The sequence below is a fragment of the Bidens hawaiensis genome, unplaced genomic scaffold, assembly GCF_021521415.1.
Source record: "Bidens hawaiensis isolate Kalapana, Puna unplaced genomic scaffold, B.hawaiensis_p1.1 tig00016126_1, whole genome shotgun sequence".
Taxonomy (NCBI): Eukaryota; Viridiplantae; Streptophyta; class Magnoliopsida; order Asterales; family Asteraceae; genus Bidens; species Bidens hawaiensis.
Window position 1 is genome coordinate 82,143 of NW_027492469.1, and position 71,732 is coordinate 153,874.

Here is a 71,732-nt window from a genome sequence, read left to right on the forward strand (position 1 = left end):
ACATAGTTACTTCGACAAACGGAAGCTCAGCAATAGACTCAGCAGAATCAAGTGCATTCTCCACAAGTTCTCTAACCGTAGTGTATAGCGACTTCCCAGGCTAGCATTCATTCAAAACAAACACATATTCCTAACTCAATTTCCATAATATTACACAAAAATCAATTGAATTAAACCTAATGAAGTTATGAAACTCACATTATCGAATCCAGCTATGTTTTTGTTCTCCGCAAAGAATTCAGCCGGAGATTCTGAAATAAATGGCATATAACTTAATTAGGTGATATACATGTTGAACGAGTAAGAGATATAAGAGAGAGATACTGACTCTGTTTAAGAGCACTTGCTTTAGGTTTCCTTGGAGTTTTGGATTTGGATTTGCTTTTTTTATTTTCTATCGGACTTTCCTCGCTGCTGTCTCCGGTGTCCATCGGAGAAATTTGCCGGTGAGTCAAAGTCAAAGTCAAAGTCAAAATTAGGGGTTTGTTGAGGGCGGGAAGTGACTTCGTCTGTGTGACCAGTGCGATTCAGCGCTGACTGAATAATGGTGCAGCGTCCAGTGCGATTGATGAAAATGGAAAACGGACCACCTCTGGAGTCTGAACTGTGAAGTGTGAACGGTATGACCCATGTTCATCTTTGGGCTAAATAGCCCAGGACCTCAATGTCTAAAGCCTAGAGGTGTACAAAACCCATTTTAAACCCAAACCGAACCGGCTTGGTCAACGGCTGGTCAAACCGGTTTGAGTTAAACCGGTTCGATTTATAAACCGGTTTAGAAACAAGATAGGCCGGCTAGGTCATGTCGGGTTTGGTCCGGTTCATAAACCTGTTTTTCTCAAATCGGTTCGGTTTTAAAAACGATTTGTTTGGTATATCTTATGGGGAACCGGTTCTAAAACTGATGGTTTAGGTTGGTTAGGAACCGGTTTGGCTGAAACCGGTTTTTTGTGCACCTCTGCTGAAGCCTAAAGGCCCTTACTCTTAGTATAGAATAATTAATAATAGATATCAAGATCAATTTTTTTTTTTCTTATTCAGATCAGATCCCTTGATATGCTTAAAGAGAACTTTTACTTGATCCAAACTCTTATTGCAAAGTTTCTTCAACATTCTATCAAGAATTTCCAAAGGCTTTTCCACGTAATTAAGTGTGTTGTTAATTTTGATGCTTTTCGTTGACACCGAGTTCTTACATAGACAGGATATATGAAAAATATTGTGTATTTGGCATAATTCTTTGAAAAATTTTAAACGATAGGAAACTTCTACAACTCGCGCAATGATCTTATATGACCCAGTATATTGTGGACTCGATTTACCCCTTTTTCGAAATTGGATTATGCCTTATATTATCCAATCTTGTCATTAGAATTAACACTAATAATTGGATCGAAAGTTAACTTTTCTATCAACTTTGGAGATAATAACCCTTTTAAAATAAATTTTTACTATATATAATAGAGGAGTCAAGGGCCTCTTAATTTTTAAGAGGTCCAATCTATAATGCAACATTTACAAGTTTCAATGCATAAAATTAAAATAAATTAGGGGCATTTTTTACTTAAAGCAAATCACTAATCATAGCTTCTAATTGTTATTTTATATTTACAACATATACCCCTTAAAACTTACATTATATATCCTTAAACTTTAGTTAACTTTTGTAATATCTAGAAATGTTACACATTTTACCCCTCATATTTATCAAAAAATTTTGAAAAACTTGTCTTTTTTTTTCTTTTGCCTATATTTTAAACATATAATGTTCTTAAAAAAACTAAACCAGCCATTACGACATGCTTGTTTTTGTCGACGTTTCGATATAAAAAAAATTCTAAACCTATTTGTAGATTATAATGTACAAGTCAATGAAGCATTAAAGTGCAACTTAGATATACAACTAAAAACCTATAAAATGTTTATAAACACCCCTCTTTCTATTTTACATTATCAACTATGAAATTACAAAACCAACCCTCCCAATTATACAATTCAAATTACAAAACCATTAGAATAAAATAGACTCAATGTACACATAAACTTCTATTGTGTTGTGGAATCACAAAATTATCCACATACCAAAAATGTATTAATATCAAATGATCGATAATTTTCAAGGTGAGAAAAGGGTTTATTATAGTTTTGACGAAGTTGAGATCGATAACCACAACTTTTATCCGACCGGGTTCCTAAACTCACTAAATGTTAGTGGTTTGCCGCCTCATAAACTTCGATTGAAAGATTGGATGTCCAATGACACTGATACGAAATATTGATCCATTACATGTTTTATATAATGGCACAAGTGTTTGATTTTACTTGTTTTTTCTTCATGTTTTTTCATCATACTAGGTTAATCATTTTTGTATTATATAAACAATGAAATTGTAATGGACGAAACGTAGAAAAAGTTTGAAGCTTTGGTATGTATACTAACTACATATAATATTATTACTTTATTAAAGCATATATAAGAGATTAAATATTATTTTTTTTTCAGTATCGAAACCTGCTATAGAAGATATAGCAATGCAAGTAGCCAACAAAAAAAAATCTCAGCCTCCACCAAATGTATCAACGAAACCTGGGCATCAACCTCTTTGTGAATCTTTAGATAGCATGTTCGCCGATAATGAATGATGGTTGAAAAACCAAGATGAGATAATTAGAATATGGGAGAAGTATAACTAGAATTTATTATTCTTGTTTTAGTTTATTGCACTGTCATTATAGTTTAATGAATTAGACAATAAGTTTAATGTCAGTTTATTTTTTATTTCACATGTTTAACAGTTATGAAAAAGACATACCATATTGATGCTGTTAACTTGAAACAGTAATAACTATAAAAACAGTTATATAATAAAGTTGACTTATGAACCAACATAAACGACTACAGCGTTGCAAATTGTCGTTGCCGCCACATGACAAGGGCACTCAACTAGTAAAATAAAAAACATAACCTCAAACAAGTATAAAGACAAATAAGTTTAAATATATTTTCACTCTCAACTTCGTATTTGTGAAATAACCCATCAACAAAAATGGGTTGAATTCAACACAAACTCAACACAACATCAATACAAAAATTGTGTAGCAAATTTCGTGCTCTGTTTTCGTGTGGTAACATCCTAAAATATATAAATATTAAAATAACCACACCTGTACCAAAACTCACAAACTCCTACTCGAACCCATTTTTATTTTGGGGAAAATTCCCAAAATAGCCCTTTTTATATAGAGAAAGCCAAACTAGCCATTTTTTTCTCATAATTTTTTAGAATTTGGACTCTCCAGACGCATCGGGAAAATATAATAATATAGAGGGAGCAAGCCAAATCTTTAAAGAAAGTTAGGTAGCATACCAGATTTCAGAAGATATTGAAGGTAAAGTCCAAATAATTTTGAAATTGTGGAGTAAAAGTTCAAATTTTTCCTAAACTTTTTTTTCTCAAAATATCGTATTGAGAAACTGTTTTTTTATGTTTCCTATCTTTTCTGTCCATATTTTCAAATTATAGGAAATAGAGATTTTTAAATCTCGTCTTGAGAGACGAGATTCTACCACCACCCCCACCACTCACTGTTCGCCTTCTACCACCACCATCCACCACCCACCGTTTGCCACCACCTCCATCCAACCCCACCACCCACCCACCGTCCGCCACTACCATCGATCACCACCCACCACCATTGTCCGCCACCATCATCCATCACCATCACCCACCGTCCTCCACTGGTAGTGGCGGATGGTAGGTGGGTGGTGGGGGTGGATGGTAGTGGTGGCGAACGGTGGGTGGTGGTGGTGGTGGTAGAATCTCGTCTCTCAAGACGAGATCTAAAAATCTATTTTTCTTAGAATTTGAAAATATGGACGTAAAATGTAGGAAACATAAAAAAATAGTGTCTCAAGACGGTATTTTGAGAAATAAAGTTTAGGAAAATTTTGAACTTTTGTTCCAACATTTCAAAATTATTTGGACTTTACCTTCAATATCTTCCTAAATCTGGTATGCTACCTAACTTTCTTTAAAGATTTGGCCTGCTCCCTCTATATTATTATCTTTTCCCAATGCGTTTGCAGAGTCTGAATTTTAAAAAATTCTAAGAAATAAAGGGCTATTTTGGACTCTCTCTCTTTAAAATAGGTTATTTTAAGAATTTTCTCTTTTATTTTAACCCAACTCATCAATTATTACCCATCACCTTTTTCTCCTAAACGTCAACAAGGCGCGCAAAAACTTAGGTACTTGAAAACTCGTGGACATTTCCCGCGGACCAAGTATTGTGGTTCCCATTTCTGCTGATTGTCGGTTGTTGTGTCACACCGTAGGCCAAATGCGGGACTTGAAGCGTACAACACTAAACAATATCCATACATATAATAGATATATTTTTAATATACAAATAATTTCACACCATAATTGTGTAACACGTACAAATAATTATGTAACATCATAAATCGGCGACAATTATGTATGAACTGTGCACTTAATAATTAATGTCATTTTTGTTATTTAAGATCAAAATGATATTTAAGGAGTACTGTTTGTAAACTATTCAATTTATTATAAAAAAACATTCCGTTTTGAACACTGCACTAATATTCATTGCTGGACTAGCAGACAAGAAACCGTGGCTTAAATAATGGCTCGGGTGGCAGATCTGCACCATGCAAACACACAAAATATAAGAAAATATCTATTGAATCATGAAAGAAGTCAAGAACACATTATTAATATCTTGAAAACAGAACTAATCAACTGGTCCGCTGAGCGGTTGAACCATAAACTATTGGTATTGTCGAGTTGGATACGACTAATGACTAGACTCAAATGAACTAGTTGATTTTAAATACCCGAAAGTCCTGGTTTTGTGTTTCAAAATTAAAGTAAAAGAAATTTGTCTTTTAAAAAAAAAAAATATTAAGTGTTGGAGCTATCGATTTGACAGTGGCTACGGTCTTGAAAACACTGGATCCCGTATAATGAAAGCAAAGAAAGAAAGAAAATGAAAGCTACTTCGAAGTTCAAACACGTCTTAATGAAAGGGCCAGATCAATATTCATTAAATTATTAAAGATGCATGCACTATATAGTAAATGACATTCATTTCATTATGTTTTCTTGAACCTTGATCTATAAGAGTACAAAAGAACGCGGGGCTAGATCGGATATGTGACCAATTGTAACAAAAAGTCTTACAACTCCACATGTTTAGAGGTAGGTTAGATTTACCACAGTGTTTTGTTGGCGGTTCTCGGAATGGACCGGTAAGCGTTCTGTTTGATTTTTGGTTCGATCGATTCTAAAACATTGATATTTAACTGTAGTTTATAGGATTAAACTTGACTGTGAGGGGCTAGTATGACCAACCAAGAAGTGCATAGGATAAATCGAATAATAAAGAGTTTAAAGGTTAAAGAAGATAAATAGAGTTAAAGGTACACTATAAAGTTTATTTTAAGTCTTTTGAGTATTGGTAGGAATTAGAGTGGTACGACCCAAGTTAAGCTAGGTTAATATAAATAGAGGTGTATGGTCCTTGTATTTTGTGTAGTTTTTGTTCCTAATTAAATCAACTCGTAATTAGTCATGCAACCCTGTTATTTTGTGCTCGACCAACAACGTAGTTCATTACTGGGTTATTATGTTATTATTACATGTATAATATTTTACTCTTCTGGTCGCTGCTCCGGTGCTCCTAATCTCCCATGCAATCACGCTTAATTGTACAGTTATCTCCTCATCCACAGCCAATGCGTACAAAACTCGTTAGTGATATTTAAGGCACACAACATTCTTATGTGTGGATAAATCAAAACAAATTAGACAACATGAGATTCGTTTAAGGTGTCTATATTCTTGATTCGAATTTGGGAGTTTTTATCTGCTAACATTTACAAACTTGTATATTTTCACACTTAAAAGTGCAATAAAATTTTATTTATTTACGCATTTGTATGCAAGTTTCATGTATTTGTTATAATGTTATTATTGTCATGATATTTTACAAGTACATGTTGAGGAAGAAATTAACTACAGTTGATGGAAGTTTCACTGCCATTTCTAATATTATGCATGACCAGATTAAGATAAATGCCTTGATAGCACCATGACAAAAGCAGGTCGGAACAGCTATTACTATCAGTTCGGTTTGATAGATACACATAGCCATGCTAAATCATAAAATATTAGAAAAAATTGGAAAGATTAAAAGTTCATACATTAAAATCCTCCCATCTATCACTACAAGATATAAAATGATAGAAAGAACATGAGAAAAATTATTGAATCCTCTTTCTTCATATTCTAAGCAAAGTACTACTAAAATAAATAAATATAAAAAATTTACAAAAAAATACTAGTCATGTGAAGAGCTTCACAAATCACATTAGCGTATGAATTAATTAACAATTTGGCTAAAACCAAAACTTTCTACATTAAGATCTCCTTCCCTTCAAGAACAAGAGCTAAAATCTTCAAACCCCACAAACCAGTCAATGTTTTATTAACCAATAAGATCAGGTAAATTGCAACATTACCATGTTTTTCGAGTCGTGGGGACACAATGGATAGAGGATGATGTGGAAGAGAGAGGAAAGGCGCATCTATCACCCATAAACGCCCACGAATGGACGTTCTAAGTGTACATGGAGAAGAGAGGGAGGAGGAGATGTTTTTGGAGCTTCTAGAGAGGCAAAGCCACCTAAAAGAAAGTGCTAAACTACAAGAAAACGTGGAAAACTAAAGAGATGAACTCTCATTATTCATGATCTCTACACAAAGTACTACCACAATTAATATGTGTGGATCACTAGTTATGTGAAGGGTTTGACTTGCTAGGTGGTCGGTTCCTCAAACTATCTTCCATGGATGTTTGTGACTCGTTCATGGCTGCACCCTTGTGCTTAGATGGATCCATGGAAAGTGAGGTGAGAGATGAAGCTGCCATCATTCTTCTTGACTGAAATCTTTCTCTAGGAATACTTTGTTTTTCATAGCCAAATGATGAAACCGAGAGATGAAAGAAGATCAAGAAGAAGATCAAGAAGAAGAGTGGTTTGAAACTCATGGTTTCTGATGATGGTTTTCAAGAAGAGAAGATGACAAGCATAGAAGTTACTCTTCACATGGAAGATCTGTTTATTAAGAAAGATGAGAAAATATGGTAAATGGTTGCACCTGGTGCTCTGTCTGACAATGCATGTGTGATTTGGCCTATTATAAAATATTATTTGAAGTAATTATTATGATAACAAAAATAAAAATAAAAGAAAAAGACTAGTTTGAGGATTATAAAACATTTCTATACTTGCATTAATATATTAGATTATTCACAATCGCTATAACACATTCTTTTCACATGTAGGTCTATCAGCAAGTTATATTCTATTATCACCCAATTACATCTTTACGGTCTTTACCTCCAACGTTATCATACTCATTCTTCCCACATGTAACATGCTTTTTTATTATTTAATTATATGTGTCGGAAGACCAAAAACAATCGAAATGGGTGCATGTTGCCGCAAATTAGTCCTTACTAAGAACCACCACCTAAATGCAGCCATGCCCCCAATGGTGTTTGTGGGACATGTCACATGCGGCGTGTTTTCTTCCACGCTGCGAATAGTCTTATAGGCTTTCTAGATTGACCACTTTATGTAGTACGTACTCTTTTCAATTTAAAAGTCAGGGGCACTATGATAATGGTATTTTTCTCTTATAAATTTGGTATGATACAACTCTAAAACAAAGATCAATGATGAATAAAACTGAATATCAACATCAATGAACTAGAGGGGTCTGCCGACAAAATTCCCTTTTCTTTTCATCTGACCACCTAATTATAAAACTTTGATTAATTGTGACCTTCCAGTTCAAAAGTTTGGTTCCACTACTAAAATGAAAGGAAGTGTTAAGATTTGATTTTGTGAAATATGTGAAGCTAGCTTTCATGAGGTTATCATGTGAATTAAAATGATTTTCTTTCGAATTTTGCATAAGTCTACATAGAATAATAATAATTATTATATTGCATGTGTCACCATGTTACTTCAACACATGATACCAATTACCCTCTTGTGTACTTAAAATCTTAATGCTAAACATCCACATATTAAAACAGTGGTAATAAGATAAGTTTCCTTTCTAATTTGTTCATGTATGGCACACCAGCATTTGTAATTAGTAATTACCAAATTAAGGAGATTGAAATTAGTTGTTTAGTGATGCATAATTATAATAAAAACTAATGTCGGAAATGTACAAACATCTTACTCATGGAAAGTTGGAAACGATAAATTCTCCGGAAGTAAAGCTCTCATGGTGCACAATCTGGTGTATGAGATCAAAGCTACCGTTATCCTTTGGGTAAAACATCAGCGTGACTTTAATAGGGAGAAGTAGAACAGGTTTAATTTTGTCAATTTTCCATTGTAAGTGTCTACCAGTGGTGGTACATATGTGGTTTCGTTGCTTATTTTTGTCCTTCTCTTGTATGATTGGGTAACTTGGCGCTTGTAAGTTATCACTTTTTTTTGTTTTTATAATATTTGGCCTTTCATGAAAAATAAAATAAAATAAAAGTCTATGCCAACATTAAACACAACTAACGTTGATGGTAATGGCTTTGTCGTTCGTCTCTATTTGAGATTTGGTGAATGTATCCTTCCATAACGTGGCTGCTTCACTAATCCCCGTATCTTCAAAGAAGATTTTGCATTTTATTATACCACTTTCAGGTTTACCCATTTAGCAACAATTGGTCCCTCAAGTTTTTTTTTCCCTTGCATTTTGCTCCTACTTTTGGGGTACTCCTCAAGTTGGATGACGGCCTTTGATGGGAGATATATATAATAAAAAATAAAAAATAAAAAATAAAAAATAAAAAAAAATATGGACTCTAGTTGAGGGCAAACTGAAAGTTAAATATGCCTAGTTGGATAAAGGATGGTGATGATTGTTCGGGTGGCACGTTGTAGGATGTTACAAAGGAGTATAACGAATTGGAATATGATGTTAGTAGTTTGAAGCATGCATTATTCAATACATATGCAATTGTACTTTCATGGTAGGATGGAGAAACACTAATTATGGGGTCTTACCATCAATCGCGGAACACAATGTCACTAGTAATAGGCCCAACTCGTATTTTTTTTTTTAAAACAAAAATTTATAACGTAAAAACTGACAAATTCTAGTGAACTTGGGATCAATGAACCCTGAACCTTCTGGGTTCCGCACCAACTTACCACATCGCCATATGGTGTTCGAGGAAGGAGATCCTCCTCTTTTGTCACCACATGGTTGTGGTGGCTGCTTAAAGAATTGAAGATGAGGGTGAAAAATAAATTGTTCTTATTATATCTTCAAGTGGGTCCCGCGGTGATGGGTACAGTAGTATTTTTCTTCATAGTCAGTTTGTAAATGCTCGGTTTTAAAAAATAAGTTTTGGTTCGTTATGGGTTTGGTCCAACTTTTCAAGTTTCAATTTATGTTAAAGAGAATATACCTAAACACCACAAATCGCCAAGTTGGCAAAAACAAAACTTCAATGTATTGAACATGTATGATTTAAAAGTAAAAGCGAAAAACGCAAAGTCGCAAAAGCAAAGATTGTGATCGATTGTAATTCGTGAGCTACATGGGCTTGGGGTCAATCGTTAGGATCTTGGGTTAGAACAAGGGTCAAATGGGTGTTCAAGTGAATGAAAGGTTCTCAAGTGAAGCGGGTAGGGCCATCAGGTTCACTAACCCGAAGATGAAGCCGAGAAAATCAATTGTTGTTGTGTTAAGTGTATATATTAAACCCAAATAGTTTTTGGGTTCAAAACATGGTGCTACAAAACTTTAGAAGAGTTTTGGGTTTAAATGAGATGTCAAATAAAATTTGATGGTGGCTTGTATAGCAAAATATCTAGTAACTTTTTATGATAACGGAATTATTGAGGATTATGGAAATATTACCTTGTGTATGTTACTACATCATCTCCTACTAAATTTATCAGCAAGAAATTAGCATAGCATCCCAATGAAAGGAGGAGAAAAGCTGGAAATGATATCTAAAATAAAATTAACGTATTCTCTTAATAAAATTAGATCAATTGGTGTTAATAAATAATACTCATCATTAAACCCATTATACTTTTTTAACGGTATTCTTGAATTACACATCCTTTTTATCAATAAAAAGACATTTTTTTTTGAACTGTGAACTTTATAAACAAACTCCTTCTTGTAGAAACAGCGGGAGGCAACCAGACCATAAGGTAAGGAGTCACATTGAATTAAAATTAAACCATTTCAACCAAGTAACCGACTTACACTTGTTTACAACTCTCTAATAACGCTTTGATGTCCCCAATCACCTCTTCGACCTTGATGTCTTTACTTTAAAACCGATTCTCATTCCTAGCCTTTCAAATCATCCAACACCCAACGTTTATAACCCACACAACCTACTTAATCTTGCAAACATTTGGGAACTGGGATCTAACTCTGATCTATCTATTCTAATAAAGTAAAATAACTGGGACACATGTCATTGAGAGATTCACTCTTAAGCCAAATTTTCTCGCTAAAACTATTTTTCTATTTTTAATTAATCTTATTTATGTCGGTGTAATCAAAACATATCAATTAATCATTTAATCAAATAACTAATTACCTAAATTATAGAAATTAAAATATGTGGATATTTATTTCAGTACAATAAAAATATTTATATCTTTAATGAAATCATATCTATCTTTTTTTATTAAATCAATTTATAAAAACTTTTCAGTGTAGAAGATGAATGTGGAAAAATTAATAAACGATATTTATAGGTCTAAGAAGATAAAAACAAGAACAAATTATGAATGAATAGTAATTTTATTTTCACGTATTCATTCAACCTCCATTGATCCATGGAGTTTTCATTCATATCTTTCAAATCTGTAGCAAAAACGTGTTTTAATCATGCTAATTTTATATATGTTCTCTTTTTATGTCATTTATAATGATATATCTTATCATCTCTTTTAGAATTCGCTATTTCATTAAAAATATAATTACAGCTTATAAAATCACTAGGTCCATTTTTTCGTGATTATGAAGAAATTGTGTAAGAATGCATCACATATTCGTATGAATATTACATAGAAAATATAATTTAAACTTATTAAACTATTTAATTTAATAAAATATAATTTTTTTTAATTTCTATAATTGTATTTATTCTGAGATTCCCGTGATCTAAATCTAGTAAAGTAATAAATAAAAAAATCTAACTTTGGTTCTCATATAAATCCAAAATACTCTTTTTACGCGGGAAACGTCAGCACATGGAAAGCGTAGTGGCGAAGATTACACCAATATTTCGAAACTTTCGAATAACAAGAACTCAATCGACGCTTCTCTTATTATTACTTACGACAATTTCTAGGGTTTTATTTTTCTAACTTCCAATCGCCTGCAACAATGTCAACGAACCATACTGATCGCAACAAGCAACCAAAAATGGAAGATACTGAGGACACCGTGACCGATGATCAGTCCGCCAATGACAACTTCAGCAAGCGTAGAGTTCTTCGTCACAGCTACTTATCGATTCAAAACTTAATTCGCGGTACTTTTTTGTCATAATGTTAATTAAGCAGTTTGTACTTTTAACAGTTACTTTGATTGTGAATTATTAGATAAAAAGGATGAGATATCAGCGGTTAGCTCCAAGAGGTTTCTTTCGATTATTGACGAGGTCGATGGAATGCATCATTTAGGTATACTTAATGATTTATTGTTTTGTGATTGTCGCATTGTTATCAAGTTTTGTAAGATTAGGGATAATGCATGAACATAGCCGGTTGGACGTTCGGCCAAAAGTTTGTTTACGTTTGTTCGTTTGATAAGTGAAAGTACATGAACAAGGAATTTTGTTTGATTAGCTAAATGAACGTTTATGTTTGTTTATTAAAGCTTTTTAATACCTTTTAATCTCTTTTCTAATCTTATTATATAGATTTAAGCAAAATTATTATCTACAAAACAAAAGGATATGAGTATTATGTGATCAACTGTATGTAAAATAAGCATATGAATGTTTAAGAAATACATCAGCACAAACTTGGTAGCCGGATCGAACTGTTGACACTTACCATTTTTGGTTAGCCAAATAAAATTAAACTTTGTTCTGTTCATGAATCGTTTACAAACAAGTTCATTTTTTTAATGAACAAACATAAACAAGAATTTAATTTGGTTAGCCTTAGTGAACCGTTTGCTTGCTCGATAAAAGCTTGACGAACGAACATGACTAAGGTCTTGTTCGGCTCGGTTTGTTTACAGCCTTACATGAACATACATATTTTTTACATATAATATATAAGCTCATACAACTAATGATCCATATCATTTATTACACTTTTATTATACTGAACATAAGCAAAAGTGAACTAAATTTACCAAATAGGCATTGGCATCTATCATATTACCTTATTATGGAGCTTTTTCTTTATCTTTCATATAGGTGGTGGATATAGTGAACTTTGGTATGTTTATATGGAATTTTAAACTATTTGATTGCTTGCGACTTTTTTCATAAAAAGAAATGACTATAACTTGGTTGTCTTAATACATTGAATATTATTATAATGTAGTTAACAAACCGAGAGAGCAAGTATCTGATGCAGAGGTGCTACGGGACCTAGCCGACACATTGGTAACTTCCATAAGAGTGCATAGCACTGGAAATGTAAATCCATCAGTATTTGTGTCAAGTCTGATCACTAGATTTGGTAAGAAGAGGAAAATAGGAATCACTGAAAGTGTCGGGATTCGCTGGAAAGACATTGGTTTGCAAGCTTCTTCACTTTTTATGACTGGTAGCGGTTCTTCCACCATGTGAGTTCTTGAGCCTTCAGTTTAGCATGTTAATGTCTTGTCTTAACTTTTCAATCTATTTTCTTAATCCGTTTTTATTTGAAGGTTTGGAGCCATGAAGCTCGAACCAAAACTGCCAAAGGCCTCAGTTACTCAAAAACGTAGAAGGTCAGTAAAGGTAGAGAAAGTGACACCAGAAGAGGTATGTGATGTTTGGTTAACTAACTTATGCTAAATATATGCAAGTGTTTATAATCACCCTTTCTTTACAGCTTGAGGATGATGTATCTAAAGGGAAGACAGAAACCGAGAAGACCATTGCTACAATGTTTGATATTCTTAAAGTCAACAAAAAAGTTCGTCTTGAGAGCCTTGTCTTAAACAGGATATCATTCGCACAAACTGTAGAGAACTTGTTTGCTTTATCTTTCTTGGTGAGAGACGGGAGAGTTGAGCTAATCGTGCACGATGATGGCTCTCATTATGTTTGTATGTCACATTTCTTTGATATTTTGTAAAGTTTACAGAATTCTTATCTTTTTTCATCTGCATAGTTTTTTGTGTTTTTTGTAACTGATATTTCTGTATTTAGCGCCAAGGAATGCTCCTGCTTCTAGCATGATTACATCTCAGAAGGTGGTATACTCTCACTTCGTCTTTAGATTTGACTTCAAGGACTGGAAGGTACTTACATTACTTTTAGTTAAACCTATATTAGTTATTTTTGTAAGATAATGAATTAAGTGTACTAAATCTTTTATTATGTTGAAAGTATAGTTGATGTCGAATTTAGTGGCTGAAGACTCCGAGCTGATGCCTCACAGAACCAAGCTGAATCTCTGTGATGATTCTCAATCAGAACCAAATTCAAGTGCAACCAACAGTCAAACTACAAGAACTAGTACAAAAACTTCATCAAAAAGGTCTAAGAAAGCCTGATATGTCACATAAAATTGGCGGTACTGGTTTTAGTAAGAGCAAGCAGGAATTGTCTAGATGTAAATTGTTAAAAGATGTAGTTTTTGGTGTCTTTTTGTGCAGAATATTGAAGTATGACACGTTACATCTTTTGGGCTATATATATTGCTCTGCTATTTTGTAACTATTTCGTGCCTCCATCTAGTTTTATGCATTTCTGATTTCATCATAGGAAGTGGCTATACATGAATCGAATAATCCTCAAGACCTGGTCATGTCTCGGGTCAACTAGTTTAATTTGGTTCATATCATTCTTGGTCTTGGTAGGTTAAGATGCTTGAATCTATGTTAGCTTGGTTTGGATTGCTCGTCCCAACTGCATTGTCATTACAGTTTGTTATAAAACAGTTAACAACATTACAGTATAATCCTTGCTGGTTAATGTTTTAGTAGAAGAGTTAAAGCTGTCAATTTCTTTCTTTCTTTCTTTTTTTTTTTTTTTTTTCATATACGAGCATTGGTATGGTTTTCTGAAAATGCAGAATAGCTCCCTTATTTTAGGACCTTTTGGTTTTTATTCATTGTAAATGGAAGGAAAAACACCGCCCTTTTATAGCAGCCATCACTTATAAATTCTTTTTCGTAAATCAATATTGAGTGGTGAGATACTGAGGTGTTCTTCCTGAGACCCTCCTTTGGGGAGTTAACCGAGTGTACAATGAGCTGAGTTGAGTGTACAGTGTTAACTGATAGATCGAGATTGATTGGATTGGTTTAAGCTGAAATGGCTTTGGGTCGGGACGAGTTTGGTTTTTGGCTCGCGCCGCGCAGGTCAAGATGCTAGTTAATTCTCAAAATCAATAGGGACTTTTAATGCAAATAAACTTTCAAAGGGACCAAAACTGCAAGTCCACCAATACACCAAGGACCACTTTTGTCAAAAACATGTAAAAACCTCACCACAAATCATTCCCTTATCAAATAGGATAACAAACTCCATCCAAATCCAAACCACCAAAATTTTCCATCCACAACCCAAAACATGAACTCTTCCATCCTTCCATTCTCCAAATCCATCACCACTTCCCTTAATATTTCCATTTCGACCACCAAAAACCACCTCAAACCACCCCCACTTCACCTCACAAGAATCAACACCAATGACAACACCAACATACCCAACGCAGAAGACAATAGTGACACTGACACTATCTCAACACCAGACATTAACACCAACACCAACGCCAACGCCAACGCCAACGCGGTTCAGATAAAATTCAAACGAGGGGCGCGGAGAAAGACGCGAAGAAAACAAGAGAATGGATTGAATGAAAATAATGCTATGATGGGGAAGAAAGAAGTGGTGATCAAGAAAGACTGGGAGTCAATGACAATAACAGAAAAAGCATTGGAACTGTATGTGGGAGAAAAGGGGTTGTTGTTTTGGATTAACAAGTTTGCCTATGCATCCATTTACATCATAATTGGAGCTTGGATTCTGTTTCGGTTTGTCGGTCCTGCGCTTAATCTTTATCAGCTTGATGCGCCTCCGTTATCACCTACTGATGTACTCAAGGGGTCCTCTAAATGATGCAGACACAACCCCTATTCATAGTTTTGTAATTTCAGTTGATCATGGTTATATCGCGTGTCGAATTTTTATTAGATAGTAAACACGGTTTTCTCATAATTAATTTCTTACCTTGTTTGTGTACGTTAACTATTTTTGTGCTCGGTTCGCCTTATAGCAACTGAAGAGCATCCTAAGCTAAGTAGGATGACAAAAGTTTAAAAATTAAGGAATGGCATAAATAATAGTTTAAAATCTAAATGCAAAGTTAAAAAAATTGTTAAACGTTGAACGGGCTAATGGGTTAGTCGGTTTGCCAATCTAATCGTGTTCGATTGACTTGTTTAATAAACAAGCTATATTAGCAGGCCCAAAGTGTTGAGATTGTGCTATAAATATATGTTTCCAGTTATAGGATCGTAGTTGTTGCTATAAATTCCAATTGGTATAGGGTATTCTAATTCTTTACCGAGCTAGGCCTAGAGCTTGGCCTAAAACTGAAACATGTAGAGAACATGCCCTTGGCCTTAAATTCCAACGGGGTCCTTGGCTTCGGTGAAAACTAGAGGTGCACAAAAAAACCCGAATTTGGAACCAGACCCGGAGAAAAAACCTCAAACCAGTGTTTTTCTATATCCAGGTTTTTAATACCCGAACCCGTGCCCTACCTACCTGTAGGGTACGGATAAGGTATGCATTTCAATACCAAAACCCGTACACGAACCAGACCCGATTTGTACCTAGTGGTACCCGAAAACCGGAACCGGTTCCATACCTGAAACATGGATTTTCCAATACCCGAAAATGGGATTTTCAAATACCCAATCTATATCCGAAATTACATGAAATATACCCAAAAAAAGCCCCTAAAAAGTGCAACCCTTTTTCAATACCCGAAATACCTGGTTTTAGAATATCCGGTTTTATACCTGACCCGAACCCGATACATATGGTATGGTTTTTAGAGGCAATACCCGGAACCGAACCCGACCCGAGTATGCTAATAACCATTTTTCAATATCAGGTCATACCAGAACCCGGTTCCATAGCCGAAACTGAGTATTTGAAAAACCTAATTTGTGCACCTCTAGGTCTAGTAAAAACCAGCTGGCAATAGAGGTGTACAAAACCGGTTTTAAACCCAAACCGAACCGGTTTATAAACCAAACCGGTTTGGTTAACGGCTGGTCAAAAACGGTTGACTCAAACCGGTTCAGTTTATAAACCGATTTAGACACAAGATAGGTCGATCTGGTCACGTCTGTTCGGTTCGGTTTATAAACCGATTTTAACCGGTTTTAGCCGGTTTGTCTCAAACCGGTTTGGTAGATCTTAAGAGGAACCGGTCCTGAAACTGACGGTTTGGGTCGGGTTGGAAACCGGTTTGGGCGAATCCGGTTTTTTTGTACACCTCTAGCTGGCAATTAAAATTTTATGTAAGTGTAGGCCTAATGGACCAAACTCATTATGGATTAGGCCTAATGGACCAGACATATCCAAGTTTTATAAGCCTAGTTGTTAAGCTCAGTCCGATAATTATTTCATCCATAATGTATAGTAAAAATATAAAATGAAATGAAAAGATGAACGAAAAAAGTAATGTTTTTTTTTTTTTTTTTTTTTTTTTTATTATTAAAAGTGTTCGGATAAAAATAAGTTACAAAAGATTTAATATTTTCTTTTTAAAGAAACATTTTAATGATCGAACACAAACTTTGGAGCAAGTATAAGTTAATAACTATATAAACTGTCACATGCTACTTTTAAGGATTAATTTTGTGGTAAATAAAAAATCTGTGTATATTTTGGTTTTTTTAGCGGCGATACAAGTTATTAATGTAAAGTACCAGACATATTTAGGTTTAGGTCTAGTCACGATACAAGTGATTTATAACTTATAGCAATGTTAAAATAAATGATAAATAAAAGATGGAAGGAAAATCCAAGATAGTTAAGTTGACTAGATTTGTTTTCAATATAGTCGTGTGTTTTTCAAACTAATAAAATCCATAAACATCTTATTAGAGATTGACGCGAAAGCTTGTTTGACAAAGAATACACCATTTTAGGTGACACCGAATAACACATAAATCTAACATGGCATCAACCATCATCTTACACGTGGCATTACCGGTACATGAGAACTAGATTACCAACATTTCGACTACACAAAGTTCTGCTCCGCCATGTCTTGGAAAAACCGGATTTCCAATTTTTTGGTTACACTAGAGCCTCGACTTCTCTATAGTCATATTACAACTTTTCAGCTACACAAGAGCCCCGCCTCCTTCGTAGTTGACTGGAGTTGTGCCGGTTCTCCTGTAGCTGAGCTAGTCCACATGTACGATGTTGGTTGGATATTGTGACGACCGATTGGATTTCTTTTTCTTGCGTTAATTGTGACAGATAGAATGATGCTTTCTCTGCCGAACGTGCCGAAGGTCAACCTCTAATTAGATCACATGTCTTGGAAAAACCGGATTTCCAATTTTTTGGTTACACTAGAGCCTCGACTTCTCTATAGTCATATTACAACTTTTCAGCTACACAAGAGCCCCGCCTCCTTCGTAGTTGACTGGAGTTGTGCCGGTTCTCCTGTAGCTGAGCTAGTCCACATGTACGATGTTGGTTGGATATTGTGACGACCGATTGGATTTCTTTTTCTTGCGTTAATTGTGACAGATAGAATGATGCTTTCTCTGCCGAACGTGCCGAAGGTCAACCTCTAATTAGATCATTTCGAATTTGATTATTTCTGGAAAAAGACAAAGTTAATGACTATTTTGTCAAAAAAATCTTTGTTAACTTCACTATTCGGAGACTTTCATAAAGATTTGTAAAGATGTCTAAGAAAGAAAAAATATGTTTCAAAAGATTTAATGCTTTTATTGTTTTAAAATCAAATCTTTGATAAGTTTTTTTTTTTTTTAGAAAATGGTAATTGAAGAAACACTAATTGACCCTGGGCAGATTATGGATAATCTGGGGGTTAAATAGATATTTCCCACGAGGGTTAGGTCCGGCAAAGAAGGATGTTCTTCAGATGACCTGCAAAACCGACACCGTGAGCTCGTCACTGAGAAGGGGGGGGGGTTCCTCCTTGTGACCACACTCCGGTGTGAGAATCAGACTAGATTGCTCTGAATATAAGTGTATATTGAGAGAAATAGCTAGTGAAGGTAAAATACCAGATGATCATACCGTTCCAAGGTGTTGGAGTATTTATAGCCGAAGGTAGGTTTCCAAGCAGGTACATCCAGCTGTATAATATTCCTGTTCTACCAACTATGGGCTACGCACGTGCCATGCTGGTTGGTGGGTAGGCAGCGGCTGATAGTGACAAGGCCGGCTGTGTACTGTTCCCTTTCCACCAACTGCAGGCTATGTGCGTGCCGCGACAAGGGTTGGTGAGTAGGCAGTGGCTAATAGTGACAAACAGTACTAGAGCATGCTCCTCGTACTGTTTGTCGGTGAGCTGTCACCCTGTGATTGGTTCATGGGCTGCTTTGGTCAGATCTTGTCTATTTTGTCCATACCTTGGCAGGTATAGTACAAAAGATCTTCCAGAAGCATACAGACTGGCTCATTTGGGCGGGAGTATTCCCGCCTTGCTCATTCCTTCAGGTGACACTGAATTATTGAGTGCCTTGTGCGTGTAGCCTTGCTATTAGTGCGGGTAGCCTTCCCTGATGGCTTGTATCCGCAGCTGCGGGGACAGGCGGGATACTTCACCATTGAGAGGCTTTCCCTGCGGGAACAGCTGGCGTACTGCGCGTAAGGTCTTCATCTCTGAGCATGGTGGGTCCTGCGGAACCAGTTGGTCCTTGCGCAAACGTCCCTCTTCAAGGTGAGTCTTGCGGGTCCAACTGGGCTCTGCTGGGACCTACCTCTTCAGTAATCCAACATAAATTTTAGATATCCATGTAGGTTATCAACCATACGATTTATAATTCTTGAAATATCTTGTCTGTAAAGACTAATTGCATCACTTATCGCTTTTAAGTTTAGTTTCGTAGTAAATAAGATGGTCTTTATAAAAAAATTTATCAACACACAACTAACAACGTTATTGACTTCATGTGTTTAGTTTAACCAACATTGTTTAGTTTAACCAACATTGAAGCTCTAATGTTTAATAAACAAAATTTATATAGGGTTTATACGCCATAACACTTAGGGTATGTTTGGTATAACGTAATGGAATGGATGAGGGAATGGAATGACCATAGGAATGGAATGGACAAAGGAATAAAATGAACCATTACCATTTCATTATTTTGTTTGGTTACCATATAGGAATGGAATGATCATCTATTTATTATTATTATTATTACTACTACTGCTAATACTACTACTACTAATAATAATAATTAATAACATTAATAATATGAATATTCGTATTAACTCATTTATAAGATCTGCGATTTTCAACGAGGCACTAAAGCGAATGAAAATAATCATAAAAATATTGAATCACATATGCGTGTTATGAAGCGTTGACTCGTCAAATAATTTTAATATATGGATAATACTATAATATAATAATTGTTATATTATAATATAAATAATAATATAATAATAAAATTAATAACAATAATATAATAATATGGTAATGTAATAATAATTATGATATAATAATAATTCTAATATAATAATAATCATAATATTTTATTATTATTATTGGTGGTGGTGGTGTTGATTCCATTCGTTGAAGGAATGAAAAAAAACACCTACTTATTAAAGAATGAAAATCCTATATTTAGAGGGAATTTCATTCATTATGGAATAGTTCGTTCTATTACTACATGACAACAAAACATGGCTTTTTTAATTCATTTGGAATAATCCATTCCATTCCACCTTTTATTTCCTTCTACCAAACAGTGCCAAACGCTACCTTAATACCATCAATACAGAACCACATTCTAAAAAATGTATTTAGATAATCTTTATATATGCTAGTTTTAAGGTGGAAAAGTTAGAAAAACTTTCAAAAGAAACAAGTAACATGATTTTTAGAAAGACAAGCTTAACATATGTTGAAAGTATGACTAGATAACTTAATTCGGATCTTAAGCTCAATTCAAGTAGCAAAAAGTAAAAAGAACATCTCAACAACTGTTTAATTAGGCTATGTGTTCTCAGCTAACTAAAGACCTCTGGTTAAAGCATCACGCCAACGTCACGTAGGTAGGATCCATTAACTAACGCTCAACTAATGTTTTGTGGAGTAACTAAAAATTAAATAATAGAAAAAAGACAAAAAAAGAAAAGAAAAAATCTGATTGGTGCATTAAGAATGGACCCCACTTGATTTAGTCATGTTGGGCGCTAACCTAACAAAGAAGAAGAAAAACCCTTTATTGGCGCCCCCTTTGTTTAAAGCGACATAATGTTCGGGCGTTAAACTGTCCATGTGACACTTGATTGACGCCCCTAGTTAACCCATAACGGTTATGAATGTATTTATTGTGGAATAAACCAATCCAATACATCACGCCCATGGTTTATGGTTATTAATAATACCACAACCGTCCATACTCCATTTAAAGTATTAATCTGGCTTAACGTCAGTGGATGACGTGTGAGGACAAAACTATCAACCTACACGCGTATAGTGTATCCTTACATTACATGCTTTGCTGCAGTTACAGTCCCACTCTCCATAAACCCTCCAACATTTTTAAAGTTTATAAATGTCCTTAATGAATCACATATGTTACACTTGAGTAATATGTAAGTGCTCACATTTATATAGTTATCTTTGGTTTTTATAGCTTTAAAGGTTCCTCTCTGTTTATTTAATTATAGGTTAGTAAGTCTGACTAGGTTTCGATTAGAAAATTAAAATGATCCTAAAACTTCTCACAATAACGGTATATAGTCTTCCTTTGTAGAAATTTCAAAATTATCGAATCAAACTTAAAAGTTTCTTATTTGATGGTATTTATAGTATGAATAATCTCGTCTTTGGTAGTTTGCCGTTGTTCTCGTCTTAGGGTTGGGGGAGGCGGCTTGCAGATTGGTCGTTTGTATGCTCTGAAATATATTTTTTTTGAAAGGCTACTCAAGTTTACTATGTCATCTAAATGAATTCAGAGATTCAAATCGTCAATAAATAAGTAAATAAATAATCCCAATGGGAAACGTCATTGAATCCATCCACAACTCAAATAAAGATTGTCTTTGACGGTGCTAAAGGCTTAATTGGACATATAGATAAACATACTAAAATTGGTTGAATCTCTAACTAGATCACGTGAAACTGTACTTATGGTGAAGAAAACAATTGAGTTACGTGAACACGCTACTTTTTGTTTATAATAATAATAATAATAATTAAGAAACAATCTTTTCATTCCAAATATCCGAGACTTTATGCTTCGGAGCGCAAAGGGTTATAAAAAAAAACTAAATAAAAAAATATAAAGGTTGAATTTGATACATTTTAAAAGCAGTGATCTGCGGCTGACCATTGTTCTTTTACAAAGGCTACTTTGTCCAGCTGTTAAAACCTCAGGGGTACGTTACGAAAAACCATTCTTTATATAAACCAGCTCGACCATTTTGTGAACACGAAGAAGCCCTTGGTCTCTCACAGCTGAGACACTAAGTGCTTGATGCTCTGTATTCGGATCGATTCAGGTGCTTTATATCTACCTCTATTGATTAACAAATTAGGTTTAGAATTACATGATTGCATGCAAGAGATTCATTCATTATCGAGTTTTAATTTTGATTTTTGGTTTATTTAGCTGCATTATTAACTGATCAACAGATCAGTTTGATTACCGTTCTTTGCGATTTCGATTCGATTCATTGCACTCAGTTTGTTATATATTTGTGCGTTTGTTGCATGTGATTTTGATCCATGTCACTCACTTGCACTCTTAATTTGTAAAATATTAATGTTTTTTTATAGATATTTTTTATTTACTAGTTGAGTCATAGAAATAATGTTTATTTCTTTGACAGGTGTCAATCGGTTAATTTAATTTTCAGTAGTAATGTGACTAATGTCATAAATGTCAGCATTTGTTGATGCATTTTCGGTCATTATTTTGCAGTAAAGCTAAAAAACACGCTGATTTTTGTGATTCTTATGCATACGTGTTAATTGACAACCAGATCTATGACATCTGGATACCTCTTTGTTAGGGGTGTAAATGAGTTGTTAGCCACTTGAGATCGGCTCGTAAAAACTTAAATTATGCCGAGCTTAAACAAGCTCCAGCCTGAAAATAAGTTTCTTCAATGAAAGAGCCCAAAAGAACCCAGGCCTGAGTCGTGAGCCTAAACGAGCTTATTATTTATATAACTTTTATTTACAATGTATAGTATATATTTTTTTTTATTTAATCATAATTATTATTATATATAAAATTATGACAAAAAATAACTTAATAGTATATATTATGTTACATATAAAATTATAATTAAAAATTTATTTTTATTTTTATTTAATCATAATTATTATTATATATAAAATTATGATGAAACATAGCTTAATAATATATATTATGTTACATATAAAATTATAGTTAAAAATCTAATAAAAATAGTTATAAATATATATAAATTGATTAACAAATAATTAGCAAACCGGCCTCGAGCTTGAAAAACTACTCACAAGTAGCTCAAGTTCTAGAAATATAGTTTGAAATGAGCTGAGATCGAGCTCTTTGTAAGTTAAACAAGCCAGGCTCGACTTCTTCGTAAGCTAAACGAGCCGAGCTCGAGCCTAGTTGAGCTTGGCCCGGACTCTGCTCGTTTACACCCATACTAGTCTTTGTTCTGGTCATGGTTAATTAATTTTGCATGTACAGGTTGAAGAGTCCGGTCAAACAGTCAACAACAAGATGGGAGCAGGAGAATGCATGGCTGCAACCGATGACAACAACCCACTGGAACGAGTCCCTCATTCCAAACCACCATTCACCATCAGTGACCTCAAGAAAGCCATCCCACCACACTGCTTCCACCGCTCCCTAACCCGCTCTTTCTCATACGTCCTATCCGACCTCGCCATAACCGCGGTCCTCTATCACCTTGCCACCACCTACTTCCACCATCTCCCCACCCCATTCACCACCTTAGCCTGGCTCTCTTACTGGATAGCCCAAGGCTGTGTCCTAACCGGTGTCTGGGTCATAGCCCACGAATGCGGTCACCACGCGTTTAGTGATTATCAATGGGTTGATGACACCGTGGGCTTCGTACTCCATTCGGCCCTACTGGTCCCATACTTCTCATGGAAGTATAGTCACAACCGCCACCACTCCAACACTGGCTCACTCGAACGGGACGAGGTTTTCGTCCCTAAATATCGTTCGAAAGTCCCATGGTACTCCAAATACTTTAACAACACAACGGGCCGGATCCTCGCGCTATTTATAACCCTCACTCTAGGCTGGCCCTTATACTTAGCTTTTAACGTGTCGGGCCGACCCTATGACCGTTTCGCGTGTCATTATGACCCGAGCAGTCCGATATACAACGAACGCAAACGTTACCAAATATTCCTGTCTGACGTCGGGATTGTCATCACATCGCTCGTCTTGTTACGTGTGGCTCTAGCGAAAGGGGTGGTTTGGGTGGTTTGTGTCTATGGGGTTCCGTTGATGATCGTGAACGCGTTTTTGGTGTTGATTACTTATCTTCAACATACTCATTCGTGCTTGCCTCATTATGATAGCTCGGAATGGGAGTGGTTAAAGGGGGCGTTGGCTACGGTGGACCGTGACTATGGTGTGTTGAACAAGGTGTTTCATCATATTACTGATACACATGTGGTGCACCATTTGTTTTCAACAATGCCACATTATAACGCGATGGAAGCGAAGAAGGCGGTGGCACCGTTGCTTGGGGAGTATTATCGGTTCGATGAGACTCCGTTTTATGTTGCCGTGTGGAGGGAGATGAAGGAGTGCATATTCGTGGAGGTGGATGCGGAGGGGAAGAAAGGTGTGTTTTGGTACAAGAATAAATAGCAAGTGTGTTTTGTTTAGGATGTTATGACTATGGGTAGTGTTTTGGTTTTGGTTTATGTGTATGTTGTTGTCGTTCATGTGTATGTCAGATGGATGTAATGCAGCAAGCAGTGGCTGTGGGGTATGCTTTGGTATTGTCTATGAATACAATGGGCTGTGGGGTATGTTTCAGTATTGTCTTTGAACATAATTGTTGTTTAAAGTAAGATTCTACTTGTTTACGCCCCTGACTATATGTTTATGTCGCTTGTTAAATTATCAACTGTGGTCTAACTAATGAGTGCAAAACAGTGGTCTAACTAAAGAGTGCATAATAGTCTTGCCACGTAGGTCGTGGGCTTCTACTAGCCCACAAGTCTAACTAAAGAGTGCATAACAGTCTTGCCACGTAGGTCGTGGGCTTTTACCAGCCCACCAGTTAACAAGTGCAATATAAAAGAAAATTATTTTAAAATAGAAGAAATGTGTTATTATTTTAAAATAAAAGAAATGTGTATGCATGTGATTGGTGGAGTACTGATGGGGGTAGTGGACCCTGCCTCAGCTCTAACAGAGTGCGCCTCCCCATTGATTGGGCGTTACCCCATAATAGAGTCTTGGCATAACATGCGAAACAAAACTTAGAAAACTTCCTACATATTTGACTTGGAAACATGAATAAAATTTTACTAGCAACGCGTATATAGACATAGATGAAAACAACACTTCCTTGGAGTTCTACAACCAAAATCACACAGAAATGGTAATTGTACAATACAAAGAAGATCAAACCAATCGAAAGGATAGATCGGTCGTAGTCTATTAACAAATATACAAATCAACATTCAAAATCTCCATGAACAATCCCACTATTCACAAGTACAGATTGTCATAACCAACCATCAGACATTGAAACTGCCTAGGCAAGGGTCATAGGCAACTAGCAAGATATGTCCTTTTTGTGGGTCATATGAGAAACCATGCTAGTTTTAAGAAGATAAGACAGATCATGGATGTATGACCATAATCAGAAAACTAGAAAGATTGTTAATCTTTCTGAGATATTAACGCATACAGTTCTTTTGCGGTCCAGCTTTCTTCTAGAAGGTCGCTTAGAGGAGCTGCAATCTCATTGGCCATTGTTGACAAGATGTTCATGCAATCTGTAGCCATTAACAGTTCATCTTAATATCTTATAAACCCTTGTATTCATAAAACCTTATTCCTTTTCTATTTGTTTATATCATGCTTTGTCAATAAAGAGATGGTTCATAAGCAACCATATTGTAAAGTTAAATTTTGAGCATATTTATGTAATATAAAAGAAAATGCTAACCTGCGATTTTGCTAAAACTGAGGAGAGATGCTGCAGCAAGAATCTTGTGTTCTATCCATTCACTATTTTCAAGATTATCTTTCAGTTTCGAGATGAGTACCGAGAAAGCCGAAAGCTGGAACTCAAACTCAGGTAATAAAGCAATTGAAGAACTGAACCACACCATCGTGGTCAAGCTTACTTTTGTCATTTCACGGTGTCCACAACTCAACCACTGGGAAACTGAATCCAGAAACGACTTTTTCCCGTCACTAACAAGAGATGTTGACAATCTGGTCAACCAATCTTCAACGGCCTCATCCTCCTCATTATCCTATAAACCATAGCGTTTGTGAAATATTAAAGAACTCAATCATGTAACCATAACAATGTTAAAAAAAATCATCAAAACTTTAAGAAGAGAGAAAATTACCTCCAAAATGTTATCTTTGGCTGTGACTTTGTCTTCTAGAACATCTGGTTCATGTATATTATACAAACCAGCTTTCTGCAGGATATAATCCTGTGTGATCACCTTCCCAGAGAAAGATATACGCCCACCCATTATGATAAGTGCTCTACAGCATGTTTCTCGCATCTTTTCATCGTAAAGACTGGTATCAAGAGCAGATGTGATTGTATCAACAGCTTCCTCTCTATATATGCTGTACTTCTGTTGATCCACCTGTCATTTTGAATATAAACACCACAATAATCAAATGTGTGCACACATGTCACGCTAACTTTAGTATTTAACTAAATAATTTTTTTATGAACATACCAGAAGATCCAAGTGTAACAGGAGCACAGCAACCAAGGGCTTTTGCTCAGGTGAACAACTCTGAAGAAAAAGTAGCAAAGTATGCATTGAACTCATTATATCCTCCTTCTGCAAGCCACTTAAGAAAAAATAGACATCTTTTCTCCTAAAGTAACAAACCATTAACAGAAGTTATCAATTTTAAACAACAGAAAATTATACATATTGTATTAAAAACTGAAATACCTGTTTAAACAAACTAGATCAAAAAGAAGAAACGCTGCATTTGATCTTGCTTTTACTTCTTTGCAGTGAAGCAGCCCAAGAACACCCTGTTTATCAATGTGTCTAGTCACATGATTTCTGCAACTAGAATCAGCTTCAATACAGATCAACAGCAATGCAGTGACACGAGTTTTTTCGTCCAAATTTCCATACCGAAATCTTTGGATTAAAAACTGTAAACCCCCAAGAGAAACTAAATGTTTTGCATTTGCTGTATTTTCCTCTCTACCAAAAACAGTAAGAAGTTGTTCTAATATGAAAACAGCTGCTTCAGCCTTATACTCATGTTCCCTAGGACTTCCCGTGGGTAGAGAAGCAGAGGATAACATCTCCCTAGAGTGCTTTGATTTCCAGCCGTCAATGAGTCGCTTCAATATAGAGTTGGTGAAAGGGACAGTATGGTATTCCAATGTTTTTCCAGAAACAGGACATGTTTTATTGCCCTTAATAAACCATTCCATGATAGCTACTCGCTCATAGGTTTGACCGGTCTCTAGAGTCACAGGATCTTCAAAAATGTGTCCGGTTAAAGGGCATATATAATCCTCGGGAACATTCAAGAAAAAGTGTCCTCTATCAGCATTTGATTTTATTGGCTGCAGTATATAAGAGAAATATAAAATTATGAAAAAAGGGAAACAAAGGGTATTGAACGGAGTGTTAGATATAGACATATAGTTACCGAAGAGTCTGGATGTTTTTTATCATCTAAATGTATCAACTGACTATCAGTTTGTTGCAGTCCAAAGAAAAACTTTGCTAGCCTCTTGAGAGTAAGTTCATTGACTTTTGCAACTGGAAGTGACTGTAGCATATCAGTGCCCTCTGATCCTTCTAAGGCTACTATTTCACCCTGTTACATTTGAGAATTTGAATTCATGTGCAGGTTACTTAGCCGGATGTATGTGGAAATATAATGATGATTATATAAGGGGATATAGAGTAAGTTGTGCTGCTTTTTATACAACTTTCAAACAAGACCTATGATTAGCATTGAAGCAATTGATCTGACCTTCTTCTGCTGGACGTGTACTTTAAAAAGTAAAAGTAATTAAGTGATTTTGAATTATTAGAATCAAAGATGATTAGTTGTAAAAAAACAGGCTGTGTCGGATATTATAATCATCGGATAATTAACTGTTTTGATTGTTCAAAAAAGCTAACAAATAAAATGAGCCGTGAGAAAAGGGATATTCATATCGTGAGATGAGAGTAAGACTGTCCTGATTAGTTTAAACCAAGGGGTAATTAGGTTATTTTAGCTTATCTTTTAATAATGAATTTTGTTACAACTTATACAAAACTGATTATTTGACCACTAAATACTCAAATAAACAGAAGCAGAAAAATCAAGTAATAAGTTTCAAAACACATCATAACACTCCCTAAAGTTTGATTGTTTGATCGTAACGTAAACAGAAAGCAGTTCTGATTATTACTGTGAAGTGTTAAATAACTAGTGTCATCAAACCAACTGAAAAATCAATATTAATATTAAAATACCTGAAAAGTTTCCTGGTCCTTTTTTACATCTAAATCTTTATATTCAACTTCTTCCAAAGGGTATGTAAGCGTCCTTTTATCTTCCACCACAGACCCATCAAAACTATAAGTATCATCATCTGATCTCTGTAAATACTGATAATCATCCACCTCAGCAGGTACTGATTTGTGCATCTGACCAAATACAGAATCATATAACTTCTTGCTGACCATAGGCTGAGACGAAAACGACGGGCTACCAAAATCGAAACTGTTTCCATTCCCACCCGAATGTTGAATTCTATGAACAGAAGCCATTGGAACATGGATTGAAGGAACCGAGGGAGCTTCAACATCATCGGTGATCCAATCCTTGTAGTATAATGCAAACTGGTAAGTACCCGAATCCAAAATATCATAATAAACTTTCTTAAGCTCCTTTAGCTTCCTTGCATTATGCGGGTCGTCTGCTAGAGAATTAACTTCTTGATTGTACCATGTTTCTAAATGTGATAAATGCGGGTGAAAAACATCTTCCCACAATTCAGGAACCAATGTGGTTCGAGATGCGAATGGAGAATCACAGAACATTTGCAAAAGATGTTTGGCTGCGATCCGTTCTTTTTTCTGTAGTTGATATATCACACTTAAATACAAGTGACCACAAGCTGACAAAATGGAATTTGGAAACCCGGATGTAAACCCGTCTTTTAAATCATTTGCATTTAGGCCGGTGATCACACTTAACTGTAAAGAAGCCTTTTTTAACGGTTTTCCGTTAGCAAGATTCTCTGCAGCCTTTTTAACAGTTTCTATAGCTTGTTCAAGGTTAGATATAACTTTGCTTTCAGCAACTATTTCTTCTTCTAACTTCGGAAAATTAAGTGCAGCGAAGCAGTTATGATACACTGATGTCCTGAAATCTTGGTCCTTTAGGTATCTTTTAATGTAACCACTCAAAATAGATATTATTGCTTTGATTGCCACCTCATCAAGAGCGACTTCACCAACAGACTCAATCTCAACTGGCTTGCGGGCCCTACTCTCACGCACACTTTCTTTTTTTTGTGTACTATTGTTTGATCTGTTAGATGATGAACCAGGTCGGTTCGCACCTTTTTGATAATTATGATAATCATCATGGTCATTATCACTCTTGCTAATCGGAGGACTATATACGCCATTTAGATATATATCTTTGTACCTTCTTCTATCCACCGTTTCATCTTTGACTTCAACTATCTCATCATGAGAAAACTGTTGTGATGATTCGTTACTGTATTTGTCAAGTCTTTCCCTTTTTAGAACATCTAGTGATCTCCTACCCATGGCTTTGTCACGTTTCGGTGACTCAGCACGCATATCATATCTAATGGTATCAGAATGCGCCCTTTCTGTCTTCCTCAAACGACTTGGAATGCCAGATTTACGTTCATCTCGAAAGGGTTGAGGTGGGATTCTTGTTGTTAAGGCCCCTGATGAAGCACGGGTCATTCTCTTCGAGCTACCAGTCTTGAAACCCTCTTCAGCAAGAAGATCTTCCAGTGACATCGCCATTTAGAAGAGTTTTTGGTATGAAATCCTGTTTGAATAAACTAGAACAACGGTTATATATAAGTAATTTAACCAAAATGGTATCAAAATGTGTTCGTTTTGTTGTTTTTTTATCATGTAACGTCCAAACTCGCGCCACCAAACCCACGGGCTGCAAAGGTTACCAAACAAAAGACAAAATCCTCTAAATAATATAACGTGTTCGATTAACTGGTTACTTAAATGTGTGAATTAATTAAAAATAATAATAAAAAAACGAATCATATTTAAAAGATTTGTTAGCAGCTTTTTTTAGTAAGATAGTTTAATAGTTGAAGTTCTTCAAATCGGTTGTAATTCATATTCTTCATTCAATATAAAACAAACAAACAAACAAAAATTAATTATGTTAATAAGATGAAAATACTGTTACTTCAAGCTGTGAATAATGGAGGTATATAATTCATATATATATAATATACATAGATATAATACTCTTAATGGACCCTGCTTATACAACTACTTGTTTTCATGATCATATAATCACATAAAACTCAAGAAGTGTATATATAAAACTAGTATAAAAAAAAGTAACTGAAACAAATAAAACAAACTTATTTCTATGAAATCTTTTAAATATTCCTCAAAAACTGGTTGCATAAACAATACAAAATCTTATCCTAATACAACAGCTAAGTAACTACCATCTTCTTTAATCTCGCATCAATTCATTTCAGTCATTCAGGCATTTTATTAAACATATGGTGAGCATGTTCACAAAAGAAAAAAAAAAGGATTTAAACGTACGTACCCTTAAACTTAATCTTGTGGATATAAACCTGATCAGAATCATAAAGTCGTATGATGATGGGAGAAGAAAGTGCAAAAGTGAAAGATAGCAAAAGCGACTGAGTGAAGGCCATTGGTTGGTTAGTTGATGTAACAAATAATAATGATAATGTGGTCAACGACAAATGGAGATGAGAAGGCTACAGAGGACGGGACAAATGGGAGAAGACAAGGTCGAATGACGAATCATGTTAGTTTATTATTGAGGTTGAGCCGGCCGAATCAGTGACATGTATGGAATCTGTTCGACGTTTACTAAGCCGTCGTCATCGTCTCTGTCGATCGATGTGGAATTGTTCTTCGAATGTCCACTCTTCGGCATTGAATATATCAAACCTCAGCATATGATATGTTAAGGGGTTTCACCTCCTTATGAAGTTAAGATAGAAAAGTGCAGCTTATCACCATTTCCTTTCACGTAATACAAAAACCAAAAAGTTTTTTTTTTACTAATCATAAGTTATAAGTTACGAGAAGGTATAAGTTACGAGAAGGTAAAAATAAGGAATCCCAAACATCCCTAAGAAGTGAAGTCTGATACCATTGCAAATCGGTTGGATGGACAGTCTTTTGGTAAACATGATATTGTTATTTCCCCAAAAAAGAAAAAAAAATGAGAGAAAACATATTTTAGGGATAAGCGTTTCGGTACAGGTACTGATTTGTATCCGTATCAAATTCGGTATTGATTTAGTGTCGTCGGTACTGAACCGGTACCAGGTTTTGAGTTTCGGTAATGGTAAGGTATCGTATTTCCCGAATTTTACACGAAATACCAGAACCGGTATCAAATATTTCCGAATTTCAGGATCGGGACCAGTACCATACTGAGCTCATCCCTGCTCAATTCCCACAAACACCCGAATATATCCACATATAAAATGTTTTTTTATTATATTGGTCTATCATACATGTATGTCATGCGCCCTTAAATTGTCTCCAATATACCCTGTGAACCCCCCCCCCCCCCCTTTTTCATTTTTTGAACAACTAATTGTTTTTCTACATATATCACATCATGTCTAAAATGAGACTAGAATCCAAATGCAAAGACGAATGCCCTTGGAAGCCTTTACCATTGGAGAGTATTCATCTATAGAAGCTTTTAGCTGAGGTGCCTTTGCATATGTGCATGGGGTTTATGTGAAAAGGCGGATCCAAAGTAAAACAAAAATAAAAAGTATTCAGATATTGTGTATAATGGATAGATGATGATGCTGAAAATAAAAAGGATAAATATATTTGTAGTGTTAGAGATAAAATTGAGGTTTTTAAGGATTTGTAAATATATTATGTGACAGATGACGTGACAATTAACGGCGCCTAAAGGCGCACATAGCATTGAATGAAGATAGTCTAAGAGATGTGCGTCTCCAACATGCGGAAATATATTTTTGCATTTGCCGCGCAAATGGTTGCTACGATAGACATTCTGAAAAAACACCACCCCGCGTTACTCGTGGTTTGGCAATTTTATTATCTTATCTTCTTAGCTTTAAACATAATAATGGCTTAAAGATTTTGTCGGTTTGTATATATTTATACTAAGTGTTGTAGCTAGCCATCGGCCATGTTGCGCCACCGAAGACCATGTGACCTGTTTTTATTGGTCTCAGTTTCTAATTTCTTTTAACGTTTACCAGCTTGTTAGTGTGTTGGCATTGACGCCCCTGCGTAACGGTGTTTGGCGTCCCGGAAGGCGCTAACATGCCATAGGTGGAGCCGTATGGCCCTTTTCACGACACGTGGTGTGTGATGTGTTTGATTTGGGCTACATTTAAATTTAGAAAGTAATCATTATTTTAATATGTTGTCATGTTATGTGTTTAAATTATTTCATAGAACAATCAGTTCTGTTAGTTATTGGTGGTTGTATAAAATTATATATCACCTTCATGCTTTGGAAAGTGCTTGTTTGTATGTTTGTTATAAACACAATTTTAATAATTTAAATTAGAGAAAATACCATAAAAAACCAATATACTTTCTGTTTTTTCTCATAAAAGTTTCGCAGCATTTTATTGAACATTAAAGTCCCTCTACATGTCAAATTTAAACAAAAAAATAACATAACTTATAAAAACATATATTTTTACTTATGTGGCAAAATTTGACATGTAAGGGGTGCCCATGGTCCAATTTGATGGGAAATCCTGAGCCAAACTATTATTAACAGCTTTTGATTATCGAAAACCAAAACCGAACTATTACAATTTAAAACTGAACCATTAAAAATTAAAACCGAACCGTTATTAATGGTTGATTTCACTGTATTTCTCCCAACTAACTGGATTAATGGTTGTAAATCTATAAATTCTTTTAATTCTTTTGCTATGATATTAAGAAAAAATGGTATACTAACATGCTTGCAAATCTATTAATGTTTCTCATCGATGCTTCGTGCTGTTATAAAAATGGGTTTATTGATTTGTATCCCATTTGCCATATTCACTTAGATCTCATCTGCTATGGATCATGAAGGTTAAATAAATACAACTAACATCTACAAACTAATATTCAATGATAGTTATTAATTAAAATTAGTTGGTAGTGTATGCGAAAAGAGTGAATCATGTGCAAAAGGATAAACCAATTTTGTACTTTTTGTTTGAACGGTTTCATGTTTTAAACCGAACGATGAACAAGAGTGACGTAAGCAAATTTTGTTTATTATTTTTTGTTTTGTACTTTTTGTGATGTGGTTATTGTTATGTTTATTTTGTTTTTTTAATCAATTCTAGTTATAGTTATATGTTTATAGCAAATTATAAGATAAAAAAATCTCAGTTTAAGCAAATTATTATTGGTTTTGCTATAACAATATAAGCCAAAACTTTTAATTAACATCATATATATTACATGTACACGACACGACCTAAGAAAAAAATATATATATGTTTTTAGAAGTTATGCCACTTTTTTATTAAAATTTAACATGTGGAATGACTTTAACGTGCAAAAAATTGTTGAAGGACTTTTGTGAGGAAAAACAAAAAGTATGTTAGTTTTTTTGTGATATTTGCCCTTTGAATTATTCCTTAAATACAAAGTTTAAATTATGAAAATATTATATGTTTTTGTTTTCACCTGGTATTTAATATCATTGATGAACTTATACGTAAAGTTAAAAAAAAGGTGACCCAACATAAGCTAGTACATCTAGAAAATCTAGACATTACCGAGACCCTTTAGGACGGCATAGTATTCATCAAGACATTTATTTGTTTATCTAGTAGCATTATGTATTTAAAACTCTCACAGTGATGTTTGTAGAGGCAGATATTTGTAGCATTAGATATTTCTTTATCTACAACAAGTGATGTAAATTGTGTGGTATGTATATTGTCGAAATTGCGATGTCTCATAGCATATTGTTTTGGTGAATATGGAGGCTTTGAATAAAAAAGGAAAATGAGTATATGCGACGTTAAAATGACGTATAAAAGAACAAATAAAAGATTATGTATGAGCATGTCTAGTACTCATGTTGACTGTTGACGTTGAACCGAATTGGAAAATAACACTCTTATGGTAACATCAAAATAAAAATTAAAAAAACGAAAGTAATCCTATAATAGGTGAAAGACATCACATGAACATAATAATTATTATTATATAATACAATTAATAAGTTTGGTGCCGCAAAGTTTCAATTGGGCAATTTTGCGGCACCTTATTGGTCCTTTTTGGTTTGTTTTAGTTTCAGTCTGTAACAAAGTTGCGAAAACCGATCGAATGTCAATTTTGTTTTTTGTTTTGTTTTAGTTTCGATATCGTAACGAACGTGATGGAAACCAATCAAATTCGAGTAGACTTAACGCATTTTGTTTTAGTTTAGCTCCGTAACAAACGTAGCGAAAATCGATCGAATGCCGATTTTGTTTGTTGATTTTTGTTTTTGTTTTAGTTCCGGTACCGTAACAAAGTTACAGAAGCCAACTGATGAATTTGCGTAGACCCACCGCCTCAACGCCCGGGATTGACAACGGTCAGATTTTATCAACGCCCGAGTTTTGCCGGCCGAAGCCACCCCATTGGTCCAGCTAAAATTTTATTATTTTTTGTTTTTTTTTGTTTTAGTTTAGGTACAATAACACACATAACTGAAACCGACCAGGGTTTTATTGACCTGCCCCGGCGCAACGCGTCGGGTAAAACGCTAGTTAATATATATTTCGTAAGTGTTGATACGTGCCATTCAATATATTTCTCATATCAAATTGCATATGAACTTGAATCAATACATGAAAACGTTTATCTACTTGATGATTTAGTTCGTCATCAACTTTAACATAACTTGGTGGTGAAACATATCTTCAACTTTGATGATTAAAATTTTCTAATGCACTAATTTTATACTATGCGGCTTTTAATTATATATTACAATACAATATCACCATGGATTGAGGATTCATTTTGTCAACCAAATGACAAAATAACTCCTCTAAAACAAATTTCCCTCATAATTAATGTGTGTAAGGATGTAAGCAACATGAGGCATTTGTAAAGTACTCAAGACAGGTTTTTCAAAATCTGAAATCAACCGAAGCTTAAACAAACATGAGCTTAAATTATAGTTTATTTAATGAACAAGCTCTCATTCAAATTTCACATATCAAGCTTGATTAGTTTCACATGCATAATACATACCAAAATTTTAATAATATTTTTAAGATTAAATTAAAAACTTAATTTAAAAATTGTTCATTCCTCTCCATTATACCATCGACATGACAAATGCTATTGATACGATGAATAACGGCTATATTTAATCCATGTTAATAAAATTTCATGAAAACACATTGAATACTAAATCCCTTGCATGTTTGCAAGCCTTCATTTTAGGGAAAAAAAATCATGTATGTAAGTCAAAAAGAATAAGCTATGGTATAAAACACTAAAATGACTAAATTCATGGCACATGAAGTAACTTGACTGATCATGACGTATCAATTTGGTTTCACAATTACCTACATGTTGTTATTTAAACACATATAGCTATAACCAAACCATCAAATCGAGTTATAGAATAGAATTGTTAATTTATCAGCTGATTAGATTATTTCGATTTAACTTTTTAATTATTTTATTTGTTTTCTTCACGAATCTTGTTTTCAATTTTTCACCATACTTACAAGTTACAATTTAATGAGGATCGTACTCACTCAAAATATCTGCATATGACAATACGCTGCATTGCAATAATAAACCGTTTGATTCGACACCTTAAATAGATTTTATTACGGTAATAAAAACATGAAATATTTGGCACAAATAATAACTAAATCTGTTACGAATAAATAAAGAATAATGAAAAAACAAACGAAATAAGGACGGACCATGAATGGCACGTTTGAGGCATAAATGCCAAAAATTAAATTTATATATATATTTTCTCTCTCACATGCACATAATAGCTATAAAATTGCATAACACATGCATTGCAATCCCACCACCTACACGCCTCGTCTTGAATGTTGATTTAAAACTGAAGAAAGATGACATCAAAGCCGATCTTTGATATTGATATGGTGCCATCGTCGTTGGCGGAGATTGCTCCCTTTTTTCGTGTGGCTAATGAAGTTGAGCCTAGCAACCCCAGGGTTGCTTATCTTTGTAAGTTTTGCGTTCTTTCTTTTGGCGGCTCTGCTGTGAAAGGCGAACTGTTTGGTAGGAAATTTGTTTATGTTCGTCCGTTTAATAAACGGACCAGATATGAACAAAAAATTTTCGTTAGGTAAGTTTAACAAGCGAACACGAACAGAGGTCACGCTTGTTCAATAGTGTTCGTGAACGTTCAGTAAGCTGTTCGTTTACGTCTGTCCATTTAAGTGTTAAGTTTTTTTGGATATCATGTGGTGTAATTCCAGATTTGTGGGTGAATTTGTGATTATTATTTGTGAATTAATATGTAATTGTTTATGTTCGTTTGTCCGTTAGAGTCATTTATGTGTTGTTTACCCTTAGAGTCGTTTTTGCTCGTTTGCCCATTACTGTCCAATAGCGTCCGACTGCCCGCTTTACAATATTACACAAATAGACATGAACAAACTCAATTCCTGAATGAATGAATACGGACACGAATTTTCGTTCAGTAGAGTTCCCGTGAACCGTCCGTTTGTCCTACAAAAACTTAACATACGAACACAAACAAGGCTTCATCCAGTTCAGTTCGGTTCGTTTACATCCCTACATGATTGTGTGTGAAAGCGACAAAGTTACATTTGTTTTCCCTCCATTTCTTGTGCACTTTAATTTTTATTATTTTATTATTATTATTATTTTGCCATTTTTCTTATTTAATGATTGCAGGCCAATTTTGTGCATTTGAGAAAGCCTATAATCTGGATCGCGATTGTAGAGGACATGGCGTCCTTTCGTTCCGAACCGCCCTTTTAAAATGGCTCGAAAACGTAAGTATTCTCTTATGGCCTTATGGGGTGTTAGGAATTAACTTCACTCTTTAGATCAATGTTTCGTCTGAAACAGAACAACAATTCAACCTTAACTACGCGAAAGGAAGAAAGTGATGTCAGTGAAATGCGGAGCTTTTATCGACATTACTACTCAAAGTACACCCAAGCTTTGCAAAACAAGGCAAACCGGTGAGTGTCTTAAGATGCAAAATGGTCCTTTTTAACTTCTACTTGTTTGTTTCTTCTCTTTTTCGATACTTGACTTTTACATATGTGCATGCAGTTCAGATCTTACCAAAAGATATCAAACTGCTAGTGTTCTCTATGAGGTTTTAGAGTCTATTGATCCAGAAGTGAAAGTTGATGGTGAGGTGGGCACATGACGAATCTTTTTACATAATTGTTTTGGTTCTATTGCTATATTATTGTATGAACTCTAAAATAATTGTCACGCGTACAGAAGGCAAACATCTACAAACCACCCAAGTGTGAGTAGATAACGGTTCTCAAATCTTCTATGCTTGAAATACAACTGTATGAGGTTCGCAAGCTTGAAATATAATATTTATAGTGATAATAATAATAATAATAATAATAATAATAATAATAATAATAATAATAATAATAATAATAAAGCCATGTACTCGTGTATTATATAGAGTAAGGGATGGATTTTTCATAATAAGTAACTAGTTTGGTGATTACATTAATGCGCACCATATATTCAATAGATTTTTCTTGATAAATCATCCATGAACTTGAACAATACTGTCAACACATGACCATGTTTGATTATCTATGTGATAATTTAGTTCGTCTATCAACTTCAACGTACTTGGCCAAGCATATTTTGAACTTTCGAGATTAATGTTTTCTCATGTGTGTTATTGGTTGATAAAATAAGATACTAAATAATTAGTAATAAAGAATTATAAATTATTAAACAATATATTGAGATAAGATATCATTAAAAAATAATATTGTAATTAAAGAAAGTTAATTATAATTCATAAATCTTTAAAAATATTTTTATGTAAAAACAATTAATGTTCTATTAGTAAATTTACAATCTTTATTTAAAATATTAGTAAATTTACAATCTTTATTTAAAATTAATAGTTTTAGTCGTTCTCTATTTTTAACTCCGAATATTGCAACATAAGCTTGATCATGTGTGAAAACTGGTTATCTAAAAAACAAACAAGCGTAAGATAGTGAGTGTTTTTAAGAACTGGAAATTTTATTCTTAAAATGTTGAAATGAATTATTTTGTCAAGGTGTCAAACACATTTTTGGAATAAAAGTGTGCTTTCTAACATTACCTCAAGATGTGAATTTCACTTCTATAGCACGATTACCCAGTGGCAATATTATATTATCACATGTAGTCTAGTTTCATTAGGGGTGATCGTGTGAACTATTGGACTATTAGTTCTTAGTACTTACGATTTGTAAAATAATCACGGACACAAATTAAAAGAAACAACAAAATTAAGTATTATATTAAAGATGAATCATAACTAGAAGTGTGATGTCAATTACACGAGATACTAATAGTTAAGGAATGAGAAGATTTTTCTTCTACATTTTATATGGTCTCAAACTCGCCTTCTCTACTTTATATCTAAATAGGTTAGGAAAAAGAATATAACACTTTCATTTAATTTCATTTTTTTTTTTTCAAATCATTTCTCTCCCACCCTACCCCCACCCTCAGGGACGGATCATATCACGGGCTGAGGCATTCAACATTTTCGTTTAGCAGAGTAAATTTTTCAAAAAGTCAAAAAAAATTATATATAGAGAGTTCGTCCCATTCATATTATTTGTGTCTGGTCCATCCATGTTATTTGTGTCCGACCCACACTTGATTTTTCTTTAGATAAATTCCTTAAAGCCAAAGAACGGGAAGCCGTTTACCTAATAAGTGTAAAGAAAGCCTCATATATCCAATTTTTTTAAACAAAATAGCCAAGCCCAAATTATTTTTAACCAAAAAAAATAACAATAAGTCCACACTCCCAACCCTAATCAAACAACCGGAGCATAGGAGTGTTTGTTTGGGCGCTAAGGTGTGAAAAATGAAATTGAACAGAAGCAAAGCAAGCCGCTTAAAGATGACTTAGACCACTAGACCAGGGTCGAGTCTGTAACATCTCGGATTTTTCGTATTTGTTTAAACCGATTGGAGAATGTAATCTGGATCTTTCAAATTATTTAAAACTTGTATTTATTGATATTAAACTTGATTTAACTTATTTTATAACTTTATAACTTTCATTTATGCTAAATAACCCTTACCAGTATTTAAAATCGCCTAAAACGGCTAAAAATCGCATTTTCGGGAACTGCGGGGACTAATTTTGACAATTCTTTCCTATTTTTGATTAAATTAGCGAAACTTAAACTTCAATAAATGCTATTGCATGCCCAATTTCGTTTTATTTTTGTCCAAACTGAATTTTGATTGTTAATTGGTTTGATTCTATCATTTATTGATTATTCGGTTTCCTAAAATAGCTATTTTCTAATAAACAAGTCTTAACCCTTAATATTTAAACAATGCATATTATAAAACCCTAAATTATTACTTCAATACCAGCCCCCATATATATAATCCATGAATTCCTTTCCTCGTTGTCGGTTTCTTCAATTTCTTCAAGTTCTTCAAGCCTTTGTTGACTTTCAAGTTTCAAGACCCTTTCACCTCGATTATCTCTTGTTCCATTCATCGTTCGGGTAAGTTGTCTCTTCAATATTGTAGATTTTTATCTATAGAACAAAAGCCCTCAATCAATTTTTCCGATTGAGGGAGTCTTGGTGGTCAATTGGACTCAAACCCGTTTAAAGGCAAAAGACTTTTATTTTTTACTAGTCAATATAGTCAACATCTTTGACTAGTCAATTTCTTATGCTTCTGGTCGGAACCAACTTTCGGTCCATAAGACTTTTATTTTTTTTTGAGATTTTAATGCTACTGACCATAACCCGACTTCCAAATCGCTGTTCGGATTCTGATCAGTACCAGCTCGCTTAAACGTTTAATTTAACATTTCTAGACGTCCATTTGGAACGATTCCAGCAGCAACGAGTTCGGTTTTACTCATATTTTCTTATATCCAAGTTTCAGGTTCAGTTGATTGTTTCATTTGACGCATTAGAAGACGATCTATTTAATTTTTTACTCGTTTATCATTATTATTATTCACTTGCCTTCGATTTAAGGTGAGTTTAATCAATCCCCTCTATTTTACTGTTTTTAAATCTTTTGGGGACATATACGTACCTACTCATAATTTATATCATATATATACACAAACTCGCAAACATAATTATTGTGTGTAATTCGGTTAAATGTTAATTGCTATGTGTTTAAGTGTGTTTATATTCTATCTAGTCTTGGAGAGGTCCATTTGAAGTCTAGCAAGTCAGTATGAACATACGCTGTCGTGGTAACCAAAGCCCGTTCGCATGACGATGGTAAACCGACAATCTCAGTCAGTCATTGTAGCCAATGCCCATTTCGCAAGGCAACGGTTAAATGACACACTAGCATGTCTATGGTTTGTTTGTGGTTTGATTGATTATTACTCACATATGTTTATTTGCGCATTTAACATTTATCATATGTTATATATACATTATTATTATTTTTATGAAAACTGTTGATCATCTCACTCAACATGTGTTATTGACAAACTCTATTCCATTTTCTACGCATATGTAGGTTATCGCGTGACTTGAAGTTTGACGTGAAAGACATCTAAAAAAGACCATAGGGAATTTAATGAAGACTATCGTTATTTAAATTTTGATTGGATTATTTGTTTGTGTTATGAATATTTGTGCACTGTAATTTGAAATAATTAATTTAATAGATACTGTCATATTATTTATAATAGTACCTTTGAGCTGTGAACAATCGGCTCACGCTCCAACATTTCCGCCTTAGGTTGGGGTGTGGCAGAGTTGCTAGTGCTTACATATCACAATTCAGACATTAGGCAAGCAAAAAGTTGGGTGTTTTTATTTCCGATTTGGTATGTTAGCGCTTGGAATTATTGGAAGAATTAGTGCTTGAATTTGGTCTCCTTCATTAATTAGGAATATGTGTGTTTTGATTATGTGAATTCGGTTTTTGAATTTGAACTTGAGCCTTAGTGTTCATCTTTACCCTCGCATCTTGTCTTTTTTAGATACCCGTCTTTCCCTCGCATCTTGTTTTTGTTTGTTTAAAAACTGTTTTTTCATGTGTAAGAACAGTAAGTTGAATGATTGAATCGGTGTTTTAGATGAATGATTGACTATTGAGTTTTTATTTTTTGACCCGACTTGAACCGGGCTGTCAACCTGAAACTTAGAAATAAGAAAAAAAATTTGTGTCTCGTGACATTCGGCCCATTCATAATAGATGTTCAAGATCCGTCACTGCCCACCCCACCACAATTAAATGAAAATTAGGAACACAACCCATTCTTCATTTTTTTCTTTTCGCCTTCACTCATATACTTTAAAAATTGGGATGTGATCTTCATAAACCACCCATATGATGACTGTACATGCCGTATAGGTCGCACATAAAAGATAAGTGTGCAGAGAGGGCATACAAAACAAACATTTTAGGTCCTATACCATGGCCGGCCCATGGGTGTGGTTGGGTGGTCGACGGCCACAGGCCCGACACCCCACTAGACCCGATTTTTTTTTTTAAAAATTATATGTATTTTTATTGAAAAAAATATGTATATTTAATGTTTAAAAACAATTACATAAACACTTCTCTGGTCTAGTGGCAAATGGGTATTACTCACAATCAAGAGGTTGTGGGTTATACTCTCACTTGAGGCATGTTTAATCCTTTTTTTTAGATAGAATTACAGAAATTGTCATTTATCTTTCACCCAAATTTCACTCGTGGTCCATCATCTTCAAAATTGATCTTTTTTGTCCTTTACGTTTCAAAATCCAACAGCGTCTGTCCTTTTCGCCTAACCCGGTTAGCTTTCTCGTTAAGTCAGGTCATGTGCCCTACACATGAAGGCAAATTGGTCAATTTACCTATTTAATTAAAAAGTGTTTTAATAAATAAAGAAAAATAATAAAAAACAATTAATATATATTTATTCTTTGTCTTTCTTCTTCCTTCTTCTTTCCCCATAGCCACCACCAAGCTTTCCGGCGGCCACTGCCGTCTTCTCTGGCCACTCCACCTCCCGCCGCCGTCTTCTCTGGTCTGCTTCTAAACCTCGTACACAATTCACTTTCCTCCCAAAACAAAAGAACCTCGTACACAATTCGCGCCAGTTACGAGATCGGAGGAGGCTACACATAGGAAGAACTGGACGCACGTAGGACCAGCAGACAACAGGAAACAACAAAGGATGAAACGAGTGCTTGGAGTCCTGCTCAGTATGAAGCTTTGCTTAAAGGAGGTGAACAAGTCACTTATGTCCTTGTGTGTTTGGTGGTATTTGAATTTTTTTCCCTTGTGGCATTTTATCATACACTTCGTAGGCATGCGTTACACTTCCTTCATTACAACTAAATAACAGTTAGTTTTAAATTTTTTGCAGTTATTAATTGATTTTGTTACAATTCAACTTAGATTTTGGTGTAAAAGAGATCTGGAGGTTAGAAGCAGGCCGGAGAAGACGGCGGCAGGAGGTGGAGTGGCCGGAGAAGACGGCGGCGGCCGGCGGTGGTGACCGCTGGAAAGCTTGGTGGTGGCTGTGGAGGAAGAAGAAGGAGAAGAGAGATAAAGAATATAAATATATATTAATTATTTTTTAATTGTTTTCCTTTATTTATTAAAACACTTTTTAATTAAATAGGTAAATTGACCAATTTGCCCTCATATGCAAGACACATGACCTGACTTAACGAGAAAATCTAATCGGGTTAGGCGAAAAGGACAAATGTTGTTGGATTTTGAAACGTAAAGGACAAAAAAGATCAATTTTGAAGATGAGGGACCACGAGTGAAATTTGGGTGAAAGATAAAAGACAATTTTTGTAATTTTGTCCTTTTTTATACGAAAGTTTTTTACACAACCCAAATTATAACCAAGTAAGCCCATATAAAAATTAGACTGTTTAAACCCAACAAAATACTTATTTAGTTAAGGTCCAAAAAAATTTTCGTCTTCGGCCCAAATTTTTTTTTGCTTTATTGGAGCCGGCCCTGTCCTATACGCCCCCCCCCCCTCAACGAGCCGTATAGGTCTTCAACAACTCTAGTCTTAAACGATCGTATAGTCCTATGTGAGCCGTATTGATGAAAAGTGACGTGTGGAAATTCATGGAGGTGTATAAAGATCCTCGGCTTAAAAGTTATTTTTTTAAATATTATTAATTAGTTAAATTGAGAATATAGTTTTTTTTGAATGAATCTAGCATTCCTAAAAAAGTCAGGGTCTTTAAATTTGGAGGAATATGTGTGCGGACAGGGGCAATACCATTGTGTGGGCCCCACGTCACATGTTTACAAAAACCGACAATTATTCCTTTCATAACTCTGCTTGGTGATCACGATTAATGCATAGATTAAAATAACCTCGTCTTAACTCGGTACTTTCTCAAAGCAGATGAGATAGAACTTTTAACACAATAAAACAAACAAGTCGAAAGGTGTCTATCACTTAATGGTCTAGTTGTATGGTCAAGTGAAAGGTAAAGTGAAATTTTAAGAAATTAATCAGTTATTATTAAATAATGAGCAGAAAGATTTAGTTAGATATTAAATGAGTTATTATGAGACGGGTTAGACAATATAATTGGAGAAAACCTTTGATTGGTAATATGAGTTAAAAAACTTAGAGCTAAAATGAGAGCATGAGATGCTTACCTTCTTAATCAATTCAAGAGCTCTATTATGCCCCTTAACAAAAAAATTCCAAAAGGCTTTTTTTTTTTAATCATAGGTTTTCATACACATGTGTATCACATAAAGTTTGAACTTCTGACAATGCTAAGGTTGAACTATTGTTCAAGATACTGAGGATGAAATCAGATAATCATTTTGAGTCGCTGATAGCCACGTTCGATGAAAACAAAAAATCACGAGTCTCCGTTAACCCCAGTTTACTAAAATAAAAGTCATATTTTTCAAACGAATAAATAAAAGTCATAACGAATACACAGAAACAACCACAAGCAAAAGAAATTTAAAATTCCTTAATCATCCAGGAGTCTCTGCTAAACAATGAAACCGAGTTATAGAATAGAACCGTTAATTTATGAGTAACTAATTCGATATAATTTTTTAATATTTCATTTGTTTTTTTCACCAATCACTCATAAATCTACGACAATATACTCTATTGCAATAAGTTTATATGTAGTGGGGCTATAAATGTGGGCGACAAGGGCGATCTTTTTGAGGAACACCCCCCCGGCGTTAAGTTTGCGATAAATGGTGATGATGGGGGGTTTGTTGAAGCTGCTGACATGACGAACAACTATAGATGAGAAGAGCAATTTTTTAACTACACCGGCCTACACTCGCCTCTCTTAAAACATCCCTCTTATTTTGTAGTCATTCATTATACTTAGCCTAGTTGACTGATACGAATAAATAAACAATGATGACGGATGAAAAAGCAAACGAAATGTGTATCATGAATGGCACATTCGTAAATAATCAGAAAACAAGGCGGTTGGGGCATGCTTATTTTATTATTAAGTATTATTAACAATAGTAAATCCAAAAAAATAATATTATATTTTTCTTTTGCCACTGTGTCTTCTTTCATTCAAAGTTAGCTTAAAGTTGCAGAACACTCTCCAATCCCACCTCCTCTCGAATCTCACCTTTATTACCATTTTATCTCTCCTAGGGTTTGCTACAACCTTCTAATCAAATGTAGCTTAACAGCATCGTCTTCCACTGCTGATTCCTTCGTATTCTGCAATTACTCACTGTATGTAAGATTCTATGCAAGCTTCTACTATTTTCTTTTTTTTTTTGAATTTTAAGTTGATTTTTGGTGTTTCTGTTGATTACGAAGTAGATTTGAAGTTTAGCGGTGCTGACGTGGTGTATTGGAGTTGCTGATAAGTTGAAGGAAGGATGACGTCACGAGGCGGTGGTAGTGGTTCGTCGTCGGATCATCCGACACCGCCACCGCAGCAGCGGCGGATAATGCGGACGCAGACGGCGGGGAATCTCGGCGAGTCGATATTTGATAGTGAGGTGGTGCCGTCGTCGCTGGTGGAGATTGCTCCGATTCTTCGTGTGGCTAATGAAGTTGAGCCTAGTAACCCTAGGGTTGCTTATCTCTGTAAGTTTTTGTTTTAGGCATAATTATGTTAACAATGCTGTATGTTTTGTGTTCTTTTACATTAGCAGTTTAGCACTATATTATAGCTTAGGTGTTGAAATTAGATAAGTTGATACAAAATATCTTAGCATATCAGTCCAATGGTATCTGGTGCTGTAATAGGTAATAGGTGCTCTTTCCCTTGAGGCGAGGGTTCAAATCCCGCAGTAGGCGGATTAGGTGGATTTAGGAGTAGAATATTAGCTCTGAAAAAAATAAATAAAAAATCAGTTAAATAAAACACAGTTGCTTTCTTACTCATGGTTATAGTGTTACAAAGATATGTTTCTTTCTATACTGATCATTTATCTTCCAAATATTCTGGTCATTTAACTTGCTGTCTTCCTTAAAGATTAGCTAATAGGTATGTTGGCAAGGCTATACAACAACTAAAATTTGAGTTCAAGTTATCAAGGCTCAGAATACAATTATTTGTTGGAATTTATCAAATGAATGGATGAGGAATAATAATAATAATAATATTGTGTAGATCACCAGCGTTGTTAAGTGATTCTTGGCTTGGGTTGTTACTCATGGACTTTGTTCGTTTCGGACAATGTTCATTGTTTTATTATTTATGCTATGCATGGTTTGTTATGCTTATTATAGAGTCATAGCCGATAACTTCCGCTCTGCTTGTGAGTGAAAGCGACAAAAGTTTTTTCTTGTTTTGCTTTCAGGCTTTTCGTTTCATATGCACTATGTTGCATTTTTCATTTTTCTTGTTTTATATTTTGATGATGGTTTTGCTGCAGGTCGGTTTTATGCATTTGAGAAAGCCCATAGACTGGACCCCACTTCTAGTGGACGTGGTGTTCGCCAGTTCAAAACTGCCCTTCTTCAGCGGCTTGAAAGGGTAAGTGTTCTCTGAATAGTGTTTTGGGCCGCTTAGCCTTTCAATCAGTGAAGACTCATGTTTCATTTGAATTAGGAAAATGACCCAACCTTGATTGGGAGGATGAAAAAAAGTGATGCGCGTGAAATGCAGAGCTTTTATCGACATTACTACTCAAAGTACATCCAAGCTTTGCAAAGTGCTGCTGATAAGGCAGACCGGTGAGTGCCTTCATATGCAACTGGTTCTAACTTCTAAGCAGCGTCTTTGCTGCTTTTGGCATCTTGTTTTTTCTTCTCATTTTCGGTACTTGACTCTTATATATATTCAGGGCACAGCTTACCAAAGCATACCAAACTGCTAATGTTCTCTTTGAGGTTTTAAAAGCTGTTAATCAAACACAAGCAGTGGAAGTTGACCAGGAGGTGGGTACATAAGAAATGTTTCTTGAAGAATCTTCTTACATAATTGTTTTGGTTTTTATTGTAAAACTCTGTCTATATTCTTTTATGAAATCTACAATAACTGTCAAACAGATTCTTGAAACACATGATAAAGTTGCACAGAAGACAGAGATCTATCTTCCATACAATATACTACCTCTTGACCCTGATAGTGCCAATCAAGCTATTATGAGTTACCCAGAGGTATATTAGAACTCCCATGTACTATTGTTAGTCTCTTCTATCATTTTAAACATATTTCTTAAAAATTGCTGAATGAGTTTGCAGATTCAAGCTGCTGTTGTTGCTCTTCGTAACACAAGGGGTCTTCCATGGCCCAGGATATACAAGAAGAAAAATGAAGAAGACATTCTAGATTGGCTTCAAGCTATGTTTGGGTTTCAGGTAACACATTGTTGCTATGAAAGGGTGACAACTTATTATGTTTCATGGAGCACACAAGAGGGTTTGAATAATAAATCCTTTATGAACATGAATTAGAGTTATGTTTTCAGCAGCCTGACTAGACTTGAACTTCTATTTTTCAGAAAGATAACGTGGCAAATCAACGGGAGCATCTGATTTTGTTGCTTGCAAATGTTCACATTCGGCAAATTCCAAAACCTGATCCGCAGCCCAAGGCCAGTCACATAAATTTGCTATGCAGTAAATTTCGGCATTAGCTAATATTTCACATTGTTCTTCCTTGTTTCTCATGGTTCTTTCTTCTGCTTTTTGTTTGACTAGTTGGATGAGCGTGCATTAAACGAAGTGATGAAGAAGCTTTTCAAGAATTACAAGAAATGGTGCAAGTACTTGGACAGAAAAAGTAGTCTTTGGTGAGGCTTAACTTGCATCTTTTTTTCACCCTTCCTAATCTGGATATTAGGAAACTAAGCATGAACTTAATAGTTTCTAATTGCATAAACGTACTAAAGTTAAGTCTGTTCTTTTATGTGAAAAGATGCGTACTTAATTTTATAGTAGGTATTATATTGTACTGATATAGTTTTCTTCTGTGCTAAAATAGGTTGCCAACCATACAGCAAGAAGTTCAACAACGTAAATTATTATATATGGGACTATATCTTCTCATTTGGGGGGAGGCTGCAAATTTGAGATTTATGCCTGAGTGCCTCTGCTACATCTATCATCATGTATGCATATATCAACTCTATATAGTTAGACACTTGCATTTGTTTTCTTTGACTTGTTATGACTGTATTATTTATTTCACATTGATACATAAATACCATCTATTGATGACATTAATGGCTGTTATTTGCTTTAGATGGCTTTTGAATTGTATGGCATGCTAGCTGGCAATGTTAGTCCAATGACGGGTGAGAATGTAAAACCAGCTTATGGTGGAGACGAGGAAGCGTTTTTGACAAAAGTGGTTACTCCTATTTTTGATGTGCTAGCAAAGGTATCCAAGCACTCTATTTGCCTCACCTTGATTTGGAAGTTATATTTGCTTGCAATGTAAATAATTCATATGCTGCCACTGTTCCACAGGAAGCTGCCTGGAGCAAAGTAGGGAAATCAAAACATTCACAGTGGAGAAATTATGACGATCTAAATGAATATTTCTGGTATGACTTTGCTATGTGTTAGAATATTAAGATATTTGTTCAGGTAATCTTATTACTTTATTACTAAGAATGCTTGAACATCTTAGGTCTGTAGATTGTTTCCGGTTAGGTTGGCCAATGCGTGCTGATGCTGATTTCTTCTGCGAGCCTGAGAAACCACGTGAGTTTGTAAAAAATGGGGTAAGTTGCAATTGATGCCTAGTCTACCTCATATTTATATTCACATAGTGTTGAACCAAGTGGTAAATTATTTTCATTAATCAGGATAGCAAACCAATTACTAAACATCGACGGGCAGCTAAAGTTAATTTTGTGGAGATTCGATCATATTGGCATGTTTTTAGAAGCTTTGACAGAATGTGGAGTTTCTTTATATTGTGCTTACAGGTAACATTTATTATATTTGATAGTTGGCGCATACAAATTATCATAATTATCATGTGAGTTCTGATTGCCCTGTGAGACATAATTGGTCAGTGTTTCTTTCTATTTTAGGCTATGATTATTGTTGCTTGGAACGGTGATGGAAACCCCACCTCAATCTTTTATTTTGATGTTTTTAAGAAAGTATTGAGTGTCTTTATAACTGCTTCAATATTGAAGCTTGGTCAAGGTATGTCGACCACCAAGAGTGTAATTATCTACATTTATTGTCAATTATTTAAAAAAGAAAACTAAACGATTTGTTTTGTAGCTGTTTTGGATGTGGTACTAAATTGGAAAGCAAGACATTGCATGCCATTTTATGTGAAACTAAGATACCTTTTGAAGGTTGTATCAGCTGCAGCTTGGGTTGTAATCTTACCCGTTACTTATGCTTATTCATCAGAAGATCATGGATTTGCTCAAACCCTTAAAGGTTGGTTTGGAAACATCCATGGTCCCCAATCGTTGTTCATTTTGGCGGTTGTTGTCTACTTGTCACCAAACATGTTGGCTGCTGTGTTGTTTTTGTTCCCCTTCATACGGCGTTACCTTGAGAGTTCAGATTACAGGATTGTGATGCTCATGATGTGGTGGTCTCAGGTATGTTTTTCCCATCTGTTTTGAGGTCTATTCCTTAATTATTGGTTAATTAAATGCTACATTTTAATACGAATGATGAAATGTGTCAGCCTCGACTTTATGTTGGGAGGGCAATGCACGAAAGCACCTTTTCACTATTCAAGTAAGATATTAAAAAATGAGTTTATATGTAGTTATTTGAGAGCCACTTTATCATATATATATATTGATTTAATGTTTCAGGTACACAACCTTTTGGATTTTGCTCATTATAACCAAGCTGGCTTTCAGTTATTACTTAGAGGTTCTGTCTAGTGTTCTCACTCGTACTTTTAAGACTCGGCCTTGTATGATTTTGGTACAATCTTGGAGACCATTTTGTATTTTGTGATCATTGAACAGTTGTTAACTATCATTGCAGATAAAGCCACTTGTGGGTCCTACAAAAGCTATAATGAGTGTTCATATCAATACTTATGCATGGCATGAGTTCTTCCCTCAGGGTAATAATAGTTTTGTCAAATGAAAAAACATTTCTATACCGTGCGTTTGTTTTCTGAAACCGAATTATGTTCTTTTGCAGCAAGGAACAATATTGGTGTGGTGGTCGCACTCTGGGCTCCAATCATTCTTGTAAGAAACAGTCTTCTCTTTAGTTGTATATTTTATTCAAATATATATATATATATATATATGTATATGTATATATATTTTATTGTAGCTATTAACACCCAGAATGTATACAGGTGTATTTTATGGATACTCAAATCTGGTATGCTATTTTCTCTACATTTTTTGGAGGTGTTTATGGGGCATTCCGTCGTCTTGGAGAGGTTTGTGCTTTTTTAATAAGAAAAGCTAAATCTCATTGCTTTTAAGTTATGATCTGAAATTTATGTTTCTACAGATTCGAACTCTAGGAATGTTGCGGTCTCGTTTTGATGCGTTGCCTGGTGCATTTAATGGTTGCTTAATTCCGCCTGACAGAAGTGATCCAGTAAAAAAGAAAGGACTTAAAGCTACCTTGTCTCGTAATTATGACGCCGTAAGTTATGACCTTTTAATATGACTTTAGAATGTTCCATTGAGGTTAAGGCTACACTTGTTTTTGTTGCAGATCACATCCCAGAAAGGGAAAGAAGCTGCAAGATTTGCTCAATTATGGAATAAAATTATCTCAAGTTTCAGAGAGGAAGATCTTATAAATAACAGGTAATTATAACTTTTTTTGTTTTAGAGAAGTGGATTGACTTTTATATATTAAGTTATGAAAAACCTTTGTGGCTACAGGGAAATGAACCTCTTGCTTGTTCCATATTGGGCAGACCAAGACTTGGACATAATTCAGTGGCCTCCATTTCTGCTTGCTAGCATGGTATGCCACACATGAAACAATGAGAATTTGTACTTCTAGAAGCTTTTGACAATGCAATTATTGTTTTCTAATTACCGGGTAGATCCCTATTGCACTGGATATGGCTAAAGACAGCAATGGAAAGGACCGTGAGCTAAAAAAGCGAATTGAGAATGACAGTTACATGTCTTGTGCCGTTCGTGAATGCTACGCTTCATTTCATAACATTATTTTGTTTTTGATTCATGGGAGTCGTGAGAAGCAGTAAGTCTACTTCAGTTTTTAGCAACAAAGCTATATTTTTATACAAGTTTTTATCTTGAAACAAAATTTTGACAACTTGGTTTTTCCTTTTCAGGGTTATTAACGATATATTTGCTGAAGTTGACAAACATATTGAAGCTGGTGATCTTGTGAAAGAGTTCAATATGAGTTATCTCCCTACCCTTTACGACCATGTTGTCAAGCTTCTTAAATACTTGGTATGTGTTTTAATAGTCTTTGTAACAACTTTTTATAATCTTGTATAAGGATAACAATCCAAAGCTAATACAATGCTGTTGCTATTCACAGCTATCAAATAAGCAGGAGGACCGGGATCAAGTTGTAATTCTTTTCCAGGATATGCATGAAGTTGTGACCAGAGATATAATGGAAGACCAGAAGTAGAACTTTTTGCTGTATCTGCTTGTATTCACTTTTATATAATTCTTACATTGTATTTTTTTCTCACTGTGTAGCATGGATGGGCAAGGATTCGATGTGGATGAACAATATCAGTTATTTCAACCTGCAGGAGCAATCCTGTTTCCTACTCCAGAAACAGAAGCTTGGAAGGAGAAAGTAATTATACCAAAAAGTTAACACACATGTTTGGGTCTTAGTTTTGAACTTAGTATATTCTTACACAGTGTTTTTGCAGATCAATAGGTTGTACTTACTGCTTACAGTTAAGGAATCTGCTATGGATGTGCCTTCAAACTTGGAAGCTAGAAGACGCATATCCTTCTTCTCCAATTCATTGTTTATGGATATGCCCTCAGCCCCCAAAGTTCGCAACATGCTTTCCTTCTCGTAAGTTTTTATAATATCTTAAATTGATGAGATTACTTACATTAGGACGCAACTGTCTTTAGAGTTTACACAAGTTATCTTCTAGACTTTTCTCTTATACAATACTTTTGCTTTCTTCTGTTTATCGTACACCGAGCCATTATACCTTACTTTTCCATATTATGTTTTTATGGCAGCGTACTCACTCCATACTACACTGAGGAGGTTCTCTTTTCATTGCATGATTTAGAAGTCCCAAACGAGGATGGAGTATCAATTCTCTTCTACTTGCAAAAGATTTTCCCAGGTTTGTCATATTCTGTTAGGTGCTTACATGGCACCGTCGTATGTATATAAATATGTACTAGAGAGGTGCCGCATCGACCTTGGTAATCACGTAACATGTAACTTTTGTAATTGGAAAAAGACTATAGCAAAACTATACTCAAATTAAAGAGAAAATGAGTAAAAGAAATATATGAGTAAAGATGAGGGGGAAAGTTGCATCTTCTTTTTTTTATTAACTTTTCAAAACTTGAGTAAAGATTGGGGGCAAAGGTGTAACTTATAGTTAGTTACGTGGATGAAGTAGGACAAATAACAAATTTGTCTCCCTTACCCTTGCATTAGGTGTTGTACCATAAGCTCTAGGTATTGTACTTAAATTTTGTACCAATTTAAATTGCCCATATGAAATGCATTATATAGTAGTATAGATGTATGTATTGACTGGTGATGATCTGTAGATGAGTGGAACAACTTTCTTGAGAGAGTGGATCGTCATAGTGAAGATGACCTAAAGGGGGACGAGCAGTTAGAAGATCAACTACGTCTTTGGGCTTCATATAGAGGACAGACGTTGACCAAAACTGGTAAATGTTGACCTTAAGTTGAATCTAGTCTACCAATTTCGTTGAACTAATATTATTTTTTAATTTACGGCAGTTAGGGGGATGATGTATTATCGTAAAGCTTTGGAGCTTCAGGCTTTCCTTGACATGGCAAATAATGAAGGTACATATAGCCATTTTGTGATTATTATCTATAAATGAAATTTGAAGTTAACATTGGATGATTTGGTGTTTTGCAAATTTTGCTATGGGTTTTGATCAGATTTGATGCAAGGGTACAAGGCGATTGAATTGAACGAGGAACAGATGAAGGGAGAAAGGTCATTGTGGGCTCATTGTCAAGCAGTAGCTGATATGAAGTTCACATATGTGGTTTCATGCCAACAATATGGCATCCAGAAGCGATCTGGTGATCCTCGTGCACAAAATGTTCTTAGGCTAATGACAGAGTACCCATCTCTACGTGTTGCTTACATTGATGAGGTTGAGGAACCTAGCAAAGATGCAACCAAAAAGATAAACCATAAAGTTTATTTCTCTGCTCTAGTCAAAGCTATGCCAAATTCCAATACTTCTGAGACGGGACAAAACTTGGATCAGGTAAAATTGGGATTTTTGTTATAAAAAATGATTCTTTTGAAGCTGATTACAGATATCATAAGTTAGTCATTGCTTCAATGTGCAGGTCATTTATAAGATAAAGTTGCCTGGGCCTGCAATATTAGGAGAAGGAAAGCCTGAGAATCAGAATCATGCTATCATCTTCACACGTGGAGAGGGCTTGCAGACAATAGACATGAACCAGGCATGTTCTATTTAAAGGATAGTTCTTTTTGTCTTAATTAACTTCTAACAAACATCCATTTGTAGGATAATTACATGGAAGAGGCCTTAAAAATGAGGAACTTGCTTCAAGAGTTCCTTAAAAAGCATGATGATGTGAGGTACCCGACAATATTGGGACTTAGGGAGCATATTTTCACTGGAAGGTATGTTAGAAGTTGTTAAAATGTTACCTTTTGTTTGTTCATTAAGCTTATCATGGTACTTTGTTGTCGCAGTGTTTCTTCTCTTGCATGGTTCATGTCTAATCAAGAAACAAGTTTTGTAACAATTGGTCAGAGATTGCTGGCCAACCCTTTGAAGTAAGATCTAAATCATCTGTCCGCTTGGTCTCTTTCATATGTCTGATGCATATATGCTTATTAATCTAACAATTGTCTACTAAAATTGATTTCTCTAGGGTTCGTTTTCATTATGGTCATCCAGATGTTTTTGATAGACTGTTTCACCTTACCAGAGGTGGTGTAAGTAAAGCCTCTAAGATTATAAATCTTAGTGAAGACATATTTGCTGGTATTTTCAAACTCAAACATCCCTTGTATTATGCTGATTATTTTGACTCAAAGCTAACTCTTTTCTTTTTGTTTACAGGTTTTAATTCTACCCTCCGTGAAGGCAATGTGACACATCACGAATATATACAAGTTGGTAAAGGGAGAGATGTCGGTCTTAATCAAATATCTCTGTTTGAGGCTAAAATTGCCAATGGAAATGGGGAACAAACACTTAGCCGAGACCTATACAGGCTTGGACACCGTTTTGACTTTTTCAGAATGTTATCTTGCTACTTCACTACAATCGGTTTCTACTTTAGTACTTTGGTAAAATGCTCATTCATTCTATTCATATTATTAGGTAATATATTCACTTCAGCTGATTACATTTCCTTCTGCAGATCACTGTATTGACCGTGTACGTGTTTCTTTACGGGCGGCTCTATCTTGTTCTTAGTGGACTTGAACAGGGGCTTATCACCCAACCTGCAATTCGTCACAATAAACCGCTCCAAGTGGCTCTTGCTTCACAATCTTTTGTGCAAATTGGATTCTTAATGGCTTTACCTATGATGATGGAAATCGGTCTAGAACGAGGTTTCCGAACCGCATTAAGTGAGTTCATTCTTATGCAATTACAACTTGCACCTGTGTTCTTCACATTTTCACTTGGAACAAAGACTCACTACTATGGTAGAACCTTGCTTCACGGAGGTGCAAAATACAGAGCAACGGGACGCGGGTTTGTCGTGTTTCATGCAAAGTTTGCTGAGAACTATCGTCTTTACTCGCGTAGTCATTTCGTAAAGGGAATTGAGCTTATGATTTTGTTACTTGTTTACCAAATATTTGGTGAGTCATATAGAGGAGCAGTTGCTTACCTTTTGATCACCATTTCAATATGGTTCATGGTTGGCACGTGGCTATTTGCTCCGTTCTTGTTCAATCCTTCGGGTTTTGAGTGGCAAAAGATTGTTGATGATTGGTCTGATTGGAATAAGTGGATCAGTAATCAGGGTGGCATTGGGGTTCCGCCCGAGAAGAGCTGGGAATCATGGTGGGAGGAGGAACAAGAACACCTGCATTATTCTGGGAAACGTGGTGTGATAGTAGAAATATTATTATCATTACGCTTTTTTATATATCAGTATGGTCTTGTTTATCATTTGAGTATGACAAAGCATCAGAAAAGTGTCTTGGTATGCTCAGATTTTATGTATACTCTGTTTTGTGACTTAAAAAGTAATGTTGCTAAATGGTTTTGTTTGTATGACAGGTTTATGGTATATCATGGGTGGTCATCTTTGTCATGTTGTTAGTGGTCAAGGTGAGGATTCACTTTCCTTTTAAGATAAAATTTTAGTATTTTTTTTTTATAAAATTGTATGATGCAAATATTTTTTAAAAATGTTGCAGGCTATATCGTTTGGGCGGATGAAATTCAGTGCAAAATTTCAACTTGTGTTCCGGTTGATTAAAGGAGCAATCTTTATTATGTTTGTCTCTATTCTTGTGATCCTGATTGCACTGCCTCACATGACACTGCAAGACATCTTTGTGTGCATTCTTGCCTTTATGCCAACTGGCTGGGGTTTACTACTGGTCAGTGCAACATTATTCTTCTCAATTATCACACACTGAAAGTGAAACTTACACATGCTTTTTTTTTTTCAGATTGCACAGGCAATTAAACCGGTAGTGAAGGCGGCTGGATTCTGGGGATCAGTGAAGACACTTGCACGAGGGTATGAGATAGTGATGGGCCTACTTCTGTTCACACCAGTTGCGTTTCTTGCATGGTTTCCTTTTGTTTCAGAATTCCAAACACGTATGCTCTTCAATCAAGCCTTCAGTAGAGGTTTGCAAATCTCTCGTATTCTTGGTGGGCACAGGAAAGATCGATCTGCTAGGAACAAAGAGTGATTTAGTGACGGACTGCAGCAGCAACTGTTTAAAATCATGTATTTTGGTAGCTAGCCATAGCTAGTTTTCTTTAGGTGCTAACTGAATGATGTCATGGACAGCACAGCAGTTGGTGTCAATGTAATATCGTCTTAATTTAGAGTCTCTTTTTGAGTTTTGGTGCTCTTATTATGCCTGCAACTTGGATGAAACATTGTTATTAAATGCGTTAACGCACTCAAAGCGCAAAGGCCTCTCTGAGGGCCTAGGCGCAAGGCGCAATAAAAGCGTGAGCCTCAAACAAAAAAGCGTATTTAAATAAAATAAAACAAAATATATTATGTAATGCGAAATATCACTTGTTTCAAATACCAAAATATTCCAATACCATACTCCTAAGTCCTCAACATGAAGCACCAAAATCATCTCAAATCCCAAAATGGCAAAATATATCAACAAAAGTTTGATAGACTTCACTTTTGTAACGGTTAGACATGCCATTATAAATGCGCATCAAACTTGCTAAATCTAAAACGTTGAACTCGTAACCAATGTGAAATATTTGACAGGATCCATTTCGGGAACGTAGAATGTAAGAGAAATTCAAATGTTAGAACTCCAGAACCTACATTAGAAAACATAGTTGATTAAATCGAGGATATTTACAATCTCCTCCCATAACCAACTTGTCCTTCCTTTCTATTTCAAAGGCCTGTTTGCATCGCAACTAATAGAAAAAAAACGACTACTAGACTAGACTAGTGGTTGAGTGCTCCTTGTTGTTCGGATCTTGACCGGGTCCGAGCTTCCCAAGCTCTATGCTGTTGGGGAACTCTGCAAGGGTCTTACCACCTTCTTTATTTACTATATTTGAGTCTTTGGAGTACTTTGGGATTATATTCCGCGCCGAGGATTTGTGCTTGTGGGCCGTGGTGAATATTGCAAATCGTTCGGACTTGGTAAAGGTTGTCGTAACCAATGGCGCATCAAACAATTTTCGAACACGTAGGCCTTGAAAGGAAGTTATATAGCAAGACTCTCTCAAGTTAGAAAAGAATAAATTAATATTTAGTAAACCTAAAGCATAAACATTAAAAAAAATGGCAACTATTTTTATTCTAGTCTGAACAGAGTCAATTTACACCATATCTTTGCATTTCCTCTTTCACCATCCATGCATATATAGTTTCCTGTCAACTACAACCTTACCATTTGTTTTACATTTCTTACAAAAAAAATGCCCCTTTTGTGATCTCCAGTTGGATGCCATGGCTCTGTTCTTTAGAAGCACCTTTAAGTTATAACATTCTTGGCAACCATAATCTGAATCTTCATTAGGTAAGAAATAGGATGTAAACAGATATGGCTATGTGGTTCAACACCTGATGGCACAAACAATAGGCACCAAACTTCTCTTAACGGTTTAGTAACCGACCTTCCTTTTTCGATTGCCCCTGTTGCTAGGTAACGAGGCTGCTGCTGCTGCTGAATACCTAGGATTCATAATCTCCCGAGGTACAGCAGCCCCAGACGATTTCAAGATTCCAATCAACTCTGGAAACAAATTCCTATTCTCCTCGTTAACAAACAGAATCGAACTACCCTCAACTCCCATTCTAGACGCCCTACCAATCTGGTGAACATATTCCTTAATCGAATTCGGCATGTCAAACACGATAACCTGTCTCACAAGCAAAAGATCAATCCCCCGACCCAATATCCCGGTAGCCACAATAACTGGAATCTCTCCTAGTAAAAACAAACTCAAAATCTCCCTCCTTTCTTTCATACTCTTTTCACCATGAATAGCCAATGACTTCAACCCGGTAGTTACAGTTATAGCCTCAGAAAGTAGATCCGCCCCAAGTCTCGACCCCACAAACACTATGACAGGCGGCTTAAAATGATTTGTGCTAGTCAATATATCAAAAAGCTTTTGCTTTTTTCTATTTGACTCGACCCATATAACCACCTGCTTCACAGCCTGGTTCGGTTTGTTTATCTTTCCAACGGTTATGACGTTGACATCTTTTGCCAACAAACTCGCCATCTTTTCCACTTCAACTGGAACAGTTGCAGAGTATAATAAAACTTGAGGTTGAGATAAAGCCCTATAAATCTGCATAACCTGTTCACGAAAGCCCTTTTGAAGCATGCAGTCCACTTCATCTATAACTAAAACTGAAATACTGTCTAATTCAATATCGTATTTGGTTAAAAGATCAATAAGCCTGCCAGGTGTAGCGACAATCATTTCTATTCCCGCCTGTACACGATGGATCTGTTTAGGCATCGCATCACCACCTACCACCAGCGCGGTTTTAAAAGGTAAACCTTTTCCAAGAACCTTCGCTTGTTCTTCAACTTGTATGCAAAGTTCCCTAGTTGGCGTTAACACCATCACCAACGGTTTTTTCTCGTTTGTAACCTGTGTAACCGCCTGCTTCCTGACATTCACACAATGAGAGATTACGGGAATCAAATAAGACGCTGTTTTTCCCGAACCAGTTTCAGCTGAAACGAGCAGGCTTTGATTGTTCAACGCAGCAGAAACCGCCTGCATTTGAACAGGCGTAGGAATTTCATATCCCGCAGACTCTATGTTCTGTAAAAGCTTACGAGGAAGATTACAATGAGCAAACGATAACACCGGAGGTGGAACATGGTTACCCTTTACCACTATCTCAAACTTAGCCCTAATCGATTCGGTTTGGCTAGCAGTTAAAAACCGATTATCGTCTTGAACATAAATGCACTCATCGGTTGCAGGTAGTCTTACGGGATGCGGTTGAAGTTTAGTTGGTAATTTGGGTTGGTTAATTCTAAACAAGAGCTTCTGCTTACATTCAAGGCTGCAGATATCGTCATCGGTCTCATCGCATATGTATTCCCCAAACCGACCGCATTCGATGCATACGGGCTCTCCTGGTAAAGCTTCTCTTTGTTGGACACAACAGTTTTTCACATCATCTGATCCAGGAGATGCTGATAAAAAGATTAGTAATTTAGGCTGAAATTAGGGCTATGAACATGTATGCAAGCAGTAACAAACATAAGGGCCATACCTGAAGTTTCAGAAGATGCTGATGCTGATGCTGTTATCATTCTTTGATCCTCATTCGCATTCTCCATTACAATATCGTGATTATTCAGTCATCGATCAAAAACCCAGTTAGCATGTAAATGTAAACCGATAATAGATATTTTTGAGATGACTGAATATATCCAAAGTATTCAATTTTAATAGGATCCATAAGAACCCTAGAAAAATTGAGTAATTATATACTAAAATTATCAACTAAATATTATTTAGTTTTTTTTTTCTTTTGTCTTTTTTAGCTTTTAGCCAAATTGGATTTTAATTATACCAATTTGATACAATTGTCTCTTATAATAATCCTAACTTAAAAAGTAGCCGTAACCGGTTCAACTATCACACAATTTGTTTTCATTGGACCTTCGTTAAAAAAACTTAACGACGCTAAGTTTTTTCCAAATTTCAAACGGATATTTTAGGGTGTTTGATCGGAATGAGGATACGAGTCGATTGATGTAAAATTTACCTCAAAGTGTTGGTCAAAACGACTAAAGGATGCTTCAATTCCGGTGATTAAACTTTTAAGACAAAATGGCAAAAGACGTCCTTTACGTTTGACCTAATTTTCATTAGACGTCCTTTAATGAAAGAAATAGCAAAACGCATAACTCATGTTTCAAAGTTGTTGCACGTTACATTCTTTGTCACTAACCTAGTTAGATTTTTTCGTTAAATCAGCCCACGTGACAAACACGTGAGGGCAAATCAGTCATTTCATTTTTCCGTCTTCCCCCCGTTAACATACACCCCCGACGTACATATAGGAAATTAGGGTTAACTCGATCAAATAATTCGGGAAATAGGGTTCGTTTGATTGAACCCGTAATTGATTGAAGGATGGTGTTCTGCTATTGTGGTAAAGAAGCCGTAATTAAAACTTCATGGACTGATAAAAACCCAGGGCGTCGTTTCTATGCATGCCCCGTCCAGGTAAGATTTTATTTTGAAAATTTTTTGCCTACATTTAATTTGATGTTTTTTTCTTATAATTAGGGTTCAAAATGTAAGTTTATTGGATGGTTTGATCATAAGAAATGTCAAAGATGTACAGACATAATCCCTGGTCTGCTAAGAGCTAAGAATAGCATGGAAGAAGCTAATATTAGTCTTCGGGAAGCTAATGACAATCTTGCAGAAGCTAAGAACAATCTTGAGGAAACAAACAACAATCTTGGATGCAAAGCAAGCAAACTCAAAAAGATGTTGATTGCTAGTTGGATAGCTTTCATAATTTATGTACTTTTCTTCTAGGGGATAGCTTTCATAATTTATGTAATTTTCTTCTAGGGGATGATAGAATTGTGATGTTTTGTAATATCAATCTGCTGTTGTATGATCTATGATTTGTAGTTTGACTTATGCAATGTAATGCTGACTTTTGAAATGTGATCTTATGTAATGTTGTGCAATGTGATGTTATGTAATATTGATATGCACAAATGACTCAATGACTTAATTTAAGCAAACTAGTTGCACAAATTGCTGCAAAATTTAAGCAAACCAGTTGACTGAACAAATGGCTGCACAATTTAAGCAAACTAGTTGTCTGCACAATTTAAACAAACTAGTTGACTGCACAAATGACTCAATGTTGCACAATGTTGACTGCACAAGTTGTGATCTTGACAAATGACTCAATCTTGCACAATTGACTCAACTTATTGACTGCACTAGTTGACAATTTAAGCAAGTCGTTGACTACATAAACTAACAACATTCATTACATAAACCAACCATTCAGCATAGTCATTACATAAAACATCCTAGATCATTAAAACAAGTTCAAAAGACCAAACTAACATCCAAAGACCAAACTACCCAAACAAACTTGTTGCACCTTTAGCCCAAAGACCAATCACACTTTTTTTTTGCATGACCTTATGTTGTGTCCTGACTTGCCACACCTTGAACAAGATCTTTTAGTCTCTTTCTTTGATAGCTTACCAGATCTTGTCGTTTCTTCCATCTCAAATGCTGATTTCTTGCTTGCCTTCTTGGGTCTACCAACTTGCTTGTTATGTTTGGGTGGTGTAATAGATATAGAACATGGAGATTTTGTCCATAAGACTCTGTCATTGATTGGGTTTATCTTAAATGCATAAACCTGCCTCCATGTCTCCATTGTATGAACTGGATGAACCCAACTCTCTAGAGCACCAACCCTTTCACCATATGTAGCCTTGTACCAAACTGCTGCCACCACATGTTCACAAGGAATACCTAGTTTGCAAATAGAACATAGTTTAAACCCTAAGGAATAAACACTTAACAATAAACACTTGGCAATAAACACTTGCACAAATAAACACTTGACTATAAACAATTGCATACCGTGAGTTCCCACCTTCTGCAGGTACATGTCTTCCTAACTAAGTCAACAACTCTTTGCTTACCTGGTCTACCACTAACCTGATACAAATCCCCCCCCCCCCCCATTCCACTGAACATTATAATGTGATGCATTTTTTCTAATAATATCAAACTCTTTGGTGGCATTGGGTGTAAGCAGGCTGTCAGTCTTGTTTATAACAGCTAAAACATTTACTATCCTTCTCATTAAATACTCCCTTATGTAATCAATAGCTGATATGATAGGCTTGTCTCTACCTTCCACTATCTTACCATTGAAAACCTCACACATGTTGTTAAGCAATACATCAGACACTGCTCTACCTGTGAACACAAGCAAGACATCACTCAAGTTGTTGATCAACACAATGAAAACATCAAAGGCTTGTAGTTCATACCAGTGAAGTGTGACTTAGACCAGTGTTTAGGATGAATGTTGGACAACCACTGGTGTGCTTCCTTATTGAATGCCTTCAACTCTTCCATTCCAGCCTCAAATTCAGGAATTGTTGTTGCATGGGCACACTTATACAACAACTCTTTATACAGCTTCCCTCTAAAAGTTGCCTTGAAATTCTCATGAATGTGTCTGACACAGTATCTGTGCTCAGCACATGGGAACAAGTTTTCAATTGCAGGAAGAAGGCCCTGTTCAACAAAAAAATTGTTAGTCAAATTTGATCAAAGTAAAGCATGAGTAAAAAGGATATACCTTTTGCCTATCACTGATGAAAGTAAAGCCTGAGTTTCTACCAAAATCCAGATCATCACCTAACAGTTCTAGGAACCAAGTCCAAGAGTTGAGATTTTCTGTCTCTACAATTGCAATAGCAAGTGGATAGATTCCATTGTTTGGGTCAACACCTACTGCAGATAATAGTTGACCTGGGAATGGCCCTTTCATGAATGCACCATCTAGACCCAGTAGATCCCTCCCTATTGCTTTAAACCCTTGCTTTAAAGAACCAAAACAAACTACATCCTTCTGAACCTTCTAGTTGGTAAACTTGCATCTGTGTCCTCTTCGACCTGAATCTTAACAGTAGTACCTGGATTTTGTTTCTTTAATTCTAACACATAATCTCTAAGAATAGCATACTGTGAGATGTAATCTCCTTGGACCATTTTCTTAGCTTTAGCCCTAGCCCTGTAAGCTTTCAACCTAGAAACCCCTAATTCATATTTTATTTGAAACTGTTCTTGAACAGACTTCACAGGTATTTCTGGGTTTGTATGAACTTGATCTAGTAGTTGGTGTGATAAGAAGGTAGAAGTGCAAGAATTAATTTTTCTGGATTGAAGACATTTATGATCAGTTTGTAACCCTAACCACCCAAGATTCAACACCTTTTGGTTTTGAAATTAGCATTAACCAAGGGCATTGAAATTTGTCTGGATCTGTTTTTTTGCCCCTACCACCAACATTAATGGGCCTCTTGCCCTTACCAACCACTACCTTTTGTTTCCCTTTTTTTAAAGCAGCCCCTTTACTTGTATTCCCTTTCCCAACATCACCTTTAGGCTTTGGTTGACTGGCAATATGAACCCCATAATCATCAATATCAAAATCTGGTAGAGACCCAACACATTGTACCCTTAACCTTACTTTATCATCCTTGGCAAATACAAGTTGCCTTCTAGTTTCAACATAATGTTGCTTAACCAACATCTTGACTTCTTTCTTAGTCCCAAACTCTTGTCCTACAAAAAAGTTAGCCTTACCTTCACTATTCCTATTTTCATTTGCTTTTCTAACAGCATGCAACTGATGTTTTCTATTGCTTGTCTCATTATCATCAGAATCTGACCCACTTAGAATCAAATCATTGTCTAAAACTTCATCTTGTATATCTACATCTTGTTAGACAGTGCTAGTTTCTTCAATTCTTAAGTCATTGTAATCATCCATATTAACTTCATGATCATCCATGTCTGTATTAACTTCAACATTTCTTTGCTTTCTTGGCTTAAAAGTATCATCACTATCAGTATCACTATCATCATCATTTAAATTAGCTTTAAAGTCACTATCTTCACTTTCATCCCCACCCTCACTATCACTATCACTACCACTACCAACATCATCAGACTTTAGCCCAACATCATCATCTTCTAACACAACATCCTCATCAACATCTAGCCCAACATTAGCCTCCACCCTATCATCATCAGCTAGCCCAACATTAGCCTCTACCCTATCATCAGGAGCTAGCCCACCATCAACATCTTGCCTAACACCACCTTCAATCCCAACATCAGCCCCAAGCCCAATGTCACCCTCTGGCCCAATATAACCCTCTAGCCCACCATCAACATCTAACCTATCATCAGCAGCTAGCCCACCATCAACATCTTGCCTAACACCACCTTCAATCCCAACATCAGCCTCAAGCCCAACATAACCCTCTAGCCCACCATCAACATCTAACTTGTCATCAGCATCTAGCCCACGATCAACATCTAGCCCAACACCACCCTCAAGCCCAAGATCAACCTCTAGCCCAATACCACCCTCAAGACTAACATCACCCTTAAGCCCAACACCACTTGACTGCCCTCCACCACCACTTGAAAATGCATTCCACCTAGCTGGGACAATAGCATAAGGTTCAGGATCATCAATTTCTTCAATAGACAATTTTTTGGGCTTAGTTGGGGACCAAAATTCCTTAATGTCTTCAATCCTATGTTGGGTATACACTTTAATGAGCTTATGCACTTCAACATGTGTAGCTAACCTCAAGACATCTTGGTCACTACACAAGTCTTCAATACCAGTATCCAAGTCCTTTTCAGGATGTAAAAACTGGTAATAAATTACATCCGTACTGGAATAGCCTAACTCACCCATCATTTCACCAATTTCATGAACTGAGAACCTGTCTATGTCGATCAAGTCCACGAAATGACACTGACCTCCTACATATGTACGATTTGGAGGACTAGTAAACCTACCACCGTGATTAATCTCGAAGCTGAAAAGATTGGGATAACCCTATGCAAAATTGCATATTTTTTGTAAGTAAAAACCCCAAAATTCAAACCTAAACAACTAAAAAATCACAATTTAGGGTAGACATTACCGTAAAGTTGATGCACATCCTTATCGTCAATGCTTTCTCGAATGTACCAGTTCATTGTATAGATTTAGCGAGAGAGAGATGAAGAGACGAAGGTTTTCGAGAAGAAAGGAAGAAAGGGGGTTTTGTGAAATGAAACGTCGGGGGTGTGTGTTAACGGGGGGAAATAAGAGGGAAGACGGAAAAATGAAATGACTGATTTGCCCTCACGTGTTTGTCACGTGGGCTGATTTAACGAAAAAATCTAACTGGAAAAAGGACGTAAGGTGCAACAACTTTGAAACATGAGTTATGCATTTTGCTATTTCTTTCATTAAAGGACGTCTAATGAAAATCAGGTCAAACGTAAAGGACGTCTTTTGCCATTTTGTCAACTTTTAATTAACAAAAATTAAGCTGTTTGGAGCACCATTTCGAGTTAAGTTTTACATTAATCGATTCATATCTCATTCCGATCAAAAACCCTAAAATATATATTTTAAATTTGGAAAAAACTTAACGCCGTTAAGTTTAATGAAAACAAACAGTGTGAAAGTTACGACCGGTGACGACTACTTTATAAGTTGGGATTATTATCGGCAACTGCATTAAGCTGGGATTATTAAAATTCAATTTTCCTTTTTTTTACAACAACCTATCCTTACCAGAATAGTAGAATTTTTCCTCATATAGAGACATCATTATACACGTCGAGATATTGCTAGGCCAAATGCCTTTATTAATTATGACACTGGTAGACGAGGGTCGAGGGTGGTGAATACCACGCCCCTCTTCCCTTCCCTGCGAAATGCTTTCAACCATCAATTGTACATTAGCTTATCAAATTTTAGCGAAATGAAATTTTGAACTCTATTCTTAATTTCATATGGAGCCCTTTTACGAAATTAACTTCTGGAGTCATTTATCAAGGGCTTTAACAAGGTGTTGGAAAGCTTTTGTTTCTTTTTTTACTTCACCATGAGACGTTCCGAGATAGATTTATTATTTGTGGAAAGTTTGCAGAGACGTTGTGGTGATTAGCAACATTGTCGGCGTTTGTGGATTTACGCCCCATAGATGTTTTAATATAGTTGTAACAGTGGTTATTCATGTTTATTTAAAAAAAATGTAACATTTTAACTTACAATAGTTATAGCTAAACTTGTTAACCACTACATAAAACAAGAACATGAATTAATTGATTTGACCATACATGATATTATAATTTTAATAATTAATAATTATAAAAGCATCAATAATCATGAACGCCGCCACATTATAATATCCGGGATTGCCCGTCCCTTTCCCCACTAACAGGCAAATGCCCCTCCCGTATCCTCTCATCCATCTCTCCTCCACATCAACGACGATAATATGATATCCTCTCTCTCTCTCTCTCTCTCACACACACACACACAAAATTGGACAAAAGTGATCTTGTTGTGAATCCTTAAAATATTGTCATTCGTCTTTTTATTTATCATCATTGTTCGTAAGTATAAAATCAATAGGAGGAAGACAAAATCAAATGTTAGTGATTGATTCTTAAATAAATGATGGTTTTAACCATAATATAAAAGAGATGAAAAAACAAAACTCATGATTGTAACTTGTTTGCTCCTTTATTTATTTTTTTTATTTTTTTTTTCCGTTTGTTAGGTCACTTGACTCGTCATGCAAGCACTAAGGGGTGTCCCTGATTCATTTAAAGTATATTTGGACATCTATTGTTGATAAAATGGTTTAGTCATCTTATTGTAAATAAATTAGTTAGTAAATCTATACGTTTCAAGTATTTTGACAGGTTATTCTATGGTAATTAGGAACGAGTAAAATGCATGTGTTATATAATCAACAAAATGACAAATTAAACATATTCTCTAATTTCAACACCAGGGGTACATTCGGTTATCAGTTTATTGTGTATATAATTACCAGGAAAATTTATATATGTATGACCAAAAAAACGTACCCATCAGAAGCATTAATCAAATACGTTTGCATATTAAAGATTAATCTGATGTGGTTCTAACGATTAATTCATTGGCCAAACAAAATAGATGGAAATAGATCAAGATTTAGAGAGCAATTCAACATTTCATTCATAATTTCATTAATTAAAGAAAAGCTCCTTAAATAAGGACTACAAGAAACTGATACTAACCAAAAATAGGAAATCATGTTAAACAAGTAAATAAAACATAACATAAACTAATAATTAATAAACTCCACTACTAAATTTGCATGCACAAGAAACATATCATAATCCCAACAATACCACAGACGACCAGTCTAGAACTAGTAAGGGTGTGTTAGAATTTAGATAAAACACATGATATTAGATATTAGAAGGTGAAACCAAACTTTCCACGTACTCGATGGAGCGTATATCCATGAAATGATAGTTCTTATCTATGTCGTCGAAATTAAAAATCCTGCCCATTGTCTTTAAATCATCAAGAGTTGCCAAACCGTTGAGCGTCTTATATGAATGTTTTGATGTGTCGTAGATAACAAGTTGCATTGAGCTATTTGTCATGACAATTTTTCCGTTACCCAAAATACAAATAGGTTGGAACGTATTACCACGTTCCAAACCACCAAATGTGAATGAATGTACTTTCCTCCATGAGCAGTACTGTTCTTTCCACAACAACACATCGAACCCAACGAGATCAATCTTTTTAACCGTGCAAAGGCATCCGTCTAGGGATCCCAAAAGAAGCCCTGCGTGATGGAATCCTTTGGGTGGCTTTATTTTCGAAATTATCATATCCTTAACATTGAGGGCCAAGATCCCTGTCGAAGTTGACCAATACAGAAAGCCATTTAAAAATATACCCGCATTACCCAATAACTGAAAATCTGGTTTGAGGTATTGTAGTGGTATGCTCCACGAACTAGTTTTAAGATCGAAGACATCAAATTTATATCGCAAGGGATTGACCATAAATTCAAATCTAAAAATCTTTATGTCATCTCCACATGAACCAAATCCAAGTACATAGGGTATAGGACATGTGGCAGAAAGTGGATCAATAACCACAAGTGTCTTTGATGCACAAGTTAACGGATTGAATAGGGTCAAATGACAACGTTTTAAGGACCACGGATCATAAATAGCCAAAAGCACAATGCCATCATTCAATGTTCCTACAATGCAAACTTATGTACCTTCCTGATGATGTTCTAGAGGAGAACGGACTCTGACCATGGAATCCTCGACTGGTACGTTGTCGTCTATAACAACGAGAGGCCGTGGGAATGGCAAAAGGATCATTCGACGCGATCTCGACTTCATAAAATAGGGATCTGAAATTAGACGATTCCAATGCTTCTACAAGCATCTGAGCCGTAGTAAAGGCTTTCCAGGAAGCCGAGCAAGTATGTTGTGAAGAACGTCATCCCCTATATGAACTTTAGCCATAGATCGGAGAAGGTGATCGATCGGCTAGCTAGTGAAACTTGCTTATGAGGAAGAAAACCCTAGGTCTCTTTATATCTAATAATTGTACTATCAATTATGTTCATCTTCTTTTACGTCTCTAAATAACATTAATTGCACTAAATGCGCATAAAATAAATTTTCAAACGAGTTTTGGTCCCTAAGTTTTTGCCATTTCAACCCTTTTAGTCCATTAAACACCTATCTGTTATATCTATCTAATTATCTATAACTCTCGTATTAACTGCTCATTTGTCACCTCCTCATTAATTATCCTTTAAATTTTTCGCGGATACATCAAACTAAATATCCCTTAAATTTGGGTATTTCGGTTATTCGTTTATACTAGCGATCGGATAATATAATAATCCAACTTAAAACTTTATCATATATTTTACTAAACTGTTAAAGCAATACAAGGTTTTCATCATATTTAACTAGCATGTCTACATAGCCTTCCAACTCATCAATTTTCTATTTATATAATTTCTACATGTTAATTTGAACATTAATTTTAAACATTATTTCTAAGTTGAAAAATGTTTCAAAATAAATTGTTATAATAATCATTTATTGAGTAATAAACGCAACTAATTGTTTTCATTGTTAATTTTTTAAATTTTGAGACTTTATTATTTTATTTTTTTTGGATTTTGGAAAATTATTTATGAACCTTTGGACTCGATGCATGGAATTTGGATTGAAATGGTGGTTTAAGTCACGAGGTTTGGATTATATTGTTGATTTATTAAGCGTGCGGTTTAATAAAAATTATAATTATGTCTCATAGTCATATTCATATTTTTAGCATTCTTTATATTGTGTAATTAAATGTTTTATAATTTCAATAAAAATAGTTTTTATAACGCACAACTTATGTTACAGCATCTACATGTTTACGCTTCATAGTTTTTAGTTATTGTTTGAATACGTTTTGTATTTTCTTTTTGTTTTTCGTATATGGTTTTTTAGATTTTTTCAAAAGAATCTTCAATTAAATATACAAGGTGACAATGGTGACCAGTTAAATCTTATTATTCAATTATGGTAAATATGAGTATATATATGTACATATATCTATAATATATATAAACAAAACCTTTAAAATTCTATACCTTTAAAATTCTATGTGTTTTGCTTTGGTTGCCTTCCACCCTTTATGAAGTCATCAGATTGTTTGATTTGTAAATGAGAAAATCTCATTGATTTAACCTGTTTTTGACCTTAAGATTTAATTTTGTCTTACAAGGGTCATAACACCTCTTCGGGATGTTTCAAAGCAAAATACCACTCCATAACCACAGTATCTCCTAGCTTCGCACCCCACCTTTCTTCATCTCTATCTTTCCCTATCTCCTATATTTCTAAACCATACCCACATTCAGCAATCGTGGTTTCTTATCCCGGCCAGTTAATCAACGTATGTTCGATTTATGTTATTTAATTCTGATGCACCTTCCTTCTCATGGGTGTTTGGGATTCCTTATTTTAGCTCCTTATAGCTTATAACTTATGGGTTATAAGTTATAAGATGTTTGAGAAAGTTAGATTTTGCGAGTGTATAAGGTACAAGTTACAACTATTTAACTTATAACTTATGCCTTAAATAAGTTATAAGGAGGTAAAATAAGGAATCCAAACACCCTTCAGTTTTTGTCTCAATTTCTATGTAACATTCGTTAATTTTCAAACCCGAAAACCCAACCCATTTTAATCCCGGAAAATCCCAAAATTTTTTTGGGCTAAATATGTCAACTTTGAAAGATAAGGGATTAAATATAATCTCAAAGACAAGTAATGAGAAAAATGAGATAGGAAAAAAAATAAGACATCTCATTTTAAGGAAATAAGAAAATTCCATTCCACATGGAAAGATGGAAGAAAGTGGAAGCATTCCACATAGGTATAAATAAGAAAGATAACTTTCCTCCCACATGAAAATGTGAAAGAAAAATGCAGCTCTTTATAAGGAAGAGAATTTTCATAGTAATATTCTTATGTGGCTAACCACTCTCCATAGTCCTAGCGGACGCGCACGGACACGGACTCGGACTCGGACTCGGACTCGGGCGATGGGCGTAATGTGATGTTTTGATGGCGCACTTTGCACTTCGCATGCTCGCATCGCCGCGAGTCGCATATGGGCCGCTTTAGTATTTTGGATAGTATAAGGACTGAAAATGAAAATACAAATTTTCTTCCTTCGCGCGACGCGAAGGATCAGGTTTCAAATTTTCGCTTACACGAAAGACAAAATACATTAAACCGACATTGAAAGGCTTCGCGCTACGCGAAGTACCAAGTTAAAGATTCCTCGCGCGACGCGATGTAACCTAATCTACATGCATGACACGTGTGGACACGTGGCAACTCGCCTGATGACTCAGCGACTATAAGTCAATTCGCGCGATGCGAACGGTCAAGACGTTTGTCCAAGGAGCCCAAAATCAAGTATAAATAGGTGGGTTCACGGCTTGTCTCACTCACACCAAACACACATCACTTTCATGCATTTTGTCTTAGGAAGCGTGCCGACCTCGTAGAACCTACCAAGCTCTGAAGCTCTGACAGTCTAAGCCCCCGTACGCGATATAGAGTAGAAGTGCTGCTCAATCAGACATAGGCAATTAGCTCCAAATACCTTTTGAGGTAGGGGTTCTGCTTAAGTATTATTTTATTATTATGGCTAAGATCATAGTCGGGGGTATAGCCCAAACCTTGATTACAGATAAGCATAATATAACTTTTCATAACCAAAGGTTATAGTTAACTTATTGTTTCTTCATGATTAAGAAACGTAAGCATTCGTACACAAAGGGTATAGTTAAAATAATATTTCTTTATGATTAAGAAATATTCATTCACAACGGTTAGAGTTAAAGTAATGTTTCTTCTTGAAGAAGAAACCTGGTTTAGATGTTTCTTCCTGAAGAAGAAACCTAGCACATAACTGATAAACAAACAATAGGACTAAAGGTCCAAATATTTTATACAAGCAAATAAATTGTCAAGGTTAAAGCTATACAAAACAGACTACGGGTCTGAATCTAGATCATTGATCTAGATATTTATACAAATGTTATTCTCGTACTATAGGTTCGAGATAACAATCAATCAATCAATCAGAAATCAGAAACAGGAATCAGTAACAGAAACTGATTACAAACAGGGGTCAGTAACCGAAACTGATCATAAACAAGAATCAATGTCAGAAACTGATTACAATCATAAAAGGTGAATACGCCATAAACTTTACAACTCTTTTAGAGTCTGACTGTTTGCATAGGATTTACAAATCCTTAAAACTTTGTGTTACAATAATAAGAAATGGGCATACTTAGATTAAGAGTATACATGTGTCTGGATCCATTCATACATGGTGACTCAGAGTTCCCCGAGGCCATGCATATCATCAAGCATGCCTCTGAAAGTCTACGGGACTGTTCAGAGAAATGATATTGTGTATATGATTAATTGTAAACGTACTTAGGATAATTTTATCCCAATTGAGTTGGGTGCCTAATGAGTGTTGTCACAAAGGTAGTATTGTTGTTTACACGATGGTATTGAAAGTGAGTCAGCGTCATTCACCGGTTGTGTGCTGACGTGTTTTCGCCCACATTTCAGGGAAACTGTAAAGAATAGAACTGACAAGCAAGACAGATTGGAGACATAATCATTAGAGATGATCTGATGGCTCAGATATTTTATTCAGAATATTATAAAGATTCATATTTTTAAAGGACAGGTTTTTGATTTATCAAATGGGTATTCAATTCCCAAATTTTCAATATAATAATATTTTATCTGAAAAGATTTCCGTGTATATTTTATTACACAATATCCAACGGGTATTCTAACCCAACATTTTATTAAAGAATACTATTTTAAAGACTTCCGCTAAAACAAACCCGCAACTCTGATATATTTACAAAACAGATACCAACAAACGGGTGTCGCACCCAGGACCATAGTCGGGGTGTGACAAAATGCTAGGAAGGCAGATATTGATGGAATTCAAGAACAATGGTCGACTTATGTGCCACAGTTTATATTCCGGTGATGTATTTTGTATTGACAATTAACCAATATATTTGTTAACTTGGGAATGTTTGTAATATTGACT

The 71,732-nt window shown here is 35.3% G+C and overlaps 6 protein-coding genes and 1 pseudogene across 6 annotated transcripts in view; 4 read left to right on the plus strand and 3 right to left on the minus strand.

Annotated features, from left to right (window-relative positions):
* LOC143550683 (DNA topoisomerase 6 subunit B-like) overlaps window positions 1-456 on the minus strand; it is a 5,281-nt gene extending 4,825 nt beyond the window's left edge. The window contains exons 1-3 of the mRNA XM_077041294.1: window positions 329-456; window positions 199-251; window positions 3-100 (exon numbers count right to left, since the gene is read on the minus strand). Of these exons, the coding sequence (XP_076897409.1) occupies window positions 3-100; window positions 199-251; window positions 329-431 (254 nt within the window). The 5' untranslated portion in view covers window positions 432-456. The remainder of the gene's footprint in view (window positions 1-2; window positions 101-198; window positions 252-328) is intronic.
* Window positions 457-11,468: 11,012 nt separating this feature from the next.
* LOC143550698 (non-structural maintenance of chromosomes element 4 homolog A-like) lies at window positions 11,469-13,833 on the plus strand. Its single transcript, XM_077041306.1, has 7 exons — window positions 11,469-11,616; window positions 11,687-11,767; window positions 12,644-12,887; window positions 12,972-13,068; window positions 13,139-13,355; window positions 13,459-13,550; window positions 13,644-13,833. The coding sequence occupies exons 1-7, from the start codon at window positions 11,469-11,471 to the stop codon at window positions 13,803-13,805; spliced, it is 1,041 nt and encodes a 346-aa protein (XP_076897421.1). The 3' UTR covers window positions 13,806-13,833.
* A 9,338-nt stretch (window positions 13,834-23,171) lies between these two features.
* Window positions 23,172-24,435, plus strand: LOC143550713 (acyl-lipid (9+3)-(E)-desaturase-like). The gene has a single exon (XM_077041316.1). The coding sequence runs from the start codon at window positions 23,214-23,216 to the stop codon at window positions 24,342-24,344; it is 1,131 nt and encodes a 376-aa protein (XP_076897431.1). The 5' UTR covers window positions 23,172-23,213; the 3' UTR covers window positions 24,345-24,435.
* A 624-nt stretch (window positions 24,436-25,059) lies between these two features.
* LOC143550712 (putative E3 ubiquitin-protein ligase LIN) lies at window positions 25,060-29,743 on the minus strand. Its single transcript, XM_077041315.1, has 7 exons — window positions 28,187-29,743; window positions 27,366-27,536; window positions 26,645-27,279; window positions 26,420-26,564; window positions 26,072-26,323; window positions 25,660-25,972; window positions 25,060-25,486 (listed from the first exon to the last, which is right to left on the minus strand). Exons 1-7 carry the CDS (start codon window positions 29,720-29,722, stop codon window positions 25,371-25,373), a joined length of 3,168 nt encoding a protein of 1,055 aa, XP_076897430.1. The 5' UTR covers window positions 29,723-29,743; the 3' UTR covers window positions 25,060-25,370.
* A 6,302-nt stretch (window positions 29,744-36,045) lies between these two features.
* On the plus strand, window positions 36,046-37,346 carry LOC143550699 (callose synthase 3-like). Its single transcript, XM_077041307.1, has 4 exons — window positions 36,046-36,163; window positions 36,860-36,960; window positions 37,037-37,152; window positions 37,247-37,346. Exons 1-4 carry the CDS (start codon window positions 36,046-36,048, stop codon window positions 37,344-37,346), a joined length of 435 nt encoding a protein of 144 aa, XP_076897422.1.
* Window positions 37,347-44,975: 7,629 nt separating this feature from the next.
* On the plus strand, window positions 44,976-55,711 carry LOC143550714 (callose synthase 3-like). The gene is made up of 41 exons (XM_077041317.1): window positions 44,976-45,242; window positions 46,037-46,137; window positions 46,213-46,337; window positions 46,448-46,541; window positions 46,653-46,763; window positions 46,848-46,964; window positions 47,108-47,200; window positions 47,307-47,398; window positions 47,590-47,716; window positions 47,851-47,988; window positions 48,078-48,154; window positions 48,241-48,334; window positions 48,419-48,541; window positions 48,650-48,767; window positions 48,849-49,180; window positions 49,270-49,322; window positions 49,403-49,463; window positions 49,581-49,662; window positions 49,743-49,792; window positions 49,906-49,992; window positions 50,067-50,204; window positions 50,277-50,371; window positions 50,450-50,534; window positions 50,617-50,777; window positions 50,872-50,995; window positions 51,087-51,178; window positions 51,254-51,356; window positions 51,436-51,587; window positions 51,764-51,873; window positions 52,313-52,438; window positions 52,512-52,580; window positions 52,680-53,017; window positions 53,103-53,222; window positions 53,288-53,406; window positions 53,479-53,562; window positions 53,661-53,773; window positions 53,852-54,081; window positions 54,156-54,953; window positions 55,031-55,081; window positions 55,171-55,356; window positions 55,429-55,711. The coding sequence occupies exons 1-41, from the start codon at window positions 45,032-45,034 to the stop codon at window positions 55,675-55,677; spliced, it is 5,829 nt and encodes a 1,942-aa protein (XP_076897432.1). The 5' UTR covers window positions 44,976-45,031; the 3' UTR covers window positions 55,678-55,711.
* A 1,368-nt stretch (window positions 55,712-57,079) lies between these two features.
* LOC143550700 (DEAD-box ATP-dependent RNA helicase 41 pseudogene) lies at window positions 57,080-58,788 on the minus strand (annotated as a pseudogene).
* Between the last annotated feature and the right edge of the window lie 12,944 nt (window positions 58,789-71,732).

What these genes read in the sequence shown, in the direction of transcription:
- LOC143550698 (XM_077041306.1), top strand. Translation starts at nt 11,469, where the DNA reads ATGTCAACGAACCATACTGATCGCAACAAGCAACCAAAAATGGAAGAT. An exon ending in GATTCAAAACTTAATTCGCG is followed by an intron (nt 11,617 to 11,686) that starts GTACTTTTTTGT and finishes GTGAATTATTAG; the next exon opens with ATAAAAAGGATGAGATATCA. An exon ending in GGTAGCGGTTCTTCCACCAT is followed by an intron (nt 12,888 to 12,971) that starts GTGAGTTCTTGA and finishes TTTTATTTGAAG; the next exon opens with GTTTGGAGCCATGAAGCTCG.
- LOC143550713 (XM_077041316.1), top strand. Translation starts at nt 23,214, where the DNA reads ATGGGAGCAGGAGAATGCATGGCTGCAACCGATGACAACAACCCACTG.
- LOC143550712 (XM_077041315.1), bottom strand. Translation starts at nt 29,722, where the DNA reads ATGGCGATGTCACTGGAAGATCTTCTTGCTGAAGAGGGTTTCAAGACT. An exon ending in AAAAACATCCAGACTCTTCG is followed by an intron (nt 27,280 to 27,365) that starts GTAACTATATGT and finishes TATATACTGCAG; the next exon opens with CCAATAAAATCAAATGCTGA. An exon ending in TGTTACACTTGGATCTTCTG is followed by an intron (nt 26,324 to 26,419) that starts GTATGTTCATAA and finishes TCAAAATGACAG; the next exon opens with GTGGATCAACAGAAGTACAG.
- LOC143550699 (XM_077041307.1), top strand. Translation starts at nt 36,046, where the DNA reads ATGACATCAAAGCCGATCTTTGATATTGATATGGTGCCATCGTCGTTG. An exon ending in CCCCAGGGTTGCTTATCTTT is followed by an intron (nt 36,164 to 36,859) that starts GTAAGTTTTGCG and finishes TAATGATTGCAG; the next exon opens with GCCAATTTTGTGCATTTGAG. An exon ending in TTGCAAAACAAGGCAAACCG is followed by an intron (nt 37,153 to 37,246) that starts GTGAGTGTCTTA and finishes ATGTGCATGCAG; the next exon opens with TTCAGATCTTACCAAAAGAT.
- LOC143550714 (XM_077041317.1), top strand. Translation starts at nt 45,032, where the DNA reads ATGACGTCACGAGGCGGTGGTAGTGGTTCGTCGTCGGATCATCCGACA. An exon ending in CATGGGAGTCGTGAGAAGCA is followed by an intron (nt 50,778 to 50,871) that starts GTAAGTCTACTT and finishes TTTCCTTTTCAG; the next exon opens with GGTTATTAACGATATATTTG. An exon ending in TCAAGCTTCTTAAATACTTG is followed by an intron (nt 50,996 to 51,086) that starts GTATGTGTTTTA and finishes TGCTATTCACAG; the next exon opens with CTATCAAATAAGCAGGAGGA.